Source organism: Alosa sapidissima, chromosome 2, assembly GCF_018492685.1.
Source record: "Alosa sapidissima isolate fAloSap1 chromosome 2, fAloSap1.pri, whole genome shotgun sequence".
Taxonomy (NCBI): Eukaryota; Metazoa; Chordata; class Actinopteri; order Clupeiformes; family Clupeidae; genus Alosa; species Alosa sapidissima.
Genome location: NC_055958.1, coordinates 43,440,419 through 43,512,507, shown reverse-complemented (window position 1 = coordinate 43,512,507; position 72,089 = coordinate 43,440,419). Strand labels below are relative to the sequence as shown.

Here is a 72,089-nt window from a genome sequence, read left to right as displayed (position 1 = left end):
CAAATTAAAATGTTCTCTTTTGCAAACGTAGGCATGGCAACAGAATAATTTAATAATGTTACAAAGATACTAAATCAATCCTATGTTTCATTAGGCTACTAGGCTATTTGTTTTGCCTTGATTCATTTAGGTTAGGCCTTTTTATTCAGGGGCCGTATTCACAAAGAATTTTAAGTGAAGGGGGGGAATGTGAACCCTCTCCGGCGTCTGACAACCGTGTTAATTGAATTGTGGGAAAATGCTAATGGTGGGCCGTTGCTATGCGTGTGTGGGAAACGGCCGCGGCTCTGCTGCGCCACTGTAGTGCACTGGTCCTGGCGCTGGCACGGAGCGTGCATGCAAACGACCACATTGCTTCCCCGCGGACACACAAGTCCTCTCGACTCCTGTTCCGGATCTTTCCCCCCTCCGAGCTGAATTTTAAGGCTAAAAGTAACTGGCGAATTTAGGAGCAACTCCTATAAATAATGGGCGTGTCACTCCTAACTTTAGGACTCCTAATTTTTTCACAAAAAGTAATTCACGAAGCATTTTAGACCTAAAAGTAGCACCTAAGTCTGGGACAGCTTAAGGCGAGAGGACTCCTAACTCACTAAGACCTATTCATAAACAGCTTTTTTGTGGCATTTTACGTTGCGATGTTTTGAAATGCGTAGCCTATGCGCAACAGGAGCTTCCAATCGCGAGGGAACAATTTTGCATTCATAAAAGGGATGCAATAACGCCACCAACAACAACCAAAACTACTCATTGTTAACATGTAAATGAAATGTAACATTTCATTGTGAATCAAATTAAAATGTTCTCCTCTTTGCAAACGTAGCCTAGGGATATGGTGACAGAATCATTTAATAATGTTGCAAAGGTAGGCTACTGCATCAATCCATAGGCCTATGTTTCATTAGGCTACTAGGCTATTTGTTTTGCCTTACTCTTCATTAATTTAGGCTAGGCCTTTTTATTCAGTTATTAATCATCTTCCGTCCTTCGCACTACTTGTGTAGCGCACGCATTCTCCGACCTGTCACCTGTCAGTCATCATCGGAAGAGAGGTGTTTGGAATTCCTGCGTTACAATCGTCAGCCAATCAAGGTGGTCACTTCAGTCAAGATCGTGCATGAGTAATGACGTCATCCATAGCCACGAAGACTCACTCCTAGTTTAGGAGTTGTCTGAAAGGCTTTGTGAATAACTTTTAAGAGAAAACTCCAAGCTAAAATCTTTAAGTGCGATTTAGGAGTAGCCTACTCCTAGTAGTAAGATAAAAGCCTTTGTGAATAGCCTACGGCCCCAGTTATTCATCATCTTCCGTCCTTGTGTAGCGCACGCATTCTGAGACCTGTCACCTGTCACTCATCATCGTAAGGGAGGTGTTTGGAATCATGCCCGCGTTACAATCATCAGGTGGTCACGCTTGCCCATTTACCCAAATTAATGGTCGAATATTACTGATGATCATTGTTATTTAAGAACATGCAGTGTGCGTAGGGTACCAAAAACATCTTGCTTGTAAAAAAGCATCATAACGCACATTCTGGCGGGTCTGTTATTTACTGTAGGCTGCGCAAACCACATGCCTTTATTTTGGGCAAGCCTGCATTCATTCATTCATTCAACCTTTATTTATTCTCGGAGGTTCATTGAGGGAAGCCCTCATTTTCAATGAAGCCGAGATTACAGAAGCGAAGCAAAGCGCTCCACAAACAAGACAACATTCGAGGCCTTCTGTTGAAGAATTTTATATAAAGCCTGCGCTGACAGTAATCCTCCTGCCCCTGATAGGCCTACCACAGCTGTGGATAGTGTGGAATGTTCAAGTAATAACACAATCCAATGTGTGTCTCAATTGTCCCCCGCTGACCACCTCACACATTTCTCTAGATTTTGCAACGAACTTACATGACACAATGCCATAAAATATGCCAGTTTTAGGACACAGAATAATGTTTGTAATGATACCAGGTAGGCCAGGTATTGTCGAAGGTGCATGGTGAAGTGAAATTCTTACTTTGGAAAACAAACATTTGCCGATATCATCGCCGATCATCAGAATATTGCAACAGATTCTGTGTTCTGGACTGCAGGTAACTTGTTAAGCCAGTGGTTCTCAAACTTTTATTTCATTCCCCACTTTGATCAAGGGGCATGACTGATGATAGTGGAGATAACGTGTTATCCCGAGGCTTTTGCAAGTCAGCATCTTCGACGGTAGTCTATTAAAAATATACGTTTTCGATGTCCCAAACGGAGAGCCATACTTTATTGTTTTTAACGATCTCTATGCTACTCACAAAAATGTAGGCATGGGGACATGATGAAGTAGGCTATCCAACTGTCGTGTGTTAAATTTTTGTGATTACGAGCCAGTGGTTTTCAAACATTATGCGTGACTCGGACATCTAACTAAATGCAACAGGCTCATATCGTCCTCGCATTCGCAAAATGAGGACCAGTGTTTTGTCAAATTGCAAATAGCTATTCTTTTTAACTATTTTTTTTATGATAGTATGAAGTGCTTTTTGTATAGGCTACTATCTTAATCTTGGAATATGGGGAGGGAAGTGGCGCATCTGCAGTCAGCCAAATATGAATGTAATTCTGCGGCATAAAGCAGATGTAATTGTTTATTGTACAGAAAAATAAATTGTCTACATTGCAGTCAAGAAGTAGGGCAAATTAATTTACGAAACCAAAACGTGGGTCATAGTTGTCTAAGCCTCTATTGCGTAGCCTGTTAAAAACGTCGCCAGATAGTATTAATCGGCAACAACATTGTTTTCTGCAGAAGCCTACCCAAGGCTACAGATGAATTCTGAACAGTTATTTCTCTACTGGCTCAATTATCACACCACTGTTTTGATTTGCGTAGTTGCTTTAACCCCAACACTGACAATAATGTAGACAGCAAATTTCGATTTTCGTTACCACCGTTTAATTATGCATGATTTATTTTGTTATTGAATTCGTAGGCTGGGATTACTCTCGGCAACAATTATGTAAGGGACGGCAGGCAGAGCGATGTACAGTGGCAGAGCGACGCACAGTGGCTGAAAGTGGTACTAAAGCTTCCCGCAGCTTCACGCCGCGTAATCAAAGTCAAAGTCAAAGTCAGCTTTATTGTCAATTTCTTCACATGTTCCAGACATACAAAGAGATCGAAATTACGTTTCTCACTATCCCACGGTGAAGACAAGACATATTTTACCAATTTAGGTCCACAGACAAACATAACATTCAGGTAAACAAAAAAGTAAGTAAATAAGAGGGCACATATAATAATGAAAAAATAAGAGCAGCAAAAATTGGTTGAAATTGTGCATGGACAGTCAATAAAATACTAGTGCAAAGTCAGGCCAATAAAAGGCTTGGGTAGTTCTGTTTGGCCTAAGTAAGAAAGAAAGTGGCATAGTGGTGCAAGTTATGTAAGAGCAGCAGAAGTGTTGTGTTTTCAGGACAACAACACCAAGTTGTAAAGTGTACAAGTGTGCAAGTGGAGTAGTGCAGGCGGCCATTTTGGGTCCAATGTCCAGGATGTTATGTAGCTGAGGGTGGAGGGGGGAGAGGAGGGAGAGAGTTCAGCATCCTTACAGCTTGGTGTATGAAGCTGTTGGTGAGTCTGGTAGTGCGGGAGCGCAGGCTTCTGTACCTCTTCCCAGAGGGCAGTAGATCAAACAGATTGTGAGCGGGGTGACTTGCATCACTCACAATTTTGGTCGCCTTGCGGGTGAGGTGGGTGGTGTAAATGTCCTTCAGGGAGGGGAGTGAAGCACCAATAATCCTTCCAGCTGTGTTCACTATGCGCTGCAGGGCTTTCCTGTTGTATTCAGTGCAGTTTCCGCCCCACACAGCGATACAGCTGGAGAGGATGCTCTCAATGGTGCCTCGGTAGAATGTGGTCATGATGGCTGGTGGAGCATTTGCTCGCCTGAGTTTCCGCAGGAAGTACAGGCGGCGCTGAGCTCTCTTCGCCAGTGATGCAGTGTTGGTGGTCCAGGAGAGGTCTTCACTGATGTGCACCCCCAGGAATTTGGTGCTGCTCGCTCTCTCCACCACAGCACCGTCGATGGTCAGTGGCAGGTGTTGGGTGTGACCTCTCCGGAAGTCAACAACAATCTCTTTGGTCTTGCTGACGTTCAGCAGGAGGTTGTTGTCCTTGCACCACGTGGTCAGATGGTCGACCTCCAACCTGTATTGAGTCTCGTCGCCCTTGGTGATGAGACCCACCAGAGTTGTGTCGTCAGCAAATTTCACTATGTGATTGTTGCTGTAGGTTGCAGTGCAGTCATGTGTCAGCAGGGTGAAGAGCAGCGGACTGAGCACGCAGCCTTGGGGGGCCCCTGTGCTCAGTGTGATGCTGCTTGAGGTATTGTTGCCAACACGTACTACTTGGGGCCTCTGACAGAGGAAGTCCAGTAGCCAGTTGCAGAGGTAGGTACTGAGTCCCAGTTTGTCAAGTTTGCAGATGAGTTGTTGTGGTATTATGGTGTTGAATGCAGAACTGAAGTCTATAAACAGCAATCTCACATATGAGTCTCTTTTTTCCAGGTGGGTGAGGGCTGGGTGGAGGGCAGAGCAGATTGCATCCTCTGTAGACCGCTTGGCTCGGTATGCAAACTGGAAGGGGTCCAGGGTGGGGGGGAGAATGGCTTTGATATGTGACATGACAAGCCGCTCAAAGCACTTCATGATGATGGGTGTCAGTGCCACAGGGCGGTAGTCATTGAAGCAGGATGGAGCAGTTTTCTTCGGCACAGGTATGATGGTGGCAGCTTTGAAACATGATGGGACGATGGCTTGCTTCAGGGAAGTGTTAAAGATGTCTGTGAAGACATCCTTAAGCTCCCCTGCGCAGTCCTTCAGCGCACGACCTGGGATGTTGTCTGGACCTGTTGCCTTACGGGTGTTGATAGCAGCAAGTGTCCTCTTCACGCTGTCGGCAGAGAGGCACAGGGGCTGCTCATGTAGAGGGGGATGTGTCTTCTGTGGGCAGGTGCTGTTTTGTGCTTCAAAGCGAGCAAAGAAGCGGTTCAGGTTGTTGAGCAGAGGGATGTTGCTCTCACAGCTCTGTCAAGTCAAGTCAAGTCAAGTCAAGTTTATTTATATAGCACATTTCATACACAGAGGTCATTCAATGTGCTTTACATAAACAAAACCAAACGATAATAACAAATAAAAGCATAGAAGGGCAATATAGTCAAAGAATAGTTAAAAGGTAAAGATCATAATAAAAAGAAAACATAAAACACAAGGTAAAATCATTTAAAAATAAAGAATAATTAGTAAGCAAAAACAAAGGCAAAAGTAGTAAAAAAAGTAATAAAAGACAAAGTAGAATAATTATCGAGGCAGATTCAGAATTTGTAACTCGGCACAGTTAGCAGAAAGCGTCTGAGAACAGTTTGGTCTTAAGTCTAGATTTAAAACTGGCTACAGTTGGCCTTTTTAATGTCATCCGAAAGTTGGTTCCACAGCTGAGCCGCATAGCAGCTAAAAGCTGCTTCACCATGTTTAGTTCTAACTGTAGGTTTTACTAGCAGGTTTTTCACCTGGGACCTGAGAGGACGAGAAGGTGTGTACTGCTGAAGCATGTCTGACAAGTATTTAGGTCCTGCTCCCTTTACTGATTTATAAACAAGCAATAGTGCTTTAAAGTCAATTCTGTGACTTACTGGAAGCCAGTGCAAGGACTTAAGAATTGGAGTAATGTGGTCAGTTCTTTTAGTTTTTGTTAGAGTCCTAGCTGCTGCATTTTGTATCACCTGAAGCTGTTTAATAGTCTTTTTAGGAAGGCCTGTGAACAGTCCATTGCAGTAATCAACCCTGCTGGAGATAAATGCATGAATGAGTTTTTCTAAGTCATGTTTTGACATCAGCCCTCTGAGTTTGACAATATTTTTGAGGTGGTAAAAAGCTGATTTAGTTATCGCTTTCATGTGGCTGTTGAAATTTAGATCACTGTCAATTAATACACCAAGATTTTTAACAGTATCCTTTGCCTTCAACCCTTTTGTGTCAAGGAGAGTGGCAACCCTAAGTCTTTCCTCATTTTTACCAAATATAATTACTTCAGTTTTTTCTTTGTTCAGCTGAAGAAAATTTTGAGACATCCAGGTGTTGATTTGTTCTATACACTGACACATAGATTCAAGAGGACCATAGTTGTTTGGTGATAGAGCTAAGTAAATTTGTGTGTCATCTGCATAGCTATGATATGAAATCAAATTATTTTGAATGATTTGTCCAAGTGGGAGCATATAGAGGTTGAATAATAGTGGCCCCAAGATCGACCCCTGGGGAACACCACAGGTCAAGGACGTTGGTGTTGAGGTACAGTTTCCGATGGCAACAAAGAAGCTCCTTTCTTGTAGATATGATTTTAGCCAGCTGATAACTATGCCTGTAAATCCAACCCAGTGTTCTAGTCTGTGTAGTAAAATATTGTGATCAACAGTGTCAAATGCTGCACTAAGGTCCAGTAGCACTAGGACTGATGTTTTACCTGAATCTGTGTTGAGGCGTATGTCATTGGAAACTTTAATGAGAGCTGTTTCAGTGCTGTGATTTGCCCGAAAACCAGACTGAAAGTAATCAAAATACCCATTTGATGTTAGGAAGGTGGTTAATTGATTAAAGACTACTTTTTCAATAATTTTGCCAATAAAAGGTAGATTGGATATGGGCCTGTAATTGTTTAGCATGGAGGCATCCAGGTTATTCTTCTTGAGAAGTGGCTTTACAACAGCTGTTTTCAGTGACTTAGGAAAAGTGCCAGACAGCAATGATACATTTACAATTTGAAGGACATCCGCCGCTATGAGGTGAAAAACAGTTTTGAAGAAATTGGTAGGCAGAGTGTCTAAGACACATGTGGAAGGGCTGAGATTCTGTACCGTTTTTTCAAGTGTTTCGTAGTCTATCAAGCTGAACTCTGACATCAAGTTTAGTTTCCCTCTGTTTGTTGCTGGAAGTTCAGGTTGTTGAATTTGTAATTGAGCAGATATGTTGAGTCTGATTTTGTCAATTTTACCTTTAAAAAAAGATGAAAACTCATTGCATTTATTAGTTGAGAGAAGTTCAGGCGCTAATTGTGAGGGGGGATTTGTTAACTTATCAACAGTTGAAAATAGAATACGAGTGTTATTTGAACTTCTATTGATAATGTTAGAAAAGAAAGACTGTCTTGCTTTGCATATTTCAGAGTTATATGTGCGGAGCATCTCTTTATGGATTTCATAGTGGATCTGAAGTTTGTATTTACGCCATTTTCTTTCAGTCTTCCTACACTCTCTTTTTAGAAATTTAACTGCTGGATTTTGCCTCCATGGTGCTTTCTGTTTGTCCTTAACTTTCTTGAATTGTAATGGAGCAATGTCATCCATAATGTTTGCCATTTTTGCATTAAACTGATCAAATAAGTCTTCAGAGTCTGACAGTTGACTTGACTTTAGTGAAAGTGCTTGCTCAAAGAGAGCACTTGTCTGATCATTTATGATTCTCCTTTTTACCATCATAGCTGTGTTTTGAGTGTGTGGGGACATAGACACATCAAAGAACACGCAAAAATGATCAGATAAGGCCAGGTCTTTAACAGTGGCGCGGGCTTGTAGTCCGTGAGGGCCTGAATGCCCTGCCATAGGCTTTGTGCGTTCCTGCTGTCTTTGAAGTGGGTGGTTATCTTGTGAGTGTATTCCTTTTTTGCTTCCTTGATGCCACGGGACAGGTTGGCTCTCGCTGTTTTCATGCCAGCTTCATCCCCAGCTCTGTAGGCTTTGTCTCTGGCCCTCAGCAGCCTGAGGACATCCCCTGTCAGCCATGGCTTCCAGTTAGCCCGAGTGATGATGTCTTTTGTGTGGGTCACATCATCGATGCACTTGGTGATGTAAGAGGTTACAGTGTCTGTATACTCCTCTATGTCTGTCCGGTTGTTGTAAGTGGCTGCCTGCTTAAACATTTCCCAGTCTGTTGTGTCAAAGCAGTCTTGAAGAGCATCGGAGGCTCCCTCAGGCCACACTTTTACCTGCTTACGAGGAGTAGCAAAAGTGTTGTTGCAGGCCGGAGTAGTCCGAGTTCCTTTAGCGTCTCTGTTGCAAAGTCCAGAACGCTGCAAAACTTGCTTTTGCAGATGTCAATTAAAAACTGCCTGCTGTACTTGTAGTACGACGTAGTAAGACGAGACGAACACGTAAAACTTTCGGACAAACACTTTTTAAACGAACAAAACACCGTACGGTTGGGACAGAGAGAGGTCGCTGCGTGTGTACGCGCCGCCATCTTGGCAAAACACTGCGTGAATGAAGTGGTCATTTGAAAGCGATGCCCACTGTACACACCTGGTTTAGAGGGGTGAGGTGTGTGTGTGTGTGTGTGTGTGGGTGTGTGTGTACACACCTGGTTTAGAGGGGTGAGGTGTGTGTGTGTGTGTGTGTGTGTGTACACACCTGGTTTAGAGGGGTGAGGTGTGTGTGTGTGTGTACACACCTGGTTTAGAGGGGTGAGGTGTGTGTGTGTGTGTGTGTGTGTGTGTGTGTGTACACACCTGGTTTAGAGGGGTGAGGTGTGTGTGTGTGTGTGTGTGTGTACACACCTGGTTTAGAGGGGTGAGGTGTGTGTGTGTGTGTGTGTGTGTGTCTGTGTGTGTGTGTGTGTGTGTACACACCTGGTTTAGAGGGGTGAGGTACACACCACATCCAGATTCCTTTGGTTTTGGACTCAATGGTGCTGCCCAGGGCAAACCCTGAGAGATCAACAGGAACTTCATTAGAGACCATGAGCTTCATGCCCCACCCCTCAACATCTCTCCACCAATCACACGCTCTGGTTAGCCCGCCCATTACATCTCCACCAATCACACGCTCTGATTACCCCGCCCACTACATCTCCACCAATCACACGCTTTGGTTAGGCTGCCCACTACATCTCCACCAATCACACACACTGCTTTGTCTGCTGTGGCTCTGACCTGTGTGTTTGCCGGCCAGCCGGTTCATGAGGTAGGACTTGCCCGTGCGGTAGAGCCCCACCACGGCCACCACCACCACCGGCTGCTGGATCTGCTCCAGGATCTGCAGCGCCTCCTGCTGGACACGCATGTGCCCGTCAGGCCCGTTATCAACCAGACACACCGGGGTCTGCATGGAGAGAGCCATCTGGGGACACACACACACACAAACACATTACAATTCCTCTCAGTATTGGTGAAATGAGATGGGTATTGTCATATGAAAACGCCTGATATTAGTTAAAAAAAATTTACAACTGCTTACAAACTTACAAAGTTTGCCATCATTGGCAGTGTGGTGGCAAATTACTGGCGAACACATTTGCCACTAGTGGCAAACTTGTCATTGTTGCTAGAACAGCTGAAAGTCTGCCTCTAGTGGCCAACATTAGCCGTCACTTCTTTTTGGCTCCCAGATACAACTAATGCAGTGACAATAGGAAGACCCTGTAAATAGTAGCAGTAGAATGTAAAATAATGTGATGAAATAGGCTACAAGATAAATAAAAAAAATCAGTAAAAAAGTGCATTGCAGTAGTCTAACCTGCTAGTGATAAAGGCATGGATTAGTTTCTCTGCATCTTGTTGAGTTAAAAAAGGTTGCACTTTGGCAGTGTTTCTGAGGTGGTGGAAATAAGCTGTCTGGGTAACTTTACTGATATGGGGCTTGATGCTTAACTCTGTATCGAAGTTGACAGCTAGGCTTGTTACTTTTGATTTTACCTGGTGTGCCAGGTTTCCAAGACCAATGTAGCCTACTTCATGCAGTTCATATGCAGTTCATATGCAGGAAATATAAAAGTTTGAGCATGGAAAAAAAAACATTGCAGCCTACACTTTGCTACACAAATGCAATATTCTGGACATGAAAATATTATTTTAGTGCATTTCAGAACAACTGTATAACTTTCCCATAACTGCAGTGGGTCTAGGATGCACACACCATCAAAACCGATACATTTTATAAAACGTTTATGTCTTGCAGCCTACCTTTGGAGACAGAAGATTCAAACTGCGTTGCGTGCGACAGAAGATTTAGACTGAACAGCGTGAGGATGTAGAATAGAATGTTGAGATCGCTGAACCCTTGAAGAAAACGAATGGAAATGAGCAGGAACCCGCATCTGTAACTGTCAACGCATTATAAGGCAGTCTATAAGACCTACATTTTACATTTTTCGTTTTAAAAGCGACTATCAAATGAGGAGGACTTAGCCTACATTTAAGTAACAATTGGCGGCATTAGGCCGTCTCTTATTTCCCACGATAAACTCGGACTTGGCTAGCCAATAGGCTACAAGACCAAGCGTAGGCCTATAGCAACTACACAATTCGCTTACCCGAGAGTTTTAACTGCCAAGATCCTCCGGTTTAACCCTCTCTGGTAGGCTAATAGCCCGACAGCACAGAAGAAGCAGGGCACACACGCAGTGCGGATCGCACTCGTTATCTTGTGAGAGAGACAAGCTCACAATATTACATCAACACATCTGACTTCAGACAATAGGCCTACGAGAGCTCAGTCTGAGAGCTCAGAGAAGAGTGCAGGGTACAGTGTTACACGAACACACTTCACTTCTCGGAAATCACTGTCGTGCCGGTTATGCTATCTTTGTTTTGGTTGACTTGACAGACAGAGACAGACAGACTTCTCGAAAATCACTGCCGGTTTACTTTCACTTTCAGCCAGCCGCGCGCCTCTCACGCGCCCAGCCTGTAGATTGTTCTGCTGTTGGCAGCTCTTCACGCCCCAATACGCACCGCGCGGTCACTGACCGGGAACACTACTGTGTTGCTGTTGCATGTGTCGTTTTTACTTTTCGATATCCGACAAGTTTACAATAAAGCAGAGATGTTCAAAAGTCATTTTTTGGAAGTCCAAGTCGAGTCTCAAGTCTTAGAGCTCAAGTCCAAGTCAAGTCTCAAGTCTTTGAGGGGCAAGGTCAAGTCAAGTCTCGAGTCTTTTGTCACCAGTCCAAGTCAAGTCTCAAGTCTTTGGCCATCTGATTTCTCTCTAACACTGTATTGTTAAATCTTATGTAGCTACCATCCATATAGTACAGTATGTAGGATAACTTCATGGGTTTCTGCCTGCAATGCAATCTGAAGAAACACCAATTAAGAAATTGGTTTATTTTGCTTGGCACTCATAAAATCTGCATGATACAATATGTGTAGTGTTTTGGGGGAAATTATTCTAATACTGCAATGTGCAAGCTTAGAATTTCATAATTTTAGGGGCAAGGCCACTTGGCCTTCAGTTGGGCATATTTGCACAAAGGCCACACGTCAGGGCACCAAGGCCAAAGTTTACCACACAATACACACATACAAATGATCAACGTTCTATTTACTATTCACAGCAGTATAGATCTGCATCACTATGAAACATAACAAAAACATGAAACATGACATAATACATGATCAGAATCATCTGATTTTAATATTTACAGTTATCTAGGCTATATTTAACATTTATTTTCTATTTGGCCTGTTATGAAATCATGTACTGAACAATTTAAGCACAGCTCAGCTTTAAGAAACCCAAATAGTCTACATGCATGCTTAGCATTTTGTGATCATTGGCAAGCATTGACAAACGCTTAGTCAGCTGTATATTCTCTGATTTTAATATTTACAGATATCTAGGCGATATTTGTAACATTTGTTTTGCATTTGGCCTGTTATTAAATAATGTACTGAACAATTGAAACACATTGTGACTGTGACATTTAAAGCCCAAAGTTGGAGACATGCATGTAGAAATGTGCTGCCAATTCAAAACTGGATTACTCTGGAATGGTTAACTGTACAGGGGAATGCTTTACACCTTTGAGTTCGGTAAGGTCTGCTGTGTATTCTGATATATGTTTTTTTTTCATGTGTTGAGGGAAGAGTTCGTAAAGTATTCCACCGAGATGAATGGGTAGGGAGATGGGCGCAGTGTATGTAAAATAATATGATTAAATTAAAGTTACTTTTCTCGCGAACGTTTCCCCAACGTATATGTGCCAATAAAATTAGACAGAAATACATGAATACATTTACATTTAAAAAAGCAATAATTACATGAAATACAGGTTGTTCACGACTCACGACTCTCAAAGCTCGAGTCCAAGTCTGAAGTCTTTGAGGTGGAGTCGCAAGTCAAGTCTGAAGTCACTGTTTGTGCGACTTAAGTGCGACTCGAGTCCAAGTCTCAGACTTGAGTCCCCATCTCTGCAATAAAGTCACCAAATCTGTTAGGTGATATATCCACTCACATAACGATGGACTTTCCAAATTCACTAGCTTAGAAATCTTGACGCACCCTAGCAGCGGGAAATTAATTTGCTCAGCCTGTACGTCTAGTATCAAACCATAGGGATTTCTATTGGCTGACGCCGTGGACTTCATCCAATCACAGCGCTCTATTTTGTTAGAGAGTCTTAAGGCGGGCTTAACAGGATAACGACAGTCCTGTGACGGTGAACAACAAGGAAGGTGGCTATGGCTAACGAAGAGCAGTTGTTTGAATCGGCGTTGGCGTCAACTTTGAAGGAGTTGGACTTGTGCTTTTCTTTGAAAGTTGAGCAACACAATGCACTTAAGTAATTCCTTTCGAAGAAGGATGTATTTGCCGTTTTGCCGACCGGATACGGATATGGTCGTAGCGCTGGCCTATTGCATGCCTAGGCAGTTTGAAAGACAATTCTCTGCCCGCCCCTTGGATTAAGCGAGGTGAATGGTTCGATTCCAGACTATACATGTCATGAATATTCAGAAAAGTTAATAAAATTATATATGAAGTATAACTGAACAAATGAAAAAGATTTTAGGCCAATAGTGGCAAAATATCGGGCAATTTGTGTGCAACCCGCCAGAGAACCGATGAGAAAATGCCAGCGGACCATGAACGATAAAGTGTGCCATCTGCCCAGAGTTTACCAGGAGGATGTTTTATTCATTCATTCATTCATTCAATCTTTATTTATTCTCGGTGGTTCATTGAGGGTAGTCCTCATTTTCAGTGAAGCCGAGATTACACAGTAACAATGGAATAACAAAAGATATATAGTATAATAATTGTGGAAAATAAAACAAATAATAAGATAACCTACATAACATTTTAAAAAGACAGAAATTCTTAATTATAAAATAATTATAACATTAATAAAATAACATTTACATAAAACAGGTACAATTTGACATAGGAAGGTTTGTGATTAATGGTGTTTACAAACGGAAGTTTGGGAGGAGCCTGACTGAATTTGCCACGCCTCCTTCTTCAATCAGACAGGTTATTTATTCACAGTCTTCCTCTTCCTGCCGAAGTTGCAGCATCGGCTTCACTCCGCTTGCAACCCACCACCTCCCCTTACGCCTCCCGTCTTCCATAGTTCAAGAATAAGGGGGTGTATGGCGGAATCCTGCACGACTCCTGCCTGCGCAGTTGAATTTCCCCTTGGGGATCAATAAAGTATCTATCTATCTATCTATCTATCTAGTTGACTCCTGCACGATCCCGCAAATCACTTCAGGACCCTGGCCAGAGACTTCGCCAAACATGCTTTTCTATTATGCTATTATATCTGTTCGCAAATTACGAATGTGAACTAGTGAACAGATCTGAATTATTGATTATAGGAAAGTAGAGATTTATTTTTTATGTTAAATTGGAGATTATTCCAGGAAGTAGGGGCACCATAACAAAAGGCCAACTTTCTTAACTCAGTGTGGATACGAGGAACCTTGAGCATCAAACAGTCATTTGATCTGGTCTGATAGGGACCAGAATTCCAAACAAGCATGTTTATGTCAAAGATGACCAACCCACTTTACCATAGAGGACACAATGATGATCATCTGACCAACCCACTTTACCACAGATGACACAATGATGATCATCTGACCAACCCACTTTACCACAGAGGACACACTGATGATCATCTGACCAACCCACTTTACCACAGAGGACACAATGATGATCATCTGACCAACCCACTTTACCACAGAGGACACAATGATGATCATCTGACCAACCCACTTTACCATAGAGGACACACTGATGATCATCTGACCAACCCACTTTACCATAGAGGACACAATGATGATCATCTGACCAACCCACTTTACCATAGAGGACACAATGATGAGTGCTATAGCCATCACCAGTAGTGGACCTCAGGGCAGAGTGGTAGACTGAGTCCAGGGCTTTAAGTGAGCAAGCAGTAGCATTTCTATAAATCACATCACCATAGTCTAGAACTGACATAAAAACTGCTTCAACAACTTGTTTCCTACATTCCATAGGGAGGTTGGCTTTGTTTCTGTAGAAGAAACCATTTTTTTGTCTCAGTTTTTTTAACTAGGTTGGCTATATGGTAATGAAATGTTCCAGTGGCAGACTCCTTCTCATGGCTAATTTACAGGTTGAGTAACTACGCCCAAGCTCGTCTGTCTGGGTTCTTATCTGCTTATCTGTTCTCACCTCCAGCTGCTCTACTTGATCATCAATGACTCATGGAGACATCCACGTGTGTGTGTTTATGTGTGTGTGCCTATATGTGGGTGTTCAACAGTCCCGCCCCTCCTCCGAGAGAGCTTCAGGGCCTGTCACATTACACACGGCATGCGCTAGGGAATGCATTATAGTCAATGGTTTGCACGCGCAAGAACTGGTCACGGTCAAAGTACAAAGTACAATCAGGTTGAACTTTGACCGCGGTGCTCTGTAAGTCGTTGGTATTTTGCGCTGAGCCCAGCGGCAAGCACAACACAAATCTTTGGGACGTCACCTCAACCAAGAGCAACCTAGACAACACAAATCTTTGGGACGTCACCTCAACCAAGAGCAACCTAGCGGCGAGCGCAGCGCATACCGTGTACAATGTTCAAGTTCAAAGTTAAAAGTCTAATTGTCACATATACTTTGCAATACAGTGAAATGCTTGTGCCACAAGTTGCAGGGGGTAAAAGGGAGGTCTAAGAAGCACAATGGTGCCATATAGGCAATAAATAGTATAGGGGGTGGGGTGGGGGCATCATACAAGGAACAAGACATATGTGCTGCTAAGCATGCACAGACACCCAAACATACACAGATACACAAGCACACCAGTCGACATGCACCCATTAGAAAGCCTACATAGAGCTTCTGTGCATACCATAGACTGTATATATAGAACTGGACAGTGTGGCTGCATTCAGCAGTGTTCTATGGAATTGAAGCCGCTGAGGCGACGCCATCTTGGAAAATTTGGAGCCAATTTGAAGTGCGGCTGCGCAGCAGAAGTTGAAGCATGCGCAGTGAAGAGGAGTCGCGGTCAGGCACGCCCACTCAGTTGCCACTCAGCGAGTTAAACACGCCCCTTGTCAGGTGAAATCTGCCCCCTTCTCCTTTCCACAACGCAGGTCGACTCGGCGCCGAAGGCTAGCTGGCTGGATGAATTTTGCGGCCGTGAGTTAGCTAAACAGTACAAATAACAATCTTCGGTTTGTTTGATTTACTCGGTTTTATTCGTTTTTGCTGTTTTCAAATATCTCAATCTTAATGTATGCCATCTCAACATGGAGTAACCATTGACTGTACATGGGGATTAATAACACTAGACAGTCAGACAGACTAGTACAGTATATGATGTGATAAAGCAACGGTATGATGTGATAAAGCAACGCAAGTTGAACATAATGTGGTGAACGTAATGTGAAGCATGGACCTCATCAACCTGTCGTGTTAATATAACTACTAGCCAGTTTGCCAGCGTTGCATTTTTTCTAACGTTAACGACAAAGACATGTTAGAGCTACTTCTGTGATGGTAGGTCGGTAGCATAGACTGTAAAAAATAGATCGGTAGGTCGGTAGTTGTAGACCGCATAAGTGAATGATCAATAAATGAAACGCCTGCATTAAACACTACGCCAAGAACCAGTCACTTCCCAGGGATATCGGTGAACATTTGAGAAAGACATTAGTTTGTCATCTAACGTCCATGATCAGTCATACTGATAACGTTATTTTTCAAGGTGACGCAAGTTAATAGCATTCACACCGCATATTTACAGTAAATGTGTAGTTAACATTAAGTAGGCTGTGAAGTTTATTGCACACATATATTTAATTAATTGGTATTACTAGTGGTGTTGAGTGCCTGATTAGATGCTTTGTAATGTTGTAAAATTGTCTGACTAACTTTATTGTAACTTTCCTTTTTGCAGATACGATATGGGTGATGGCTGAATGTACTGGAGGTGGCGGCAAGGTGGTCTTCATGGTCTACATTAGTCTGCAAGGATATGCCTACGTGAAGCGGTTTGGCTGGGGTGGTCTGAGGTGGCATGTCCTCCCCCTTTCTCCAAGTCCCCTGACATCATCACCCACCGTCACTGGATCAACCTGAAGCCCCTTATACATGGGACATGGCACAGCACCACTACGTTCTGAAAACACATGACTTTCAATAACTTGCGTGGCACCAAGAAAGGTCTGCCACTGCTCTGAACCTTCTGTTAAAGGAGAATTCCGGTGTGATATTGACCTAAAGTGTGTTGAAACATGATACCGAGTGTGAACGTATGTCTCATAGCCCATCCAAATAATTCAGTGGAAATGCATGGATTCCAGTTGCTGCTACTGGAAGAAACTGGAATCCATGCATTTCCACTGAATTATTTTTGGAATCTGATCCCTTATCATACCTGTTCATTCTTACTCGTCACTCGACTTATCGTGACTAAATTCAAGATGGCTGCAAACGCTAAACTTTGTGGAGATACTGTCTGTATAAATCGTCTTGTAAGTAAACTACCAGTGCTTTTTCAAAGTTCTCAATGTCTCGTTTTAAATGTCAGGGCCTACGGTAGTCTACCAATGAAGTGTGGAGATACATTGAGCCTCGTAAATGGTGTAAAACAGTGATTTATTTGCATGGCTAGCCCGATGCCGAAGCACCACCATTGAAAAAGCTGTTGGTAGCATCGGCTAACTAGCGCCAGATTTTGGAATGCAGGGGACAAGCCGAGATGGGCTATGAGACATACGTTCACACTCGGTATCATGTTTCAACACACTTTAGGTCAATATCACACCGGAATTCTCCTTTAATGTGACATTATTCATACTTGAGGCTGTACACATCCCTTTGTTTCTATTTTCTTTATTGATGTCACCCAAACTTCAACTTTCTGTATGCCCCTGAACTCACACAAATTGTAAATTGCAATGCGCCATTTAACCAGTGGTGTAGTCTAGTTAGTTAGTTGTAGTGGTGGGTATACTGTGAGCAACCCCAAATGTTATTAAATACGTATCCTTGCCTATTTTAAATGGGTATACCGAGATGATGATGCTTTTTAAATGGGTTTACTGTGTAGTCCTGTGTATCACAGACTATACCACGGTCATTTAACTGCCTTGGTATTTAAAAGTCCATTGGAGTAAAAAGAGGCCATTGCTTAGTATTTAACAGTAGTCTACACAAAGATGTAGACATTATAACTCCTCTCCTAGTTACTCTCCATTGGCTCCCTACAGTAGCCAGAATTAAATTTAAATCTCTCACTTTGGCCTATAGGACACTGACTGGATCTGCTCCTTGTTATTTTAATTCAATGATCAAGATATACATCCCCAACCGCCTACTGCGGTCTTCTGATGAGCGTCTGTTGTGTCGACCAGTCTTAAACGCTAGGTCAAATTCAAGACTCTTTTCCTCAGTGGTTCTGTGGTGATTTTATCTAGACATAATAACTTGTGTGTGTGCATACTGGTTTATTAGAAGCATGCTGGTTTATTAGAAACATTCCATCTTATATAAGGATATTGTTTATGCAACTGTTATGCAACATTTACTGGAAGTCATGAGACTGAGCGGTCAGAGACTAAGAGTGAAACTGAGGAGGAATGGCAGTGAAAGTAAAACCAAACAGGGCTGAGAAGAAGTGGAGGGGTTTACAAGAAAAGGAGGCAGAACCAAAAGTGAAAGTACACATAGAACCAAAACAAACGCATACTCTGCCTGGCAACAGATTACACATAGGATCTGGTCACATATATTCTGCCTAGTAACACACATTTTTTAATGTTTAGATGAGAAGGGTTTTCCACCAATATCTCAAGTCCCAAAACGTTCTGATTGGCTAAAAAGGGCCTGGTGACGTTCCTGAGGATAGGAACGCCCCTCGGGCCCCTGAGAGCATAAAAGAAAGAGCTCAGACACACTCAGATCAGATCTCATCGGGGTAGCAGCTGCCACTCATCACTCTATTGCCTGAAGGTTCAGTCCTGACGCTGTTTGGATTGTATTATCACTGCAATACGGTGAATAAAGGTTCAACAGTCTTCAGCTTCTCTCGTCTTGGTGTTCTCCTTCGGGTCTTTGACATCAGAGTGCTAGTTGGATTGGAGGTTCGGGAAAGTGGATAGTTTTTCCACGACAGTTCCATGTTGGTGGAATGAGTTGCCCTGACTTATAATTCGTTCTTGTGATAGTTTTTGGTCTTTTAAACACTTCTTATACATTATGGTTTGTATGCAGTAGTACTGTTTTATTTTCATTATAGGCTGTTGATTAATTTGATTAATTTAGTTTATTATTGATATTCTCCTTAATGTAGTCTTACCGTGTTATTGTTATTATATTATTGATTGAATGTGCATTATTATTTAGTATTGCTTCCCCCCCCCCCCCTTCATTTTCATTGTTTATTTCATTAGGCTATTGATTGATCCCTGTTTTAAGTAGTATATTGTTTTGTATTTGTTAAGGGTAACCATAACCATCATCATCATAATGTGGTATTTTCTTATGCACTTGAAACAAAGAATAAAAATGTTTCTTTAAACGTAGTACCACTTTAAACACATCACACACTGAACAGCAAAGTAGCTTCCTGATTATGTGTAAAATGTTTACAGAGTATCCTGATGTAGTAGGTCCATGTTCTCATATTTTCACAGCTGACATGAAGGCTGCAATATTACATTTTTGATTTATAATGGAGCCCCCTATCTGGTGAAAGACTAGCAAGCCTGTGGTAGAGGCATATGATTACAGACATATTGAGAGAGCCTATCAATGAGTTGTCACAGTTTTCAATTTAGACAGATTATTTTGAAATGGGGTACGTCTACGGGAGGATTTACACATCACTGGCAAGACCTGATCAAATCATACCAATGCAAAATGCTTCTCCAGCAGTGCAATCGCAGGTAACAACGATACCTTAACGCATTTTCAGATACCGCTGTTCTGAGCATACTAAGCAAATTGCCCATTTGTAACTTTGAATCCCTCCTCACGTTAAGCTATGGTCCAATATGTGTTCACTAAAACACAAGTAACGTTATTTGTCGGGCTAATTCATAAATGGTCATACCGAGGTTGTCGACCTAGCAGGCTAGGTGACGTTTGTTGCCATTCGTGCAGAACTAAGCAAGAGTTAACGTTAATGAAACTTAACATCGCCTTCTCCCAGTGACTTAAGTGTATTCAAATGAAGTTGCAACGATGATGGCGGCAATCACTGGTTACGTTAAACCATTTGAAACAATCAATATAGCAGAGCCCTTTTTTTTTTACCTATCAACTGGCTAATGCTAGCATGATTTAGCATGCTATGAGCTAATATACTTAGCATCTACGAAAGAACAGCACATATCTTTTTTCACAAAGAATCTGTCACAACTAACAACGATGTATCTTACAAACAACTACACAAATAAATGATAAGATATAGCCTAATGATAATGACAGCAACACTTATTTAGGTTAGATTATGTGTCAAAATCAGGTGTCGTTAAAATAAGGGAGCGATGACGTGGTCGTGTCTGCAGCCTAGACGGTAAAACATAATGGACAAAGTGTCGTGTCTGCAGCCAGCCAGCTGTCAATCATACGTGTAAACACGCCCTTTTTAGATATGTTAATATAACATAAAAAAAATAATTTCAGCGAGAAAAGAAAAATTGTGTGTATTGAAGCATCTTGAAAACTATTTTTTCGAATAAAAAGTTGTTGATACAAAAATAGTTTTAGGTGAGAAAAGTGACATTTAGACCATGCCTTAGGCTAACCAGCTACGACGTGACTCATACTTAATACAACTAAAATCCCATGAGCCTTATCAAACTTACATTTCAAACATTTGCAGCGTAACGATAGTTTAACAAGGTTCCATTTTAATCTGAGACAAGAAGATGATTAACTTCCGTTTCAATTGAGTAAATTCAACTTTCAAGATGAGAAAACTGTGTTTTGTCAGGCGGCCACACATCGGTCCTGACAGCCCTGGTATCCATCTTGATTCCCAGTGAGTAACGAGACAACAGGCCCGGGAAAAGTGTAATAAACATTTCCATGGCAACGGCGATCTCCAGAAATCAAAGGATCTGCTTTTACTAGCTGTAGTACTTTTCCGTTAAATCGCGAATAAAACATTTTTTTGTCAAAACAAGTTTGACGTCCCATAGTCATCACATAGTCGCTTAGTCATAGCTGGTTTTAAGTCTACCATGTGTAACCTGCGCTGTGTTGAACCTGCGCGATTCAGCCCTGCACACGTCTGGACTCGAACCCGCAAACAGCAGCACCTTGGATCGGGAGGCGAGCATGCTGACGGTTGAGCCAATAGCCAAGGCTACTGGCTCACATGCCAGCAGCACTCTTGAGGTGTCGGGGAGTGAGGTTTACCAACGTTCCACAAGCACAGCTAAGCTAGCTGGCATCCGTTACACATGGATGGCTATGATTTGATGGCTTATACTCCAGTTGTCAATAGAGAAATTGTATTGAATTCTTACTTCCGCAATCGGCTGTGGGCGGGACTGTTGAGCTCTATAAGATAGATAGATAGATAGATACTTTATTGATCCCCAGTGGAAATTCAAGGTCTCAGTAGCATACATACAACACATTCACTAAAAGCAGAAAAAGTCATTAAAAGTATATAATATAAAACACAACTAAGCAATAAGGACAGTAGAAGATAAAGAATATACTAAATATACTAAAATACAAATTATACTAAATAACACTTAATCTATCAATTCTAAAAAACAGTATCCACATAGTGGTGATTAATCAATCAAGAGGCGCTTGCAATGACTGAGGCAGGGACTGAGCCTGTGATTCTCTGTGCAACTTCAGTCTGTCACGTTAAACTGGCTTGCCATATCAACTCCGCTACTTCAGTCTGCCATGTTAAACTGGCTTGCCATATCAACTCCGCTACTTCAGTCTGCCATGTTAAACTGGCTTACCATATCAACTCCGCTACTTCAGTCTGCCACGTTAAACTGGCTTGCCATATCAACTCCGCTACTTCAGTCTGCCACGTTAAACTGGCTTGCCATATCAACTCCGCTACTTCAGTCTGCCATGTTAAACTGGCTTGCCATATCAACTCCGCTTTGCATCACCGCGGTCACGCTATCCGGCAAAATATGTTGTCAAACTAACACTGCTGACTTATGCCAGCAACCATATTACTTTGATAATACACTACATTTTGGTACAACATATATACAGCAGGAATAACATGATTTGGTACAACATATATACAGCAATATATACAGCAGGAATAACATGATTTGGTACAACATATATACAGCAATATATACAGCAGGAATAACATGGTTTGGTACAACATATATACAGCAGGAATAACATGATTTGGTACAACATATATACAGCAATATATACAGCAGGAATAACATGGTTTGGTACAACATATATACAGCAGGAATAACATGGTTTGGTACAACATATATACAGCAGGAATAACATGGTTTGGTACAACATATATACTAATATAATATACTAGTATTAAAGGAGAATTCCGGTGTGATATTGACCTAAAGTGTGTTGAAACATGATACCGAGTGTGAACGTATGTCTCATAGCTCACCTCAGCTTGTCCCCTGCACTCAGAAATCTGCCGCTAGTTAGCCGATGCTACCAACAGTGTTTCGTTGTGGTGCCCCGGGCATCGGGCTAGCCATGCAAATAAATCACTGTTTTACACCCATTTACGAGGCTCAATGTATCTCCACACTTCATTGGTAGACTTCCAAAGGCCTTGACATTTAAAACGAGACATGGAGAACTTTCGAAAAGCACTGGTAGATTATTTTCAAGACGATTTATACAGACAGTACCTTAACCCTTTAGCTGCCAGGGTTTAAAAAATATAAATTGGATTTTTACATCAAAATGTCAAAAGGCCATGGGTTGCAAGTGGTCAGAGATAAAGTCCTACTGTAAATGTGAAAATCATTGAGTATGACCAGAAGTTTATGAAGGGGGTACATTTACTCATCTAATTTGCATATTAAGACGTCACTGGATGGCAACCACCGTGAATTATGCACATTTCAGTAAATACTAGATGTTGAACATATTTGAACAGTTTTATTTTCTTTTTTTGTCATTTCACTGACATAACAAATGAACAGGAAAACAGTCACATGTAAATCAACAATAGTAAACTATTACTATAATCACAAACCCTATGCTACTATACAATAAAGTAGCCTGGTCAAATCAGTTCCATATCGCGGGTGACTTTGAAGTTCTTCAGAGCCCTATTTTTACAACCCCTGCTGTCTATACCACGTGCACTACACTATCATCACTATTGTCACTGGCACCTCCAGCTATGTTGGGCAGAGGGTCGAAATAAGCATGGTATGCTTTGTGGACACTGTCGAAAAAGACGCACCTCCATTCACAGACGCTCCGTAACTATCAGTCAATAGACGATCGTATTCTCCAAAAGGCAGATATTCTCCTTCAGAATCAGAATAGGTGAATAACAGATCCGAGACTTCATCACACGTGAAATTTTTTTTCAACATTTTGTGTATTTCTGCTTCAATTTGTGCAAAACTAAGGCCCGCATCGCTTCCGCGTTATGGAGGAAGAGCACGTCTTCTTCGTGTGTTTCTCGCGTGTTTTTTGCGAGCTTCCTGAAAACTTTGAAAAAAAGGTTGAGCTTGAATCGAAGCTCTGGGTGTCTGCCAACTAGTGGTTAAGAGTACAAATGAGATTTTACACTGTACTCGCGTCTATCGTCTGTTTTATTCAGTAATGACGCTTGTCGCAATATTGGAATTTTACCGACGCCATCTTGAATTTAGTCACGATAAGTCGAGCGACATCATGTTTCAAGACACTTTAGGTCAAAATCACACCGGTATTATCCTTTCAGCATATAGTGAGTTTAAGCATATAGTGAGCATATAGTGAGTTTAAGCATATAGTGAGTTTAAGCATATAGTGAGTATATAGTGAGTTTAAGCATATAGTGAGTTTAAGCATATAGTGAGTTTAAGCATATAGTGAGTATATAGTGAGTTTAAGCATATAGTGAGTTTAAGCATATAGTGAGTATATAGTGAGTTTAAGCATATAGTGAGTATATAGTGAGTTTAAGCATATAGTGAGTTTAAGCATATAGTGAGTATATAGTGAGTTTAAGCATATAGTGAGTATATAGTGAGTTTAAGCATATAGTGAGTTTAAGCATATAGTGAGTATATAGTGAGTTTAAGCATATAGTGAGTTTAAGCATATAGTGAGTATATAGTGAGTTTAAGCATATAGTGAGTATATAGTGAGTTTAAGCATATAGTGAGTATATAGTGAGTTTAAGCATATAGTGAGTTTAAGCATATAGTGAGTATATAGTGAGTTTAAGCATATAGTGAGTATATAGTGAGTTTAAGCATATAGTGAGTTTAAGCATATAGTGAGTATATAGTGAGTTTAAGCATATAGTGAGTTTAAGCATATAGTGAGTATATAGTGAGTTTAAGCATATAGTGAGCATATAGTGAGTTTAAGCATATAGTGAGTATATAGTGAGTTTAAGCATATAGTGAGTATATAGTGAGTTTAAGCATATAGTGAGTATATAGTGAGTTTAAGCATATAGTGAGTATATAGTGAGTTTAAGCATATAGTGAGTTTAAGCATATAGTGAGTTTAAGCATATAGTGAGTATATAGTGAGTTTAAGCATATAGTGAGTATATAGTGAGTTTAAGCATATAGTGAGTTTAAGCATATAGCATATATGAGTCGCTAACGAGAGAACCAGCCATGCGACTTTAAGAATAGCGGCCTGAAAACATCACGAGAATCGTGAAACATTACCTTGTTAGTGGATATAGCTCTTTGGAGTTTTATCCTGCTAGTCCTTCACCTCCACAAACATTTTCATTATGTACAGGGGGAACAAGGCACAAGAATTAGGCTATTTACAACGACAGACAGAGTGAAATTAAACACGGTATTGGATTAACATCTCTAAAAAAAGTAGGGTTAGGCACTGAAACACTTACTTTAAAGCAATATCACAAGCTCATGTCAAAATCTAGCAGTAGGCCTAACTAAATGTTAGCCTGGGTGCCATTCCGAACCTAGTCCCGCCCACAGCATTTGAGGTTGAGAAGTTCGGTCTGGCATTGGTCCATTGTTGAGCAACTATGCTCGCCCTAGATCGGGCGGACCAATCATTTCGGACTTTACGATGATGGACAGGTGAGCAACAGCGCCTGGTCTATCATGTCATCTGAGCACGATTAGATTAGGCTTAGCCAGAGACTTTCTAAAGACACAACACTCAAACAATCCTCCATAGAAATGCATGGGGTTAGTTTGTAACGTCAATATGGCCGTTGTCTACACATATCCCACCCCTTCCTCGGCAAAACGTCGACATGTGAATACATTGAGCCAATCATGTGGTGTGATGTGAATACATTGAGCCAATCATATGGTGTGTTGTGAAGACATCGTGCCAATCATGTGTTGTGATCTCGCCGCTGGAGCAAGATTGGTGTCGTGAAGCCTTGCGCACGCGCAGTTCGACCCAACGACTGTGCCCGATGAGTGCCCATAAAACGTTTGTATATGGCCGCCGAGTGGAGGGACTTGCCTAAAAGGACTTTGGCTTAGCCTATGTTTGTGTAACGGGTAGATCAAGTGTACTACATGTCTCAAGATTCCTGCCTATGCTCCGCCTTCACCTGACGTAGGGCATTCGTCTTTTTAAATTTAATGACCCCGCGAAAGCTCACCTGTGCTGTCTTGCTGGGAGAATTGTTTGGTGTCGGCGTTTGGTGTCTGCTTTCTCGTTGCTGTCCCTCCGAACTCATCTGCTGTACCATTTGTGTCATTTCAGTCAACGCGTCTTTGGTATGTGTTACTTATTTTATCAGTATAAACAGACATTCACACTGGCGGGATGTTAATCCTGGTAATCACAACCAGTATTGCAGTGTTGCTTTATCTCTGTCATGGTAACTGATTCAGTGATGCATAGCTTTATTCCACATTGTATTTTGTTGCAGCTTAACCGGGTGTTTTTGCGACTTGTGAATGTGTGCGGTTGTGCCGGTAGCGCACCTCATCTCTCTAGCCTATGGCCTGGCTGTCTTACTGTGGAGATTCTAAGTTCCTGAACCTGGTAGGCATTCGTTTAGAATGTATTGTTGGTTGCCTACCCTTTGCCAAGTCACCCCAGATGCTCACTATATTCATTGAATGGTTTTACTGCGTGTATGATTATGTTTAAGTAGCTCTTCTGAATGTTGTATGTCACTTGTGATTGATTATGTATCCAATTACTCGTTTTGTATTGAATGCATATCTTACTAGTGGCACGTTGGTTTTTAGAAATGCTTCCAGTGTATAGGTTTTGAGTATAACTATATTGGACTTCTTACATATATATTGATGTAATTCTGTGCTGGTCTATTTCAGGAGGTGTGCCGTTTCTCCGCACCCTCGAACGTCAGCATAAAGCGGTCAATCACTGTTTTCCCCTGGCCACTTTGTAACAGTGCACCCAAAGGTTGTTATTTTGTTTTGTGGAAAATTGTATGTTTTGTTTGGGTTTTTCTTTGTGTAGCTCTACTGTATAGTTGTCCTGCTCTTTGTGTTGCGGGCTGTCTCACCTGTCCGTGATATCCAGATCTGACCTCTTCAACTATCCCTCTCCCCCTGCATTAGCCTATTCATAGTGTGTGTGTGCATAATATATCAGCTTGCCCATTTTGGGGTGTATTGCACTAGTCCGGTGGACCGCCCATAGAGCCCCATTGTGGACCCGGAAATGTTGAGTACACCAAAGTTTTATGATAGAAATATATAGTATATAGTAGTATATAATATATATACTACTTAATGAGAGTAAGAACGTGACCAAACCATGTTTAAATAGTGATTTTGAGTCTTGAAAATGTCAGATATGGACTCAGCATCTCCAGTAACCCCTAAAAACATACTAACATTGACCATTTTGGCCAAGCAGCTCCTATAATATGATCAATATAGGCTATTATGCTAATTTATGCTAATTAGCTTAATTACACAAATTGCCCAACATATGCAAATTAGCATCCGGCAGTTTCTGCATGCTGGGGACCCATACTATATATTTCTATTATAAAACTTTGGTGTACTCAACATTTCCGGGTTCACCTTTCTGTCAACTAGACTACACTATTTATAGTATCAAGAAGTTACTGGGTTCATTGTGTGCGCATTTTGGGGTGTATCACTATTGTGAGTAGAGAAGTAATTTTTCCCATTTAAACGCTTATGGAATAGTTTCTTCTAGTGTGTGTGAATTGCTTTGCAGTCCCATAGACCCTCCCCCAGAAAATCACCGCTCAGAACCTTGAAAATAGTAGTGGTTGTAAAGAAAATCTATTTTTGTATTTTGGTAAATCAGCCATCTAGTCATTCAGTTGTCTACCCTAGGCGGGACATTCTGTTACTGTCTAGTCATTCAGTTGCCTACCCTAGGCGGGACATTCTGTTACTGTCTAGTCATTCAGTTGCCTACCCTAGGCGGGACATTCTGTTACTAAGACAAAGTTACATTTAAAACAAAAACGCTGTGGCTAGAACCCACACAGCAGTAGACTCCTAGGCGGATCCGCCTTCAAGTCGCCAAACCCGCGTGACTGTCGCATTCGTTTTGGTGCCGCACAGAGGATCAGCTCCGCCTCCAGGCGGCCCCGTAAATTCTACTGTCAAACAGCGGATCCTGAGTGGACCCATGTCGGATCCGCGGGCGTGGACGCGCCTTTACTGTAACGGTTGAACATGACTGTACACCAAGAGTCAAGAAGAGTCATACTAGTGGATATTTTCTTTGCTGGGACACGGTTGCGCTGAACCCTCTCGAGTAAGTGATATTTATTATTATATTGCGACATTCACAATAGCTAAACATTGGCCTTTGTGGTTTTATAATCATCATGTTTATTGATTGTAATGACGTTGTTTGATATTAGGACTAACGTTAACGTTAGTGCAACCAGAAACGTTTTTCATTTTGTGCAACAGGCTAAGTTAACATTATTGTTAGCTGTGATGCTCATATGAGTCTGTAGCCTATCTGATTTAAAATGGGATAGCAATTTTGGCAGAATATGTTATGGTAGTGTGATTTAAAAAACACACATTGTTATTTAACATTAGTCTGGTCTTGTCTGTTTTAATGTGTCGCTGTTGTCCATATAGTGCTACTATGCTAGCGGCATATAGCTGCTAGCTAGCATGCTGCTAGGCGCAATTGCATAAGTTATTGCTAATGTCTATTAGTGCTATACATATATTGAAATCACGTTTGCGATGCAAACCTTGATTAAGGTGATACTGGCACTGGTATTTCAGTCAATGAAGTCAGTGAAGCACTCGTCTGCTATGATAGCTACCTACAACTTTAGCATGTTGACTCACTGATAATGGTTTAGCCCTAGCCTCTAGCTAGCTGTGCATTAACGTTTGCATTTTGCCATGTTTGGTCTCATACGTAACTTTAGTGTCTATCTGCCATCTTTGTAATGAAAGCCTCGGCATTTTATTCACTGTTTAAGTCGGTTCAGACAGCTATTGGCATCTGTTTGTGATTTATTATGCTAACGTAACTTAACTGTAACGTTATGGAACTTGGTCCCCATCTTCTATTTTGTTTGTTCTGCAGCGTCAACTTTTATCGGCTGGATTCTAGCATCTAACGTTACGATTGCCTCTGTTGGGTTTGCTTGATCAAGTAAGATACTTTCTGGGTTGTTAAAAAGTAATGTGAACACATTCCCGTAGCATTCCAAAATAGACCAGAGATGCTTGTACTATATGCATATTTGGAAATTTTGGGATTGCAATAACCATAATGATATCGTTATGTAACAGCCATCATTTCGGGGACTCTGATGACCGTGAAGAGCCAGAAAATGGTGACTTTGCATCTCTGAGGTACCTTCCAACTCGCCTGGTATATCAGTTGAAGCCTCAAGCCCAAGCCAATTGCACTGGCAAAGTAAGTAATAATCTCTTAACATTGAAATAACTAAATCATAATATTAATATTAGAGATATGGTTAACATTCTTAGTGCTAAAGACATTCCCCTCTCTTTGTATCTATTCCTCCAGCTCCACCATGTTGCCGAGTGCCAGGCAGCCGAGTCACTACCCCTCAACCTGGAGAAAACTGTTAAGGTAAAGACTGATCTCTGAAATAATATTGAATACAGTGGCCCCATCTATATTAACACAGCAGTAGTCACTCCATTTCAGATCAACAGATTGCATCTGCATTACCATCTCAGATTTTCTGCATACTTCCATTACTTTCAAAATCTCAGCCAAATATTTTGTCAGTTAAAACATCTGCATTCATGCAATATTGCCTGAAAAGTTCATTCATTATTATCAGATTGTATTGAAACACATTGATTTCAATGTCAATCCATTCATGGAGTTGATATAGATAGTGCATACCAAAATATTGAAACATACAAATTCATGTCCATCATGACCAGAGATTTGTTTTTGTTTGCCATTGTTTGGCCCTGTAGCTCTCAGCCTACCATGGTTAACAGATCACAACCATTTATCTCCCTTAGCACCTCACCATGGGGCAGGACCGCAACACTCTTCACCACCTCAACTCCCTGCACCTGCACCTGCATTTAACATTTGACTGATCTCTGAAATATTAGTGAATAGAAAGGCCCCATGTGTATTATCAGTCATGGTTAACAGATAACTACCATTTAATACGATTTTTTTCCCCCTCTCGCACACCGCCAACCTCACTATGGGCCAGGAACGGCAGTCCCTCCTCAACTCCCTCCACCCCCACACCAGCCCTCAACGTGCAGTGAACAGAGGAGCTTTGTAAGTCATGTTTCTTTTTAAATTTAATCTCCTTAATACCTATCTCATATATTGTATTGTGTAGGCATACTTGGCTTTAGATGCTACATACCATAAACATAAACACATCTGTCTGTTTGATTACAGGTGCTGTGAGGAAAAACATGGTGACACGGTCTGCCACGGACACTGAGGTCACCAAACACGCAATCAGTGTTTCAATCGGCGGTGGATCGGGCAACGAGGAGATGTGTTCCGCCTCCATCCACACAAATGGAGTAATAGGAGAAATAAGCATTAAACAATCTTTTTATTGAACTTGTCATTCACCAGTTATTCATTTTCTGATATTTTAGCTGTGCATAGCGCAGTATTTCATTGAAGTTGTAGCCTATTAGATAAAATATTTCATGTCTGCACTGACCTAGGCCTATAAAGCACTAAATTAGGTTTTGACCACAAAATGAATGTAAAGTAGCCTAGGCAATGTAGGCTACTTAACAAAAACAGAATAGCTTATAACCTGTAACTTTCCATAAATGTCCATTTTATATTTCCATTGACAAGTGATCACGTTTGTACAGTAAATTGATGTCTTGACTTAAACCTTTTCTGTTAGGTTTATTGACAGTATTGTTAAGTTAAAAATACGAGGCAATGCAGATTAATCGTAGGCCTATATTGCTGTAGTAGCCTAGGCTAGGCCTAGTGATAGTTTTACTTTTATCCTATAGTTGCCTAGTTTTATCCTACAGCAAGAACAGAAGGAATTTTGAAAATGAGATAAACGGGTCCAAAACGGATCCGGGCCAGATGAGCCTTTGAGTCCGTTGCAGGTCCGCGGCGGATGTATGTATCAATTTGCGGATCCCAAACGGACCCGCCGCGGATGTAAGGTTTTAAGTAAGGAAGTAAGGTTTTAATCGCGGATGCGGAGTGGATGCAGTGCGGAGCCACGGCGGATCCGTTCCTGAGAGCATCTGGACTCCGATACGGGTCTGTTTCGCGGGTCCGTTCCGGAAGCTGTCATACCTCCGCGGCGAGTCCTTTTGCTGTGTGGGAAGGATACATGGCTTTTAAGACCCCTTATGGAAAATGCATATTATTTAATGAGGTTTTATCATTGAAAACGATTATTTCTGAAAACTTTGGCCAAAGTTGAGATGTGGGAAAACTCGTGGTTTCACTTTCATCAAGGGAAAACAGCGCTGTTGTATTGCGACATGTTCCCTCGTTCGTTTGAAATCCAGAGGCGGACAGAGTAAACAGCTTCATTACTTGAGTAAAAGTACAGATACCCTTTGCTAAATGTTACTCAAGTACAAGTAAAAGTACAACAGTCAGATGTCTACTTAAGTAAAAGTACTGAAGTACTTGTTTTTAAAAGTACTTGAGTATCAAGAGTACAAGAGGAGCCTACATTTTCTAAATATTGCATTACTACTGCCACAGTGCTTACATTTATGTACATTTATGTACAGAAACGTCCTACATGAAGTTATGAAAATGTTTAATGTTAATACCTTGGAGAATGTAAAAGGAATTGAAAGTAAAATTGTTAAGGAGAGTGGCAGTCACTGATCAGTAATAATTAGTAGCCGCTGTGGTGCATTGGATTAAAATGCCGGCGATGATGTACACTCAATGGTTGTATTTATTGCAGGAATGAATGGAGTTGGTGATGAATATTATTGTGAGTTTGTGTATATGTGAGTGTGTGGTTCTGGAAAAGAGACAAATACAAAAATACTTACTATTCACATCAATATAAACATCCACAGATTAATGCTTAAGGCTAACAGTGACACACATATGAGCCTAGCAGCAACCTGATATATGCTAGCAGCAAATCTTCTCCTACAGTGTGCAGCCTAGTGCACCACATTCTTTCCATAGGAGTTACAGTCACGCTGCACAAGAGCCTTCAGAGGGAAAGGCACGATACAAAACATTATACTAACAAACTAGCAATGTATACAGTAACCGCGAACCTATAACAATAATTAAATGACACGCACTCGCGTTAATACCGCGGCCCATAAACAAACACTTGCGTTCTAATAACACATTTACCACACGGAATAACACTGGCAACCTCAGCACAAATATTACAATATACATAACAAACAATTTGTAACTATGTAGCAATACTCTCTATGCAGCGGGGATTGTGACGTGTTTCCGACTACACTCTCTACTGGGCCAGCAGTTTCCGGTTCCTTATTTACATCTGACGCTAACCCACGCGATTACCTTGTGTGTATGGCGCGAAACTTAACAGCTACACAGTTCTAGTTGTCTTTATTACTAGTTTTTGGCAGCTTGACCATGGAGAAAAAGGTTTTCCGATATCAAAAGCTAATGCGACCTAGATCGGAACATTGTTGTGTGCCGTTGTGCGTTGTGTCGGCAAGATACAACTCGACTGTGAGTTTTCATTCATTTCCAGTGGAAGAGGATCTCAGAAAAAAGTGGATCGTTCAGATCAGGAGAGATCAAAGTCAAAGTCAAAGTCAGCTTTATTGTCAATTTCTTCACATGTTCCAGACATACAAAGAGATCGAAATTACGTTTCTCACTATCCCACGGTGAAGACAAGACATTTTACCAATTTAAGTCCACAGACAAACATAACATTCAAGTAAACAAAAAAGTAAGTAAATAAGTAAATAAGAGGGCACATATAATAATGAAAAAATAAGAGCAGCAAAATTTGGTTGAAATTGTGCATGGACAGTCAATAAAATACTAGTGCAAAGTCAGGCCAATAAAAGGCTTGGGTAGTTCTGTTTGACCTAAGTAAGAAATAAAGTGGCATAGTGGTGCAAGTTATGTAAGAGCAGCAGAAGTGTTGTGTTTTCAGGACAACAACACCAAGTTGTAAAGTGTACAAGTGTGCAAGTGTGCAAGTGGAGTAGTGCAGGCGGCCATTGTGGGTCCAATGTCCAGGATGTTATGTAGCTGAGGGTGGAGGGGGGAGAGGAGGGAGAGAGTTCAGCATCCTTACAGCTTGGTGTATGAAGCTGTTGGTGAGTCTGGTAGTGCGGGAGCGCAGGCTTCTGTACCTCTTCCCAGAGGGCAGTAGATCAAACAGATTGTGAGCGGGGTGACTTGAATCACTCACAATTTTGGTCGCCTTGCGGGTGAGGTGGGTGGTGTAAATGTCCTTCAGGGAGGGGAGTGAAGCACCAATGATCCTTCCAGCTGTGTTCACTATGCGCTGCAGGGCTTTTCTGTTGTATTCAGTGCAGCTTCCGCCCCACACAGCGATACAGCTGGAGAGGATGCTCTCAATGGTGCCTCGGTAGAATGTGGTCATGATGGCTGGTGGAGCACTTGCTCGCCTGAGTTTCCGCAGGAAGTACAGGCGGCGCTGAGCTCTCTTCGCCAGTGATGCAGTGTTGGTGGTCCAGGAGAGGTCTTCACTGATGTGCACCCCCAGGAATTTGGTGCTGCTCGCTCTCTCCACCACAGCACCGTCGATGGTCAGTGGCAGGTGTTGGGTGTGACCTCTCCGGAAGTCAACAACAATCTCTTTGGTCTTGCTGACGTTCAGCAGGAGGTTGTTGTCCCTGCACCACGTGGTCAGATGGTCGACCTCCAACCTGTATTGAGTCTCGTCGCCCTTGGTGATGAGACCCACCAGAGTTGTGTCGTCAGCAAATTTCACTATGTGATTGTTGCTGTAGGTTGCAGTGCAGTCATGCGTCAGCAGGGTGAAGAGCAGCGGACTGAGCACGCAGCCTTGGGGGGCCCCTGTGCTCAGTGTGATGCTGCTTGAGGTATTGTTGCCAACACGTACTACTTGGGGCCTCTGACAGAGGAAGTCCAGTAGCCAGTTGCAGAGGTAGGTACTGAGTCCCAGTTTGTCCAGTTTGCAGATGAGTTGTTGTGGTATTATGGTGTTGAATGCAGAACTGAAGTCTATAAACAGCAATCTCACATATGAGTCTCTTTTTTCCAGGTGGGTGAGGGCTGGGTGGAGGGCAGAGCAGATTGCATCCTCTGTAGACCGCTTGGCTCGGTATGCAAACTGGAAGGGGTCCAGGGTGGGGGGGAGAATGGCTTTGATATGTGACATGACAAGCCGCTCAAAGCACTTCATGATGATGGGTGTCAGTGCCACAGGGCGGTAGTCATTGAAGCAGGATGGAGCAGTTTTCTTCGGCACAGGTATGATGGTGGCAGCTTTGAAACATGATGGGACGATGGCTTGCTTCAGGGAAGTGTTAAAGATGTCTGTGAAGACATCCTTAAGCTCCCCTGCGCAGTCCTTCAGCGCACGACCTGGGATGTTGTCTGGACCTGTTGCCTTACGGGTGTTGATAGCAGCAAGTGTCCTCTTCACGCTGTCGGCAGAGAGGCACAGGGGCTGCTCATGTAGAGGGGGATGGGTCTTCTGTGGGCAGGTGCTGTTTTGTGCTTCAAAGCGAGCAAAGAAGCGGTTCAGGTTGTTGAGCAGAGGGATGTTGCTCTCACAGCTCTGTGGCGCGGGCTTGTAGTCCGTGAGGGCCTGAATGCCCTGCCATAGGCTTTGTGCGTTCCTGCTGTCTTTGAAGTGGGTGGTTATCTTGTGAGTGTATTCCTTTTTTGCTTCCTTGATGCCACGGGACAGGTTGGCTCTCGCTGTTTTCATGCCAGCTTCATCCCCAGCTCTGTAGGCTTTGTCTCTGGCCCTCAGCAGCCTGAGGACATCCCCTGTCAGCCATGGCTTCCAGTTAGCCCGAGTGATGATGTCTTTTGTGTGGGTCACATCATCGATGCACTTGGTGATGTAAGAGGTTACAGTGTCTGTATACTCCTCTATGTCTGTCCGGTTGTTGTAAGTGGCTGCCTGCTTAAACATTTCCCAGTCTGTTGTGTCAAAGCAGTCTTGAAGAGCATCGGAGGCTCCCTCAGGCCACACTTTTACCTGCTTACGAACCGGTTTGTTTGCTTTTACCCTTTGTCTGTATGCGGGCATTAGCATAACAGTGATATGGTCTGAAAGTCCAATGTGGGGGAGGGGGGTGGCTTTGTATGCTCCTTTGTGTGTAGTGTAGACCAGGTCCAGGATGTTATCTCCTCTTGTTGGAAAATCAACATGCTGGTGTAGCTTTGGAAGTACAGTTTTGAGATCAGCATGGTTAAAATCTCCAGTGAAGATGGTGAAACCGTCTGGGTGTGCCGTCTGTTGTTCACTGACAGCCTGGTACAGTTCACTAAGAGCCGCGTTCTTATCGCTGTTGTTGTTGGTAGGCGGGATGTATACTGCGACTAGCAGAATCGCAGTAATTTCCCTTGGCAGGTAAAAAGGACGGCACTTTATGATCATAAACTCTGCCAGTGGTGAGCAGTGTTTGCATACTACTACAGTGTCCCGGCACCATTCGTCACGGATGTAAACACAGATTCCTCCTCCTCGTGATTTACCTCCCTTTACAATGGCCCTGTCTGCTCGATAGCATGCTAGCTGCTCCAGTTGTACAGCAGAGTCCGGAATGTTGTCATTTAACCAAGTCTCAGTGAAGACGAGCACACAGCAGTTACTTACTGTCCGGTTCGTTGATCTCAGCAGTCGTATGTGATCCATTTTGTTGTCCAGTGATCGTACATTTGCCAGGAGAATGGATGGTATGGCTGGGCGAGTTGGGCTGGCCGCTAGCCTGGCCCGGACGCCTCCGCGCTTGCCCCTCTTCTGCTTCCTCGCACACCGCTTCCGACGCTTTCTTTCCGGGGGAGGAGTAGCAGGCGAGTCCGGTGTTGTTGCAGGCCGGAGTAGTCCGAGTTCCTTTAGCGTCTCTGTTGCTGCGTCTCTGTCCAGAACGCTGCAAAACTTGCTTTTGCAGATGTCAATTAAAAACTGCCTGCTGTACTTGTAGTACGACGTAGTAAGACGAGACGAACACGTAAAACTTTCGGACAAACACTTTTTAAACGAACAAAACACCGTACGGTTGGGACAGAGAGAGGTCGCTGCGTGTGTACGCGCCGCCATCTTGGATTCACTTGGAATTCATCAGAGATGACTTCCAAGTCAACAAAAACACAAAGGTGTGTAGCGTTCATTTCAGACCTGATGACTTTATGGAAGGGACTCGTCTGAAACGTCTGAAAAAAGGTGTTTTCCCTACACGGTTTGAGTGGAACCATTACCAGGAGCAGCCGCCGAGGTTGAGTGTTTGGGAATGTCGAGAGAGACCGCTGACCCCAGATCCTGACTCGGACGTAGACCAAGAAGATGATATGGACTTTGATGTGGAGAGGACTGGACATGATTATTGTTCAGTTCCCGAAGCTGCAGCTGTGGATATGGTTCTACATGAAAACGAGGAGTTAAAAATGGAGATCGAAGAATTCGGTGTGCCAGATTTTCAGCAGATGTATGACAGTGAACATGGCATGCCTCGTGAAAGCGTGTAGATGTGACTCGCATCTTTCTCAGAGCTCTGCTCCCGTGTTGCAGCTTCAATCCTGTGGGCCATGTGGAATGACACCTGTAGTGATTTCATATACACATGTTCCTCCTCTGATAACACATAGGCGCATGTGGTTGGCTCAAGCCTATAGCCTTGGATGGGCAGGGAAGGTTGGGCAGGGGCGTCTGGGATGTTGATGATTTCCCGCATTTCAGGTGGTTTTTGCTGAAATGACAGCACACTCCCTGCCTGGACAGCCCCAAAAGCTGACTGAACTAATGGGACTTCCGCTGACATGCCCATGGTGGTCACTAGAGGTGCAAGCAAAGGGGGAAAGTCTTTATAGACTTCTGCCACTCTCAATGTGGCAAGATCTGGCATTTCCCCGTCAAGTGCTTTGTAGAGAGAACTTCTGAAAATGAAGTGAAAAAATGTAAAACAAACCTGCAGCGTACATTACATTACATTTGGCTGACGCATTTTTAACCAAAGCGACTTAACAACATGGTAACAGTTTAAGTTTTAAAGCAATTCTCTCAACAATTTTAGGACAATTTAAAAACGGTAGAGTACAGTAAGAATAAGTGCATCAGTGAGTGCTGTTTTTAAACAGTTGAGTGTCAGTTCAAGACAGGTGGTCAGTGCTAGGATCAGCAACACTTGCTGATGAGAGGAGATGTTCTCTAAAGAGCTGTATTTGCCTCTCAAATGTACTTGAGTAAAGTTATGAGTACTCCCCAAAAATGATACTCGAGTAAAGTACAGATCCCTCAAAATTGTACTCAAGTGCTGTACTCAAGTACTCCGTTACTGTCCGGCTCTGTTGAAATCTCTGATTGACCACCTGTTCGAGGGATTTGCGACAGCCTTTCCCAGCTGTTTAACATGTTTGTAGCATATCAGTGTTCAACAGAATTATTTTTAAAAACGGAGGGTATATAGGCTATATCATTGTTTTTCCTAATAGCCTACCCTATATGTATCTTAGATTTCGCTAATGAGTGTATAGGCTAGGAGTTATTGACGGCACTAACCAGAAAAGACCAGAAAACAATGTTAAGGCATTTGTGGAGAAGAAGGATGGTTTGTGTGTTTTCTTTCTGCACCTCACAGTAAGTTATTTCGTTGCTCTGATCGGTTAGGTCTATCCAATTGAGTGCAGAGGCATTCCCCCCCTGTATCGGTTGAAACACGCCCCATAATTATGTCCCAATAGAGCAGTATCAGACTCATATTCTGACTAGAATTGAGTATGACTACGTCAGGCTAACTAAATGTGACAAGAGCGGTATTTTAGCCTGACTACGCCACTCTGGGAATTACACCCAGAGAAATATAAATTCAGTAATGCAAACAAGTTCGTTTACTCAAAATGCAGGAGACGTGGTTCCATCCATAAAAGTATGTTTTATTAGGGGGCATGAATAGGCACAAGACAAAGAGGATCGCACATCAAACAGAGACACGTAGGCTACAGGGAAAGATGCTACCGGTTTACTTTCACTTTCAGCCAGCCGCGCCTCTCACGCGCTCAGCCTGTAGATTGTTCTGCTCGTTGGCAGCCCTGCAGTGAAAACCGTCAAAAACAACTTGTTTGTTGTTGTGTTGATGTAATATTGTGAGCTTGTCTCTCTCACAAGATAACGAGTGTGATCCGCACTGCGTGTGTGCCCTGCTTCTTCTGTGCTGTCGGGCTATTAGCCTACCAGAGAGGGTTAAACCGGAGGATCTTGGCAGTTAAAACTCTCGGGTAAGCGAATTGTGTAGTTGCTATAGGCCTACGCTTGGTCTTGTAGCCTATTGGCTAGCCAAGTCCGAGTTTATCGTGGGAAATAAGAGACGGCCTAATGCCGCCAATTGTTACTTAAATGTAGGCTAAGTCCTCCTCATTTGATAGTCGCTTTTAAAACGAAAAATGTAAAATGTAGGTCTTATAGACTGCCTTATAATGCGTTGACAGTTACAGATGCGGGTTCCTGCTCATTTCCATTCGTTTTCTTCAAGGGTTCAGCGATCTCAACATTCTATTCTACATCCTCACGCTGTTCAGTCTAAATCTTCTGTCGCACGCAACGCAGTTTGAATCTTCTGTCTCCAAAGGTAGGCTGCAAGACATAAACGTTTTATAAAATGTATCGGTTTTGATGGTGTGTGCATCCTAGACCCACTGCAGTTATGGGAAAGTTATACAGTTGTTCTGAAATGCACTAAAATAATATTTTCATGTCCAGAATATTGCATTTGTGTAGCAAAGTGTAGGCTGCAATGTTTTTTTTTCCATGCTCAAACTTTTATATTTCCTGCATATGAACTGCATATGAACTGCATGAAGTAGGCTACATTGGTCTTGGAAACCTGGCACACCAGGTAAAATCAAAAGTAACAAGCCTAGCTGTCAACTTCGATACAGAGTTAAGCATCAAGCCCCATATCAGTAAAGTTACCCAGACAGCTTATTTCCACCACCTCAGAAACACTGCCAAAGTGCAACCTTTTTTAACTCAACAAGATGCAGAGAAACTAATCCATGCCTTTATCACTAGCAGGTTAGACTACTGCAATGCACTTTTTTACTGATTTTTTTTATTTATCTTGTAGCCTATTTCATCACATTATTTTACATTCTACTGCTACTATTTACAGGGTCTTCCTATTGTCACTGCATTAGTTGTATCTGGGAGCCAAAAAGAAGTGACGGCTAATGTTGGCCACTAGAGGCAGACTTTCAGCTGTTCTAGCAACAATGACAAGTTTGCCACTAGTGGCAAATGTGTTCGCCAGTAATTTGCCACCACACTGCCAATGATGGCAAACTTTGTAAGTTTGTAAGCAGTTGTAAATTTTTTTTAACTAATATCAGGCGTTTTCATATGACAATACCCATCTCATTTCACCAATACTGAGAGGAATTGTAATGTGTTTGTGTGTGTGTGTGTCCCCAGATGGCTCTCTCCATGCAGACCCCGGTGTGTCTGGTTGATAACGGGCCTGACGGGCACATGCGTGTCCAGCAGGAGGCGCTGCAGATCCTGGAGCAGATCCAGCAGCCGGTGGTGGTGGTGGCCGTGGTGGGGCTCTACCGCACGGGCAAGTCCTACCTCATGAACCGGCTGGCCGGCAAACACACAGGTCAGAGCCACAGCAGACAAAGCAGTGTGTGTGATTGGTGGAGATGTAGTGGGCAGCCTAACCAAAGCCTGTGATTGGTGGAGATGTAGTGGGCGGGGTAATCAGAGCGTGTGATTGGTGGAGATGTAATGGGCGGGCTAACCAGAGCGTGTGATTGGTGGAGATGTAATGGGCAGGCTAACCAGAGTGTGGGATTGGTGGAGATGTAATGGGCGTTGTAACCAGAGCGTGTGATCGGTGGAGAGATGTTGAGGGGTGGGGCATGAAGCTCATGGTCTCTAATGAAGTTCCTGTTGATCTCTCAGGGTTTGCGCTGGGCAGCACCATCGAGTCCAAAACCAAAGGAGTCTGGATGTGGTGTGTACCTCACCCCTCTAAACCAGGTGTGTACACACACACACACACACACACCTCACCCCTCTAAACCAGGTGTGTACACACACACACACACACACACACACCTCACCCCTCTAAACCAGGTGTGTACACACACACACACACACACACCTCAACCCTCTAAACCAGGTGTGTACACACACACACACACACACACACACCTCACCCCTCTAAACCAGGAGTGTACACACACACACACACACACACCTCACCCCTCTAAACCAGGTGTGTACACACACACACACACACACACACCTCTAAACCAGGTGTGTACACACACACACACTCACCCCTCTAAACCAGGTGTGTACACACACACACACACACACACACCTCACCCCTCTAAACCAGGTGTGTACACACACAAGCACACACACACGCGCACACACACCTCACCCCTCTAAACCAGGTGTGTACACACACACACACACACCCCTCACCCCTCTAAACCAGGTGTGTACACACACACACACACACACCTCACACACCTATTTAAGATAATTTTACATTTGTGTAAGTTCCCATTTATTGTAAGTTCCCATTTATTGTAAGCCAGAGGACTAACTGCTACAACAAGAGAAAAGGGGAAGAACCACCCACACACACACAACCACACCACCTGGTCAAAACAAAACAATGAAAGAAATGGCCTGAGTTCTGACCTTTTGTGTGACGTTTTGAGTAGTGCTGGCTAGCATGCAGTAGTGTAGTGGTTAAGGAGCTGGGCTAGCGTGTAGTAGTAGTGTAGTGTAGTGGTTAAGGAGCTGGGCTAGCATGCAGTAGTAGTGTAGTGGTTAAGGAGCTGGGCTAGTGTGCAGTAGTGTAGTGGTTAAGGAGCTGGGCTAGCGTGTAGTAGTAGTGTAGTGGTTAAGGAGCTGGGCTAGCGTGTAGTAGTAGTGTAGTGGTTAAGGAGCTGGGCTAGCATGCAATAGTAGTGTAGTGGCTAAGGAGCTGGGCTAGCATGCAATAGTGTAGTGGTTAAGGAGCTGGGCTAGCGTGTAGTAGCCTGTAGGGTGGTGGTAGTGTAGTGGTGAAGGAGCTGGGCTAGCGTGTAGTAGTAGTGTAGTGGATAAGGAGCTGGGCTAGCGTGTAGTAGTAGTGTAGTGGATAAGGAGCTGGGCTAGTGTGCAGTAGTAGTGTAGTGGTTAAGGAGCTGGGCTAGTGTGCAGTAGTAGTGTAGTGGATAAGGAGCTGGGCTAGCGTAGTAGTAGTGTAGTGGATAAGGAGCTGGGCTAGCGTAGTAGTAGTGTAGTGGTTAAGGAGCTGGGCTAGCGTGTAGTAGTAGTGTAGTGGCTAAGGAGCTGGGCTAGTGTGCAGTAGTAGTGTAGTGGTTACGGAGCTGGGCTAGCATGCAGTAGGTGGTGGTGTAGTGGTTAAGGAGCTGGGCTAGCATGCAGTAGGTGGTAGTGTAGTGGTTAAGGAGCTGGGCTAGCATGCAGTAGTAGTGTAGTGGATAAGGAGCTGGGCTAGCGTGTAGTAGTAGTGTAGTGGATAAGGAGCTGGGCTAGTGTGCAGTAGTAGTGTAGTGGTTAAGGAGCTGGGCTAGTGTGCAGTAGTAGTGTAGTGGCTAAGGAGCTGGGCTAGCGTGTAGTAGTAGTGTAGTGGTTAAGGAGCTGGGCTAGTGTGCAGTAGTAGTGTAGTGGCTAAGGAGCTGGGCTAGCGTGTAGTAGTAGTGTAGTGGTTAAGGAGCTGGGCTAGTGTGCAGTAGTAGTGTAGTGTAGTGGTTAACGAGCTGGGCTAGCATGCAGTAGTAGTGTAGTGGTTAAGGAGCTGGGCTAGTGTGCAGTAGTAGTGTAGTGTAGTGGTTAATGAGCTGGGCTAGCATGCAATAGTGTAGTGGTTAAGGAGCTGGGCTAGCGTGTAGTAGGTGGTAGTGTAGTGGTTAAGGAGCTGGGCTAGCATGCAGTAGTAGTGTAGTGGATAAGGAGCTGGGCTAGCGTGTAGTAGTGGTGTAGTGGTTAAGGAGCTGGGCTAGCATGCAGTAGGTGGTAGTGTAGTGGTTAAGGAGCTGGGCTAGCATGCAGTAGTAGTGTAGTGGTTAAGGAGCTGGGCTAGCATGCAGTAGTGTAGTGGTTAAGGAGCTGGGCTAGCATGCAGTAGTAGTGTAGTGGATAAGGAGCTGGGCTAGCATGCAGTAGTGTAGTGGTTAAGGAGCTGGGCTAGCATGCAGTAGTAGTGTAGTGGTTAAGGAGCTGGGCTAGTGTGCAGTAGTAGTGTAGTGGCTAAGGAGCTGGGCTAGCGTGTAGTAGTAGTGTAGTGGTTAAGGAGCTGGGCTAGTGTGCAGTAGTAGTAGTGTAGTGGTTAAGGAGCTGGGCTAGTGTGCAGTAGTGTAGTGGTTAAGGAGCTGGGCTAGCGTGTAGTAGTAGTGTAGTGGTTATGGAGCTGGGCTAGTGTGTAGTAGTAGTGTAGTGGTTAAGGAGCTGGGCTAGTGTGCAGTAGTAGTGTAGTGTAGTGGTTAAGGAGCTGGGCTAGCATGCAATAGTAATGTAGTGGTTAAGGAGCTGGGCTAGCGTGTAGTAGCCTGTAGGGTGGTGGTAGTGTAGTGGTGAAGGAGCTGGGCTAGTGTGCAGTAGTAGTGTAGTGTAGTGGTTAAGGAGATAGGCTAGCATGCAGTAGTAGTGTAGAGGTTAAGGAGCTGGGCTAGCATGCAGTAGTAGTGTAGAGGTTAAGGAGCTGGGCTAGCATGCAGTAGTGTTGTAGTGTAATGGTTAAGGAGCTGGGCTAGCGTGCAGTAGTAGTGTAAAGGTTAAGGAGCTGGGCTAGCATACAGTATCCTGAAAGGTTGTGGGTTCAATTCCTGGCTACCAACGTTGTGCCCTCTTCTAACATCTGGTCATGTTTAATCTGGTCATGCTTATTCTGGTCATGTTTAATCTGGCCAGGTTTAATCTAGCAGTTTAATCTGGTCATGTTTAATCTGGTCATGCTTATTCTGGTCATGTTTAATCTGGCCAGGTTTAATCTAGCACTTTAATCTGGCCAGGTTTAATCTAGCACTTACCTCTATATTCTTCCCTATCCTGACTATTCCTTTTCTCCCTGTAGTGACTTTTATTGAACTGTTATCATATTCTATGGCTATGTGAACTGTTATCATATTCTATGGCTATGTGAGTAGTAGCCTACTCATTGCTTATTGTTAGTGATGATCTTGCCTCTATGCGAGTAGTAGCCTACTTATTGAACTGTTATCATATTCTATGGCTATGTGAGTAGTAGCCTACTTATTGAACTGTTATCATATTCTATGGCTATGTGAGTAGTAGCCTACTTATTGCTTATTGTTAGTGATGATCTTGCCTCTATGCGAGTAGTAGCCTACTTATTGAACTGTTATCATATTCTATGGCTATGTGAACTGTTATCATATTCTATGGCTATGTGAGTAGTAGCCTACTTATTGAACTGTTATCATATTCTATGGCTATGTGAGTACTAGCCTACTTATTGCTTATTGTTAGTGATGATCTTGCCTCTATGCGAGTAGTAGCCTACTTATTGCTTATTGTTAAGTGATGATCTTGCCTCTTCAACAGGAAACACCCTTGTCCTGCTGGACACAGAGGGACTGGGAGATGTAGACAAGGTGATGTACAAGGACTCTTTTACCCTTACTGAACACTTTAGATGTAGACAAGGTGATGTACAAGGACTCTTTTACCCTTACTGAACGTTTTAGATGTAGACAAGTTGATCCCCCTGCTAAAAAAACAGCCTGACCAGCTAAAGGTGGTTTGCTGGTTGACCAGCTTGTTAACCAGCTTGTTTGACCACCCTATGATGGTTGACCTGCTAGACCAGCAAAACTCTTGCGAAAACATACCTTCAGGTGGTTTACCCAGCTTATGATGGTAATTCAGCTGGTTTTGCTTGTTGTACCACCTCAAGCTGGTTATTTTAGCTAGTGTTGCTGGTCTATAGTGCTGGTTTAACTGGCCATGCCAGCTTATGTTGGTCATTCTAGCAAACCAGCATGACCAGCTTGACAGGCTGGTCACCAGCATGACCATCTTGCACCAGCTGTATCCCACAAGACAGTCTGGTCACACCAGCATGACCAGCTTCCTCAGATGGTCACGCCAGCATATCCAGCTGGTGGCCCAACCAGCTACACCAGCAAAGACCAGCAAGAGCTGGAAGAAAACCAGCAAAGACCAGCTAAAACCAGCTACCAGCATAAGGGCCCTGCTGAAAAAAACAGCCTGACCAGCTAAAGGTGGTTTGCTGGTTGACCAGCTTGTTAACCAGCTTGTTTGACCACCCTATGATGGTTGACCTGCTAGACCAGCAAAACTCTTGCGAAAACATACCATTTAGCTGGTTTTCCCAGGTTATGATGGTAATTCAGCTGGTTTTGCTTTTGTTGTTATTTTTGCTGGTTTTGTTCACACCAGCATGAACAGCTTCCTCAGATGTTCATGCCAGCATATCCAGCTGGTGGCCCAACCAGCTACACCAGCAAAGACCAGCAAGAGCTGGAAAAAAAACCAACAAAGACCAGCTAAAACCAGCTACCAGCATAAGCTGATTTCTAGCTGTTTTTTTCAGCAGCGATGTACACGGACTCTTTTTTTACCCTTACTGAACGTTTTAGATGTAGACAAGGTGATGTACAAGGACTCTTTTACTCTTACTGAACACTTTAGATGTAGACAAGGTGATGTACAAGGACTCTTTTTTTATCCTTACTGGACGTTTTAGATGGGCGGGCGTGATGTGCCCTGGATTTCCCATCTAAAATAGGGATAGTTGAAATACAGTTAAAAACACAGCTGCAAGTCAAAAACTTCCTTTATACTTTCTGTACAACTTTATAGAATGACAGTTCATGAAATTGAAATCAAAGACAAACTTTTCACAGGCTGCATTTATATTTAAGTTGATTTGTTAGCATATAGCAATAAGCCCATCTGTTAGTAATGAATCCATTCATTTAGCACGTTTTTCATCCAACATTCTGTCTGTTTATATTTTTCAACAACTGCATGTGAAACTGGGCAATTTCCGGCTGTAGCAGGCTAATGTAGACCCTGGTGTGTGTGTGTGTGTGTGTTTGTGTGAGTGTGTTTGTGTGTGTGTGTGTGTGTGTGTGTGTGTGTGTGTTTCATGTCTCAGGGAGACTCCAAGCATGACACACAGATCTTCTCTCTGGCCGTCCTGCTAAGCAGCACTCTGGTTTACAACAGCAGAGGAACCATCGACAACAGGGCTGTGGAGGACTTGCAGTATCCTTGTGCACACAACGGTTGCCGTAGCCGACAGTGTTAAGGAACTTTAGCAATAACTAGAGCTTACAGTGTTAAGGAGATTTAGTGTTAGCCAGAGCTGACAAGAGTTAAGAGCATTAACGTTAGCCAGAGCTCGTAGTGATATGGGGCTTTAGCGTTAGCCAGAGCTCATAGTGGTGTTATGGGGCTTTAGCGTTAGCCAGAGCTCATAGTGTTATGGGGCTTTAGCGTTAGCCAGAGCTCGTAGTGTTATCAAAGTCCTTTTAGACAAATCCCTCCACTCGGCGGCCATATTGCAACGCTTTTTGGGCACTTATCGGGCATCTATTTCGGCAGAAATGCGCGTGCGCAAGGCTTCACAACACCAATCTTGTTCCAGCGGCGAGATCACAACACGCACAATGTCTTCACAACACACCACATGATTGGCTCAATGTCTTCACAACACAGCATATAATTGGCTCAATGTATTCACATGTCGATTTTTTGCCGCGGAAGGGATTGTGTTATGCGTAGACAACTGCCATATTGGCCTTACAAACTAACCCCATGCATTTCTATGGAGGATTTTTTGAGTGCTGTGTCTCATTAGAAAGTCTCTGGTGTTATGGGGCTTTAGCGTTAGCCAGAGCTGACAGTGTTATGAGCATTAGCGTTAGCCAGAGCTCATAGTGTTATTAGCATTAGCCAGAGCTCATAGTGTTATGGGGCTTTAGCATTAGCCAGAGCTCATAGTGTTATGGGGCTTTAGCGTTAGCCAGAGCTGACAGTGTTATGAGCATTAGCGTTAGCCAGAGCTCATAGTGTTATTAGCATTAGCCAGAGCTCATAGTGTTATGGGCATTAGCGTTAGCCAGAGCTCAGTGGTGTTATGGGGCTTTAGCATTAGCCAGAGCTCATAGTGTTATGGGGCTTTAGCGTTAGCCAGAGCTCATAGTGTTATGGGGCTTTAGCGTTAGCCAGAGCTCGTAGTGTTATCAAAGTCCTTTTAGACAAATCCCTCCACTCGGCGGCCATATTGCAACACTTTTTGGGCACTTATCGGGCATCTATTTCGGCAGAAATGCGCGTGCGCAAGGCTTCATGACACCAATCTTGTTCCAGCGGCGAGATCACAACACGCACAGTGTCTTCACAACACAGCACATGATTGGCTCAATGTATTCACATGTCGATGTTTTGCCACGGAAAGGGGTATGTTATGCGTAGACAACTGCCATATTGGCCTTACAAACTAACCCCATGCATTTCTATGGAGGATTTTTTGAGTGCTGTGTCTCATTAGAAAGTCTCTGGTGTTATGGGGCTTTAGCGTTAGCCAGAGCTGACAGTGTTATGAGCATTAGCTTTAGCCAGAGCTCATAGTGTTATGAGCATTAGCGTTAGCTAGAGCTCATAGTGTTATGAGCATTAGCATTAGCCAGAGCTCATAGTGTTATGAGTCTTTAGTATTAGCCAGAGCTCGTAGTGTTATGGGGCTTTAGTGTTAGCCTGAACTGACAGTGTTATAAGCATTAGCGTTAGCCAGAGCTCGTAGTGTTATGGGCCAATAGTGTTAGCCAGAGCTGACAGTGTTATGGGGCTTTAGCATTAGCCAGATCTGACAGTGCTGCACCTCAACTGTCTGCAGATATGTAACTGAGCTGGCTGAGTACATCAAAGTGAAGTCATCTGATAAAGATGGAGAAGATTCCGAGTTTGTGAAGGTCTTCCCCAGCTTCATCTGGGCCGTGAGGGACTTCACTCTGGAGAGGAAGATCGACGACGAGGATGCGACAGAGGATGAATACTTAGACTTCGCCCTGAAGCTGAAACCTGGTATGAAATATCAGCTCCCAAACTCACACTTGGAGTCAGTTCCCAAATACCCAATATTGTTTTGCCTCTTCTGACCACATTCTTACAAAACTTACAAAAGTGAGGAATAAACTTCAAGCTACAATTTGATGAGATGCTATGTTCAAATTAATAATACACCATCCTACCTCCCTAGACCTTTAAAGGAGAATTCCGGTGTGATTTTGACCTAAAGTGTTTTGAAACATGACGCCGAGTGTGAAGCTATGTCTCATAGCCCATCTCGGCTTGTCCCCTGCACTCCGAAATCTGGCGCTAGTTAGCCGATGCTACCAACAAGGCGGCTAATGCTGGTGCCTCGGGCATCGGTCTAGCCATGCAAATAAATCACTGTTTTACACCATTTACGAGGCTCAACGTATCTCCACACTTCATTGGTATACTTCCCAGGGCCCTGACATTTAAAACGAGACATTGAGAACTTTGAAAAAGCACTGGTAGTTTACTTACAAGACGATTTATACAGACAGTGTCTTCACAAAGTTTAGCGTTTGCAGCCATCTTGAATTTAGTCACGATAAGTCGAGTGACGAGCAGGAGCGAAACTACAGCTGATAAGTCACGTGAATACTCGCTTTAGTTGTGGACTGGAGTTAGTGCAAACAGTTGGCAACTAGGCTATTGCAAGGATGTCGGATGATGAAGCTACGGAGTTTTATGAAGACGAGGAGGAAACATTTGAGTTTGATGGGCGTCCTTATTTATTTGAGCCTGAATATACGGAGGAAGAGCTGCGTGAGCGCCGTGAAAGGAGAGAGATTGAGAGACAGCGTGCAGAGCAAGCAGCTGCAAGCACAGCCACAACACAGCCTCGTATCACGGGGAAATGGTGGTGTTCCTGCCGGTGCTGTGAGATAATGCCTACCGATATGGAGTGTTTTTGTTGCAAAGAGTGGGACCTTTTGCACCATCGCACTCAAGACGCACGCTGCGTGACATTAGCGCAAGGCTTTTCTTCCCTTCTGGACTTGTGGGTATTGGAAGCCTTTTTCCAGGTCCCAAAATTAAACTGGACACGAAGACCCACGCCGGAGGGGCAAGATGGACATTTATCTACTGAGTAAGTACTCTGCACACTTGGGTTTTATTGCTTTTGATCAATCCAATAGTTGTCCAAAATGTGCACTACATACACGGTAATCCTTCTGTTCTAGTATATGGATAGGTGTCTCGACATCGACTTGCAAAACAACAAGCCACTGCTTCCAAGTTGACTCGTGTAGAGGTAGCCTGTGAAAACTTTCTGGAACATAGCTTCTCATCTCCTTGCCGCAACCTGGAAAAGCACAAGCGCGAACCATTCTGTCTTCTCTTCCTTTTCTCTTATCCTTCGTAATGCCATCTGAAGCTGCAGTCAGTAGGCTATGTAGTATGTATACACACATGGCCACTCCTTCTTCACGTGTAGCCTACAGCACGTCTTCCGTCAACAACATTAGGCTATGCAAGATTCACGTCACTGAGTAGTAAAACATTTATGCCATTTGTTGTAAGGTGCTCTTTGTTGTCATGTACATCGTCAATACATATGTTAAGCAGCAACTGGAATCCATGCATTTCCACGGGATTATTTTTGCAATCTGATCCCTTATCCTGTTCATTCGTGCTCGACGCTCGACTTATCGTGATTAAATTCAAGATGGCTGCAAACGCTAAACTTCGTGAAGACACTGTCTGGATAAATCGTCTTGTAAGTAAACTACCAGTGCTTTTTCAAAGTTCTCAATGTCTCGTTTTAAATGTCAGGGCCCTGGGAAGTATACCAATGAAGTGTGGAGATACGTTGAGCCTCGTAAATGGTGTAAAACAGTGATTTATTTGCATGGCTAGACCGATGCCCGAGGCACCAGCATTAGCCGCCTTGTTGGTAGCATCGGCTAACTAGCGCCAGATTTCTGAGTGCAGGGGACAAGCCGAGATGGGCTATGAGACCTAGGTTCACACTCGGCGTCATGTTTCAAAACACTTTAGGTCAAAATCACACCGGAATTCTCCTTTAAGCTCCTCGCAGGGTTAGGTGAGCTTACCCCTCACCCTGATCATGTTCTTATATTATCAACCACGTCCTTTAGAGGTTATCCCTCACCCTGATCATGTTCTTATATTGTCGACCACGTCCTTTAGAGCTTACCCCTAATATTATCGACCACATCAATGTCCTAATATTATCGACCATATCAAGGTCCTTACATTATTAACCACATCCTTTAGAGTTTTAACTTCACACACTTCACATTGCTTTGACAGAACACACACAAACACAGACTCCCACCTCTTCCTTTCATGTGTAGATATGTCCACTAACCCAGAGCTCTGCTGGTCTCTCCTGAAGGCAGCTCTAAAAAGGTAAATGACTACAACCTTCCTCGGGAATGCATCCGGAAGTACTTCCCATCCCGGAAGTGTTTCACCTTCCCATTCCCCAGCCGCCCGGAGGACGTGATCCGTCTGGAGAGCTTGTCCCAGTCGGAGATGGCCCCAGAGTTCCTGGAGGTCACAGAGCGCTTCTGCACCTTCATCTTCGATCAGAGCCCTGTAAAGCAGCTAAAGGATGGACACACTGTCGACGGCAGGAGTGAGTCAGACTGGAGCTGTGTTGTCACGATAACAGAGTTAAGACTAAGTATCAGCAGAACAGTCAAACTAAAATAACGGTGTCACGATAAAAGGGTTAAGACTACGAGAACACTATGGTTCATAGAGCCCGACCGATAAAGGATTTTGAAGGACGATACCGATACAAATATTTGTTGATTTAAAAATCCGATACTCCGATATATCGGCCGATATATATATATTTTTTCAGAAACGCGCAACAAAACATTAACAGATTTCCCTAACATTAGTTATTTGTAGTTATTTATGAGTATTGACTAAAATAATATGATATTGCATTTTAAAAACAAACTTGAAATTTCATTAAAATTTTAACGATGACCAATCATTTAATATCTCAGCTGTCCAATGACTGATTTTATTTCTGAAATCTTCCCCGTAATGCTGACAACATAAGCTTCAATTTGATATGATTGGTTAAGGGATTTATGGCGCGAAATGTTTTGGATACTTGAAGATCAGTCGTGAAAAAAAAACTTTTCACTTCAGTCTTATATTGATATGGACAGCCAGATGCCACCTGCACTTCGTTTGAGTTTACCTCGACTGGAAACCACACAGCTGGATAAACTGAGGTAATATATGTTTTTACATTGGTTGTAGTTATGGTTAATCTTAATTTGTAGTCCTAAAATCATGTTATTTGACAGAAATATGCTTTCTCATCAACGTCAACATTATGGCATAGCGGGGGCTAAGTGCATCGTCATGTAACTTTAGCTAGCTGCATTACTCTGAACTGCTTGCAGTACTCTCGTTTGCTTTTGATGTCAGTTATTTTCATTTGACAATTTCATTTAAAAACCTGTTAGTATATAACCTGTAAGTAAGTTTGTTTTCTAGTACCAATTTGCTTGTTAGGTAAGCATTATTGGCAAGTCAGTATAACGTTAGCACATCAAAGCTGGATAAATCAATGGGCGCTGCGTTTGTTTGCGTCCGTTCTACATGAAATAAGTTGAGCGATATTTGTTCTCCTCTCAATATGTAGTTGTAGAAAACAAGATGTGAAATCACATATTCTGTCAGAAATGTAGTGCTAATTAACTTATTGCCTGTCCTCGAGTTGTTACCTCGCTAGGCAGTTTGTAGTGCTAACTTCTAAATGACAAACATCAGACGTGCTTGTCTCAACATTTTCTAAAATAACATGACTTGATAGCTTTTCTAGTCCTCTCAATATGTAGTTATAGAAAACATGATGTGAAATCACATATTATGTCAGAAATGTCATTATTGCATTTTCAGCAGTTAGTTACTAGGTGAAATGTAATCTGTCTTTATCTTGATGCCAGCCAGGCAATCAGATTTAGGGCAGCTAAACCCATGTGTAATAAAATGACTTTTCATACTTCTGAATATTTTTGAGTTACTCAGAATGCTTCAATAGTTTCAAGGCTACCTCTTCTGGTGTATGTATGTGCACACACAGATACATCTGTAGTTTTGATTTTATTTTGTAAATTAATAAAGGTATTACATTTGTATGATTTTACTGTTGTTTCAGATGGAGGATAAAAAGACCTACACAGACCTCGTTGCAGGCCTGAAGAGGTAGCTGACTGCTGATGAGCTTGCGCTCACAATGTTGAAGACCATGTGAGGATGGAGGAAGAAGGTATAGATTTAGGTGGCGTGCATAGGGTGGTGTAGACTGCCACTACAACACTGTGAAATAGACTTGTTATGTTGATTTTTATGTTGTTGTCCCAGGCATATGTGGTTTTATCAACCGGAACGGGTGGGAGGTTGTGCTTAGTAGGCCGTCGTATGCAAACACACAGTGCAGGGGCATGGGACGAAGAGACTCCAGAAGACTTTCACAGTTTTCTAGGATTGATCATTGACATGGGGCTTCACTTCCCTCCCTAATATCCATTGCTACTGGGGAACCAAGTCTCTGAAGGGATCAGGGAGCGTTGACCAAATGATAAATACATATTGTGTACACTTTTTCTCCATTGACATTGCCGTTGTCAGTAGTTTCTTATTATTTCAAGTTTGGCAATGTTGAACCTACAGTAGATTTGGTAGCTACAGCCAGAAAGACTTCACAACAGCTGGCAGGCATTTCCGTAAAAAATTCAGCCTCGCCTTCAGCTGCTCCAACTTCTAATCTGTCGTCTTTTCATCAAGTACATATTCCTGTACAGCAGGAGCCAAAGAAAAATGGTTGGCTTTGTTATAAAAAATAATACATAAAACACTAGTAGCTTGTATGGCCCGGAGTTTAGCGGTAGGTGACTTCGTTTTTTTGGTAAACAAAATTGCTGTCAGATTTGGCATTCTAAAGGAGGGGATGCGTTTCGTTATGAGTCATAGGTCTTCTGTGTTCAACCTTCAGGATCCCCACCCCACCTTTCCCTATCCTCCTCTTTGTGTGTGTGTGTGTGTGTGTGTGTGTGTGTGAGTTTGTGTATAAATGTGTTTATTCTCAACAGGCTTGTTCTATGTAATCCACTTTCAAATGTTTAGAACACATTGATTTTTGAGTGATGTTGATTGTATTCCTAGCTTTTCATAAGTAATAATACATTTTATAGATGTATATCATTTTCATATTATACTGATTTATATAAGGAAGTTGTATCTGTTGAATCAAATGTATTTTATGTCTCTATTCGAAATGATCTTCAATAACTATACAGTATACTTACTTCCCGTATTACTGGTAAGGTACATGTTTTTTTTTTATATATCATTATTATTGACTGTAGCATTTGCTTATATACAAATAAATGGTTTATTCTTATGGACCAAATAAATCTAAACCATTGTGTCTGACTTCATTATTAGTTTTTATGCATACTTTTATGTTTTTGGTGAGAAAGAGAATGTGAATTCTTTCAACATTCTAAATCCCGTTTCCTGCATTTTTACTTTTTTTACTGATCACTAAATTTATCATAACTTTTGAAAGGTTAATGATATTCCAATTCAGTTTTTTTTGTTAAATAGCCCACAACTTGCTGAACATGTCATACACTCTATATTTTTCTCTATCTTGTATAGAAATATGATGAAAATGATTTTGGTATACATCTGGAGAGGATTTTCAAAGACTGTTCATTACTATATCAACATTACCATAGGTATTTTACACCATTTGATAGAACTGATCCTTCTGATTACAATGGTATGTATATCCCATTGATGGTATGTAATATACTCAAGAAATAAGGTTTTTTGTGTAAGGAGGTCATCCAGCACCAAAAATGGAATGTTCGGCACGGGCACGAAAGGGTTAAATAATATTGTCACAGTGGAACATCGAAATATATTAAAGTTCTGATAAATAAAATGTATAAAAATAGAAACTTAAGATATGAAACTTAGTCTTTTGAACAAAAACACAATAACAAGAACAACCAAATCAAAGTTACCAGTATTAAAAGACTTGGTAAGCTTCATAAATATAACTTTGAACTAAGACTTAATAATTACAAAAAATAATGATGACATTATTACTATCATCATCATTTGTATTATCATTAAACAAGATAAAGGTCACTCCTAAATGTTTAAGTGTGCATGTGTAATAATTAGTCCCTATTGCCTTATAAGCTACCTTATAATTACAATGTCAGCTTGCTTATCCCTTTACCTGCACTTTTAAAATTATTTCCATCAAGCTACATCAAACCATTTTCAATCATCAGTTGCTGCCTGCCTTCTAAAACCTACTATTTAGTGATCTAAATCCATTATGTAACTTGTTAATGCTGCGGCTGAACGATAGTCTGAAACGCACACTTGGCATAATTGGATTTCACGTGTAAAAGAAAAACGTTTATGCACAAGCTACGTTTGATACTTTTTCTCTATGTCTAAATGTTCACTCCTCGCACGTCTAACTTGCGTTTTACAGTGCAGGGACTGTAACTACAGATATACTAGTTATAAATACAGTAATCATTACTTTATTTAGGCAGAATAAGTTCGTTGTGGTTTCCAAGCTCATTAATGTTAACGTTAGCGGTCTTCCACTGATATTCATGGCATTAGCTAGCTTTGTGGTTAGCTAGTCTATGATGAGCCATAATTTAGCAATGGATAACGTCATACTGCAAATTGTAAAACATACGCTTTCAAAATCACAGACCGGAGAGAGATGATACGTCTCACTGCTATAACTGTCACGCTATTAAAGAAATACATCTTCAGTCACATTGTCAAAAGTTAAAAGGACAGACAGTCAACTACACTGTAACAACGTAACGTAATTACTAGCTAATTCCGCTTCACTCTCGGCTTATTTACCAGCAGCAAAACTGGACATTGTTTTCACGAATTTTGTCATGCTTATTTGAGTTAAGAAAAATTGATGGGGATGTTCTTTTAATTGTTATTCAAGCAATGTATGTCTCGTGTAGCCTGGGTGTTCCCATGCTGCCTTGCGCACGATTTGATTCACGCTGCTAAGGCAGCCTGGAGACCATGGAGCAAATTTTCGCCTGAGATAGGGAACCAATCACAGAACAGGGGGAAGAGCAAAACGATGATGAGCTATGCACAGACGCATTTGATAGACCTCCGTGGCACCCAATAAACGGATCTGGGCATTTTTTTCAAATACGAGAAAATTAGCGTTTAGAGTTGAGAAGTGGTGGCGCTAGCCAGGCTATGTCTCGTGACCAAATCACCATGAACACACTTCACTGATGATCTCACTCGCGGATAACTGGTTCTCTCTGCCCGACTCTGGCTGGATCAGCAGGTTGCAGGATGTGTGACGCCGCTGGCGCGTTATACACGAGTGTTGCCAGCAGGGACGGTGTAGAGTGCCCTCTGGTGGACAAACTATACAACACCAACACTCATGACATGGTTGAAGGGTGTTTCGTCCGTTTTTATTTTATTTTTAAAATATTAATTTATCGGCCATTATAAATGCCGATACCGATAGTTTGGAAAGTGCCTAATATCGGCCGATAATATCGGCCCGCCGATAAATCGGTCGGGCTCTAATGGTTCATAAGTGTATTTAAAGGTTTTCGAGATCTAGTCCGTAAGAACAACTGTAACTAACTCATTCTGTTATGAATTAGCAAATAAATGTAAGTGTTACTGAATAATGTAATAGCCAACAACACTCTCACAGTGTTGCTCCCCCACTGTTACTACACAGCCACTGTGTAGCAGCCACTGATGCACGGACCCCTGTTCCAGAGTGTCTGTTCCAGTGTTGCTTAATTACTGCTATACTGTTCCAGAGTGTCTGCTGCAGTGTTGCTTAGTTACTGCTATACTGTTCCAGAGTGTCTGCTGCAGTGTTGCTTAGTTACTGCTGGCCTGTTCCGGAGTGTCTGCTGCAGTGTTGCTTAGTTACTGCTATACTGTTCCAGAGTGTCTGTTCCAGTGTTGCTTAGTTACTGCTATACTGTTCCAGAGTGTCTGTTCCAGTGTTGCTTAGTTACTGCTGGCCTGTTCCAGAGTGTCTGTTCCAGTGTTGCTTAGTTACTGCATGCCTGTTCCAGAGTGTCTGCTGCAGTGTTGCTTAGTTACTGCTATACTGTTCCAGAGTGTCTGCAGCAGTGTTGCTTAGTTACTGGTATACTGTCTCAGAGTGTCTGTTCCAGTGTTGCTTAGTTACTGCTATACTGTTCCAGAGTGTCTGTTCCAGTGTTGCTTAGTTACTGCTGGCTTGTTCCAGAGTGTCTGTTCCAGTGTTGCTTAGTTACTGCTTGCCTGTTCCAGAGTGTCTGTTCCAGTGTTGCTTAGTTACTGCTATACTGTTCCAGAGTGTCTGTTCCAGTGTTGCTTAGTTACTGCTGGCCTGTTCCAGAGTGTCTGTTCCAGTGTTGCTTAGTTACTGCATGCCTGTTCCAGAGTGTCTGCTGCAGTGTTGCTTAGTTACTGGTATACTGTCTCAGAGTGTCTGTTCCAGTGTTGCTTAGTTACTGCTATACTGTTCCAGAGTGTCTGTTCCAGTGTTGCTTAGTTACTGCTGGCCTGTTCCTGAGTGTCTGTTCCAGTGTTGCTTAGTTACTGCTGGCCTGTTCCAGAGTGTCTGTTCCAGTGTTGCTTAGTTACTGCTTGCCTGTTCCAGAGTGTCTGTTCCAGTGTTGCTTAGTTGCTGCTATACTGTTCCAGAGTGTCTGCAGCAGTGTTGCTTAGCAATTGATACCCAGAGACCAAGTGCTTGTGTTTGTTGACCCCTCTCTGAAGTCCTGGGGCACCTGATGAAGATGTACGTGGAGACCATGTCCAGCGGGGGAGTGCCCTGCTTGGAGAATGCAGTGGTTGCCATGGCGCAGATTGAGAATGAGGCTGCTGTGAAGGAGGGTCTGGAGGTTTACGAGAGCGGCATGGCGCAGCTGACCGCCTACTTCCCCGTGGACCTGTGTGACATCACCGCCGAACACCAGCGCCTCAACAGCCTGGCAACGGAGGTCTTCATCAAGCGCTCCTTCAAGGATGACGACGGGAAGCACATTAAGTCTCTGGAGGTAAACTAGACCTGGAAGACTAATAATCAATCGTTCTGGAGGTAAACTAGACCTGAAAAACTAATAATCAATCATTCTGGAGGTAAACTAGACCTGGAAAAACTAATAATCAATCATTCAAATGGCAACATGCTGGTACGACTACTGACAGAAGATCAGTAGAAGAAGATCATGTCTTTGATGTAGAGTTACCATCCGGTTCAGTAGTGTGGAGTTATTGAAGAATCATCCGCTTCAGTAGTGAGTCATCCGCTTCATTAGTCTGGAATTATTGAAGAATCATCCGCTTCATTAGTGTGGCGTTATTGAAGAATGTATCTGACAGTCTCATGTGCTGAAGAGTAAGATGTTTTTCAGGAGGCTGTCAACAAGGTGAACAGTGGATTCAGTTTTTTTGTGTGTCATTTCAGGAGGCTGTTAACAAGCTGTTCAGTGGATCCTGTGTTTCTGTGTCATTTCAGGAGGCTGTTAACAAGCTGTTCAGTAGATTCCTTCAGCAGAATGAGGAGGCCTCAGTCCTGAAATGCAAGGAGGTCCTCATAGGTCTCTCTGCTCCACTGAGGGAAAGACTCCAGCAGGGATTCTACATGAAACCCGGAGGATACCAGCTCTACCGCCAGGACATGGAGGACATCGTGAAGAAATACAAAAGCCAGACCCACCTGGGAGTCAAGGTTAGACTCGCATACAAACACTCCCCAACCAATAAGACCAGTGTTTCCCACATAATTGAATTCTATTTGTGGTGGTAGGTTTGCAGAATTAACTTGAATGCAAGTTTTTAGCAAATTAGCGCAGCGTGGTTATGATGCTAACCAGATTTAAGCTCAATTTAGTACAACCTGGAAAATCATTGTGTGGTGGTCAATGTTGATATTGTGGTGGGCCGCCACAAATTAGTCAATGTATGGGAACACTGAAGACTGAACAACTCCACATATATTAACACTCCCCAACCAATAAGACTGAACAACTCCACATATACAAACACTCCCCAACCAATAAGACTGAACAACTCCACATATATAAATTAGGGATGCACAATGGGCCCGACATCGGCATCTGCAGATATAAGCTTTATAATTTAATTATCGGCATCTGCAGATATTAGCTTCATAACTTAATGATTGGCATCTGCAGATATTAGCTTCATAACTTAATTATTGGCATCTGCAGATATGAACATTTCTGCCGATGTGCCTGGTCGATAATGTGACGTGTTAATTCTGTGCATGTGAAACAGTATGTTTCAAGTCTAGACTTAAAAATAGGGAGGGTGTCTGCTAATCGAATTGAGGGAGGGAGATTATTCCAGAGGAGGGGTGTGTGGTAACAGAAAGCTCTGCCTCCTACTGTAATTCTTGGGATTACAAGAACTACAGTATTCTCTGATCGTAGGGGACTAGGTGGGTTATATGGGACTAGAAGGTCTTTAATAATGCACAGCCATTTATGGCTTTGCATGTTAGAAGTAATATTTTGAAGTCAATGCAACTTTTAACAGGTAACCAGTGTAAAGATGCTAGGATGGGGGAAATATGTTCATATTTTTTAGTTCTAGTGAGTGTGTGAGCAGCTGCATTTTGTATAAGCTGTAAGGTCTTTAGACAGATATTGCAGCCAGCGTATAGAGCGTTGCAATAATCAATCCTTGAGGTGACAAAAGTGTCTGGTAAGGATAAGGACTTCCGTATCTTTGGAATGTTCCTTAAGTGAAAGAATGAAGTTTTGGTTATTTAGTGAAAGTTCCTGGTCAATTATAACTCCGAGATTTCTAGCACTTGTGGATGAGGTCAGTGGAAGATCAGTAAATGTAGCCTGTGATGAGGATAGGATATCCCTCATCTTTTTAGGACCTAAAAACCATAACTTCTGTTTTATCTGAGTTCAAAAGCAAGAAGTTGTTTGTCATCCATGTTTTTATATCTCTTATACATGTGTCAAGTTTCAATGTTGCTCCAGGTCTCATCTGTGATTCTGTTATGTTTTCACTATCATTCAACAATGGAGTATGTGTATTTGGTGAAGCCGATTGGTGATTGATCTTATCTCTAATTTTGTCATTAAAAAAGTTAATGATATCATTACTGTTTAGGCTTATAGGGATAGATTGGGTTATTTCATTATGTCTCTTCGTCAAGCAGGAGATAGTGTTAAAGAGAAATGTTGTATTATTTTTATTTTCTTCAATCAGCGAGGAATAGTAAGCTGACTTGGCCTTGTTAAGTGCTTTTTTTGTAGTTAAGGATGCTATCTCCATGCTTGGTGAAAGACTTCCATTTTAGTGGTGCGCCATTTTTGTTTTGTGGCAAGGGGAAGTTCTGTTGAATGGAAAAGCATTTTGGTTCTAATATCGCTCAAAATTACATCAAATTATGAGTTAATTTGCTTGAAAATCTTATTAAGAAAGGACTTCAGAGCCACTCATGTTTCTCCATGAACAGTAAAAGGAAATATTTTTTCCACTATTCAGAGTAGCCTATAAGAAAATTGTCATCTTTTTGCACATCGTTTTTAAGGGAATTAACTTCTTAATGGAGCTTGAGAGCAGTTACACCTGGAAACAGAACTAGTGGCACATTATTGCATCATGATTTAACCACCAGATAGAACTAGTGGCACATTATTGCATCATGATTTAACCACCAGATAGAACTAGTGGCACATTATTGCGTCATGATTTAACCACCAGATAGAACTAGTGGCACATTATTGCGTCATGATTTAACCACCAGATAGAACTAGTGGCACATTATTGCATCATGATTTAACCACCAGATAGAACCAGGCAGAGCCGATAGGGCGCTGGAACCGGGCAGACACAAACAATCTAGAACCAGGCAGACACTAGCGATCTAGAACTAGGCAGACACTAACGATCTAGAACTAGGCAGACACTAACGATCTAGAACCAGGCAGATACTAACAATCTAGAACCAGGCAGACACTAGCGATCTAGAACCAGGCAGACACTAACGATCTAGAACCAGACGACAAACACTCTAAAACCAGAGCGACACGAAGCACTAGAAGTCTGTTTCTTTTTGGATTTATCAATGATCAGGATTAACCTGATAGATTAACCAATAGTCCAGTTTTAAACCTGACTCAGCAGCCTTACAGAGAGACTGTTGAAGTGGAATCATGATCAGTGTTCCAACACTGAAGAGTACATCACTCAACCTGCTAATGCCCATCATCATCATCTTCATCAGGAAATGTATTTGTAGATTCCATTGATTATTGGATTGGACGGAGAACTTCATTTACGTCTGTGTGTGTGTGTGTGTGTGTTTGTGTGTGAGGGGTGTGTGTCTGATGTGTGTGTGTGTGTATGTGGGCTGTGCGTGCATGGTGTGTGTGTGTGAGGGGTGTGTGTCTGGTGTGTGTGTGTGTGTGTTTGTATGTGTCCCAGGCTGAAGATATGCTGGAGGGCTTACTGAACCAGTGTAAGGAGGAGTCCTCAGCCATCCTGCATGCTGACAAGAGTCTCAGCGCCAGGGACAAACAGATCTGCGGTGAGTGTGTGTGTGTGTGTGTGTGTGTGGAGGACTGTGGGAGGAGTAACATTATAAGGCTGGGATGATTCTTCAACACGGTTGACATGGTAAAAGACTACATAAATTCTGCAGTAATTTGCGCTGAAACCAAAGAGTCCAGAGCGCTCTTTAAAAGATGCGATTTCGGGGTATTGCAGTCTGCTTCGCTCAAAATCATTCCCAAATAAATGCTTAAATTAGAGATGCACCAATTGCAATTTTTTGGGCCGATTCCGATTGCATTTTAACCACTTTACAGCACACGCAAATAGTTATTTTCTATCTTTTATTTAATAGAATATGTTATAGAAATGTATTCAACTTATCAACAATGGAATGGCTGTAAAAAAAAAATGGGGCTGATGAGCACAGATTCTTCTTCAAGTCTAACTTCAGCTGCAACTGCAACTAAGGGCCAATCTCAATTCTCTGTTTTACCCCTTCCCCTATCCCTTCATCTTACCCCTAGCCCTTGTCCCTCGAAACCGAGTGGCAAGACATAGGGGTGAAGAATATTCCCCTTGGAAATGAGATACCACTAGCCAACCATAAGGGAGAGCGGGATGATTGAAACACTTGAATTAACGTAATTTATCGTACCACACTGAAAGTTAATATTTTGTCACTAGCAACCTGTCGTCTGTCAAATAGGCTATCATTTCATTATCATTTTCAGCTCAGAATAAAACAGTTCAGGAATTATTTCAAAAGCAGAACATGCCTATGTTCGTTCGTAGCCTACCTCCTGGTCCGGGTGAATGAAACAGGGATGGGGGACAAAATAAACATGCAGTTTGCTATGTAAACATCCCACAACTCTTTCGATATTTTACAATAATATCCAAATGGTTGTTACTTGACATCAGAAGCAATCGCTGCCTGTAATAGCTTATGCGAGGAGTCGGCAGCAGTAGGCCTGTGCAGCATTCAAATCAGACGAGTGGTAAAAAAAGTTCAGCGAATTTAGCTGCTGTTGGACTTTACATTTCTGACATGGGATGCTGCCAATTCGCGGGGTAGGCTATATCAGACATGGAATTATGTAAAATGCGAGACATTCGCGCAAATAATGATGTGTTGTTAACATTCACAAAACAGCGATTTTTGAAAACTTCCTCATGAAGAACAGGACCTTCAATATATGGTCACAAGATTGAATGCAACATAAAACAATTACCATTTTAATTTTATAATCCTTATTAATGCCAACATTTCATGTCAATGAATCTCTCGGTGTGCTTATTTTTCCGGTGTGAGCGGTGTATGTTGGGTATTTCTCTTACCCCTCGGTTTCAAGTAAGCTCCCGATCTTGCTTGGTTTTAAGGGGTATCTACCCTTGCCCTTATCCCTACCCCTCGAAATGAGAATTGAGATAGCCCTTCGTCTCACGTGCACGCGCAAAACTAAGGGGAAGGGGGAAGGGGTAAAATAGAGAATTGAGATTGGCCCTTAGTGGTTCCCAGTGTGGGACATTCATTTCACACACTGCTAATATAAATGCACTGTTATGGAACACCCTTTTTTTTTCGCATCCAATATCCAACTAAAAATACAAAAACAATTTTCATGATACATTTAAACATGCTACCATGGAACATATTTTTCATATGCATTGATGCATTTATGGGAGGGCGAGGGAAAAGTGGGAGTAGGCTCACTGCGTGAAAAGTCTGATTTTCGTCCCCATAAACGCCCGGAGATCTCACTAATTATTGGCAGTTGATGACAATTTGCAACCTGTGAAGGTCGCGTTTGTCTGTGCCACATATTGTCGGAGGAACCGTACTATGATGTATGTGGAGAGCTTGCAGAGTGCTAATGGCTCTAATTAGCATATGAATGCAGCGAAACCGCGCCTGGCCAAGCCTGGCTTGAATATCCTTACTCAGTATTGGATGAAACCACAACTTTCAAACAAGAAAATCACTCGTGATTGGTTGGCAGATCTGTCACTATTGGTCACCCTGGCTCATAATAAATGTAACCCCAATAATAAAATAATGATGTATTCATATTATATGTTATTATGCTGTATATTCATGTCATTGGGTGCAGCCGTGGCCTACTGGTTAGCACTTCGGACCTGTAACCGGAGGGTTGTCGGTTTGAACCCCGACCAGTAGGCACGGCTGAAGTGACCTTTGAGCAAGGCACCTAACCCCTCACTGCTTCCAGAGCGCCGCTGTTGATACAGGCAGCTCACTGCGCCGGGATTACTGTGTGCTTCACCTCACTGTCTATACACTGTGTGCTGTGTGTGTTTCACTAATTCACGGATTGGGATAAATGCAGAGACCAAATTTCCCTCACGGGATCAAAAGAGTATACTTATACTTACTTATTGTTATTCTAAGTAGGCTACTGAATGAATTTATAGAGCAAAGGAACATTTGCCAGGAACATGTTTATGTTTATTAAAACAAACACACAACTATGTACAAAATGAGGATCTGCCCACACAACATACAGTGGGCATCGCTTTCAAATGACCACTTCATTCGCGCATTACGCGGCGTGAGGCTTTAGTACCACTTTCAACCACTGTGCGTCGCTCTGCCACTGTACATCGCTCTGCCTGCCGTCCCTTACATAATTGTTGCCGAGAGTAATCCCAGCCTACGAATTCAATAACAAAATAAATCATGCATAATTAAACATTACCTCGATTTAGGCTACTTGGGTGCTTAAGGCTTGACTACACGAAAATCGAAATAGAAATGTGCTGTCTACATTGTTGTCAGTGTTGGGGTTAACGCAACTACGCAAATCAAAACAGTGGTGTGATAATTGAGCCAGTAGAGAAATAACTGTTCAGAATTAATCTGTAGCCTTGGGTAGGCTTCTGCAGAAAACAATGTTGTTGCCGATTTAATACTATCTGGCGACGTTTTTAACAGGCTACGCTTAGACAACTATGACCCACGTTTTGGTTTCGTAAATTAATTTGCCCTACTTCTTGACTGCAATGTAGTCAATTGACTGATTGACATGTCATTTTTATTTTTCTGTACAATAAACAATTACATCTGCTTTATGCCGCAGAATTACATTCATATTTGGGTGACTGCAGACGCGCCACTTCCCTCCCCATATTCCAAGATTAAGATAGTAGCCTATACAAAAAGCACTTCATACTATCATAAAAAAAATAGTTAAAACGAATAGCTATTTGCAATTTGACAAAACACTGGTCCTCATTTTGCGAATGCGAGGACGATATGAGCCTGTTGCATTTAGTTAGATGTCCGAGTCACGCATAATGTTTGAAAACCACTGGCTCGTAATCACAATAATTTAACACACGACAGTTGGATAACCTACTTCATCATGTCCCCATGCCTACATTTTTGTGAGTAGCATAGAGATCGTTAAAAACAATAAAGTATGGCTCTCCGTTTGGGACATCGAAAACTTATATTTTTAATAGACTACCGTCGAAGATGCTGACTTGCAAAAGCCTCGGGATAACACGTTATCTCCACTATCATCAGTCATGCCCCTTGATCAAAGTGGGGAATGAAATAAAAGTTTGAGAACCACTGGCTTAACAAGTTACCTACAGTCCAGAACACAGAATCTGTTGCAATATTCTGATGATCGGCGATGATATCGGCAAATGTTTGTTTTCCGACAATACCTGGCCTACCTGGTATCATTACAAACATTATTCTGTGTCCTAAAACTGGCATATTTTATGACATTGTGTCATGTAAGTTCGTTGCAAAATCTAGAGAAATGTGTGAGGTGGTCAGCGGGGGACAATTGAGACACACATTGGATTGTGTTATTACTTGAACATTCCACACTATCCACAGCTGTGGTAGGCCTATCAGGGGCAGGAGGATTACTGTCAGCGCAGGCTTTATATAAAATTCTTCAACAGAAGGCCTCGAATGTTGTCTTGTTTGTGGGGCGCTTTGCTTCGCTTCTGTAATTTCGGCTTCATTGAAAATGAGGGCTTCCCTCAATGACCCTCTGAGAATAAATAAAGGTTGAATGAATGAATGAATGCAGGCTTGCCCAAAATAAAGGCATGTGGTTTGCGCAGCTTACAGTAAATAACAGACCCGCCAGAATGTGCGTTATGATGCTTTTTTACGAGCAAGATGTTTTTGGTACCCTACGCACACTGCATGTTCTTAAATAACAATGATCATCAGTAATATTCGACCATTAATTTGGGTAAATGGGCAAGCGTGACCACCTTGATTGGCTGATTGGCTGATGATTGTAACGCGGGCTGGCGGGCATGATTCCAAACACCTCTCTTACGATGATGAGTGACAGGTCTCAGAATGCGTGCGCTACACAAGGACGGAAGATGATGAATAACTGGGGCCGTAGGCTATTCACAAAGGCTTTTATCTTACTACTAGGAGTAGGCTACTCCTAAATCGCACTTACAGATTTTAGATTGGAGTTTTCTCTTAAAAGTTATTCACAAAGCCTTTCAGACAACTCCTAAACTAGGAGTGAGTCTTCGTGGCTATGGATGATGTCATTACTCATGCACGAGCTTGACTGAAGTGACCACCTTGATTGGCTGACGATTGTAACGCGGGAATTCCAAACACCTCTCTTCCGATGATGACTGACAGGTGACAGGTCGGAGAATGCGTGCGCTACACAAGTAGTGCGAAGGACGGAAGATGATAGCCTAATGAAACATAGGCCTATGGATTGATGCAGTAGCCTACCTTTGCAACATTATTAAATTAATCTGTCACCATATCCCTAGGCTACGTTTGCAAAGAGGAGAACATTTTAATTTGATTCACAATGAAATGTTACATTTCATTTACATGTTAACAATGAGTAGTTTTGGTTGTTGTTGGTGGCGTTATTGCATCCCTTTTATGAATGCAAAATTGTTCCCTCGCGATTGGAAGCTCCTGTTGTGCATAGGCTATTTCAAAACATTGCAAAGTAAAATGCCACAAAAAAGCTGTTTATGAATAGGTCTTAGTGAGTTAGGAGTCCTCTCGACTTAAGCTGTCCCAGACTTAGGTGCTACTTTTAGGTCTAAAATGCTTCGTGAATTACTTTTTGTGAAAAAATTAGGAGTCCTAAAGTTAGGAGTGACACGCCCATTATTTTTAGGAGTTGCTCCTAAATTCGCCAGTTAGGAGCTACTTTTAGCCTTAAAATTCTTTGTGAATACGGCCCCTGAATAAAAAGGCCTAGCCTAAATGAATCAAGGCAAAACAAATAGCCTAGTAGCCCAATGAAACATACGGATTGATGTAGTATCTTTGTAACATTATTAAATTATTCTGTTACTATGCCTTCGTTTGCAAAAGAGAACATTTTAATTTGATTCACAATAATGTTACATTTAATTTACATGTTGACAATGATTAGCCTAGTTTTGGTTGTTGTTGGCGGCGTTATTGCATGTTAGTTATGCCTACAATGCAAAATTGCTTCCTCGCGATTGGAAGCTCCTGTAGCTGCATAGGATTTCAAAACAGCAGGTTTGTGAATAGGTCTGTGAGTAAGGAGTCCTCTTGACTTCTTTTAAGCTGTCAGAGGTGGGAAGGTGTGATTTTTTGGGGGAAGGGCCGGATTAACTGGGCACAATTGTCTGATGGCCCCCCTTCCCCCCAGCCAACGTGAATCGGGTGGTTAGTTAATAGGCCTATCGTGAAGATTTTTCCTGCCATCTAAGGCACGAGCGCATCTGTGAGGCCAAGCCTCACCAAGTAGCTCGTTTGTTTACAACTAACATTCCATTTAATTAAACTGCTTTATAGGCTATGCCGAAATAGTTTTCAACATTTTGAATATTAGTGTCGGGTGAATTGAAATGTTCTCAAAGTAGCCTTATGGCTGAAAGCTGCTTGGGACACCGCCCCCCCCCCCCCCCCTCCGTCAAGCAATATAACCATACAAACGCGCTTCCTGCACTCATTGTTTCAAAAGGAGTAATTTTGGCTTTGTCAGAACTGAAGAGCTGTGGACGGCACGGCACGGTATGCCCAATGAAAATAAATTAACGCAACGCAACACAACACAACACAGACCCCGCTTCTCTCGCGTCAGTCACTGACATAAACGAAACACAGAACCCGCTTCTCTCACGGCAGTCACTGACAGTAACCTAGAATAAATGCATGGGGGAAAAACACTTCCCCATGACAAAGACATCGTAAAACACTGAAAGTTAATATTTTGTCACTAGCAACATTCATCTTTCCTTTGTCAAATGTATTATGTTCCAAGTACCCTATGCGTAATTCTGCTTCATAAAGTTGAACAAATACATTTGCTTATTTCACAGAAAAATATAATAGCCAGTCTACAGTGCAGAGTTGGTAAGTTATGGTAGGCCAACTTGCAGTGAACATACAAACAGGGGAAATTATTTCTCTTGCAGCTGAGTAGCCTCAGGTGCGCACGTAGACATAAGGCCGAACATGCAAGCGCCAATGAATCGTGCTTTCGCGACAATCGCGCCGTTAAACTTAAATAGGTTAACATCACTCTAAGTTCGCCTTCAAGCAAAGAAAACGATGATTTGAAGACATCTGTTTCGTTGGAAGGGCAAGGGGTAGCAACAGGGCAACACAGAGACAGGCCCGATGGCAGGGCTGTTATGAGAGTATTAAAATATGGGATATTCTACGGGAAAACATTAAAACGGCAAGACAGCGGGGAAAGTTAAAATACGTGATAAACACGGAAAAAGTTGGCATGCATTGTTTCGGTCCCCGTGCACAGGGATTATTTGTCATACTATTAATCACATATGATTATTTGTGAAATTGTGCAAACAGGCGCAACACATTTGAAAAGGAAGGACTGGTATGCAAGCTCACGGGAAAGATTGATTTAAGAACGTTATCACAAAGTGTGTGGCTGTGGCGCGGGCGGAAGACAATTGGCAGGGGAGGGTCATGTCTTTTTTAACAATTCTGTCGGAGGGTCATTGAACAATTTCTAGCAGGCAAGAGAGGGTCATGCAACTTCCAACTGAAGCACTCAAAATTCCTCCGGTGGCCCCTTCAATAAATAACGATCAGTCACTAGATTGCTGCTGGGCTATATGTCTTGGTTCTGTTAACAACTCATTGTCAAATGCATAGCCTATCTCGCGGTTGCATCCATTACAAACAAACATGCAATGTGAACGTCTGGGATTGGGGAGAGCACTACATGCTCTACTGAATAAGCACGAAGTCAACCCTTTAAATGAAATACACTCTTTAATAATCCAAAAAAATAAACCGCTAATGAAGTAAACTTGTGACCATCAAAAATCGTTTATCGCTTGTAACTCCGTGATACCAGGACGTAACAGGAAGGCATTTGGCTGAGCAACGGAGGTTAATATGCTCTATGTTTTGTCCAAATGATGACTGTCTATCATCGTTGCACTCGGAGAAAACCGGAATGTTTCATTCGTCCCCGTTTCAATCGTCCCGGTTGTACCTACTCAAAACGCAGATAGAACCGTATTATTCTAAGGAAGCGAAATAGCGTTCAGCATGATTCATGCCCAATTAATTCCCCCTGTTAAAGTGTTCGCCTTTGTAGTTTGGTTTCGTGATAGCCTATGATAAACGGCTTATGGCCAAATATGTGAAAACGTTAAAATACAGTAGGCGATAAACCCGGAAAAAGTTGACAGTGATTTTTTCATAATCACTTTGGAGGGTCATAGAAAAATGTATTGCTGGCGAGGGAGGGTCACGTCTTTTTGGACTAATGCTCCCAAAACTCCTCCGGTAGCCCCTTAAATAAATAACGAACAGTCCCTAATGAAGTAAACTTGTGACCATCAAAAATCGTTTATCGCCTGTAACTCCGTGATAACAGGACATAACAGGAAGGCATTTGGCTGAGCAACGGAGGTTAATACTCCAAATGATGTCTGTCTATCATCGTTGCACTCGGAGAAAACCAGAATGTTTCATTTGTCCTGCGTCTCTACGGCTGCAAACGGGATTCACTCGCAGTTAACCAAATATTTCTTTATTAGGGCAGGGCAGGCATATTTCTGGCTATTACATTATTTCTAAACCAGTCTGCTAAAGTCTGTAGTGAAGTCTGTGTAGGGTTTTCCAGGCTCCATTTCTTTTTACGAGACACCCTGCTCACTTGAGCCATCTACCGGTTGTTTGGGTTGTTGCAGCGTCTCACTGGAAAAATACTAATTAAAGTCGCGTGATACCGCGTGATCCCACGCGCGGACCGCGAGTGAAGCTGGCCAAGTCGAAGCACTGCCCACTGTATGGGTAGCTCACGAGCAGACCAAAAGCTACAACTCCGTGAACTGGCTGTTTGCCGCCTCAGGGCAAATAAGTAACTGGCGGTTCTTTCTGAGGCAGGCCCGTTTTGCAGACGCCTATGGTGCGTGGCTCTGTACTTCAAAGTCGCCTTTAACCAGGACTTCAGCGTGGCACAGAGTTCAGAGAGCTCCGGGCTACGAAAGGACGGCAATCGTACAATCCATCCAGACACCCATCCAACAACGCCGTCTTCTCATCATCAGGTCTATGGTGGCGGACTTCCAAAGTTCCAAACTCTAGGCTAGCCCTTCTGTTCTGAATTTGCCACCGCACACTGACTGTTGTTTATCCTATCAGCTGTTCTGGTGGAAGCGCGACGGGCGGGTCTTCCACTGCTCACAAGAGGAAGTGTCTCCCCTGCTGGCGTGGGGGCGTAACGGTTGGACTTGGTTCACTGAAGTGACGTTTTCTTTGCTGTGGCATATAGACTGAATGTTTTGGACTGTGTAAGTAGTCTACTACCGGGGAAATAGCCTATATATATATATATATATATATATATATATATATATATAAAAATAGTGATAAAGACCATCATTTATATATTTGCCTCTGAAATTCTCATTGTGTTGGGAAAATCTGAATCTAAACTTGAGTCTATCGACTGTTTTAAGTCGGGTTACATTATTGGAGCTTGCAGGCATGTCATACCCAGCATCATTTCTGCCTGTTGAGCTTATTGCTGGGAGTTGTGTGGTTAACACATCCACTGTTTAAGCAAGACCAAAAAAGGTCACAGTCATGCCACCATGCACAGTGCACTCCCCCTGCTACCCTGATTTGCATTTGTATAGCTCACAGCATTTTCATTTACATGTTAAAGCTCCTCCCCTAGAATTATGAGTGGGGGGGTCATGGGGGGACGACTGCCAAGCAAGGCCCACGTCAATTTCTGACAATTCATGGGGTTTTTTGCCGTTGCCTGCAAATTGCCGTGAACAGCCATTAACCTGAACTTCCACGACAATTTACAGTGATCCATACTGACGAAAATCACACTTTTCATGCAGTGGCTATCACGCAAACACAGGGGAGGAGAAGTGCTAACAGAGATTGATTAGGTGCTCCACCATATGAAAACAGCGCATGTCTGTTTTGCAGTGAAAAACTTAAATCCAAATTCCAGTTAAATGCATCAATTATAGAAACTTTCAGTGCATCAGTTTTCTTCATTGTAGGCTATGTCAAAAGCAACTTTAACTTTGGTTTGCCCTTCTAATCATATGATCACTTTCACGACATCCACTTCCCAATCTGCTAGACTACGGTATTAAGGCATAGCCCTAGTCTACGTGCAGTAAATAGTTTTGAGTATTTTTTTTAAAAGTGGAATAGAACTACTAGGGCTACTGTATGTCGCTGCTTGTTGACATCTTATCATGTAGCCTATGATCGCTAAACTTTGATTCTTTTTAACGTTGCAATCGGTAATGTCCGTTCAGCTGCGCTTGTGGTTCAGCTGTGGGCACGCAATTAGCGGCAGGGACGGGCGGTGATGAGCGATGTTTACGTAGCCTAATGAAGTGACAGCTTAGTAAATTCCACTCAATATGGCAAAGCACAGCGTTCTCTGCATAGAAAAACTCAGTAGCCTATTAGCACTTTCTTTGTACATCCAGCCCTGAGTGTTGGCCTGGTTGCTAGCTTCTTCAAACTTTGCAAACTCAGCTGGTTGTTGTTACAAGTGCGACCTGTGAGTGCATTCACTGCAAAAAATGAATTCTAACCAAGTGTTATTGATCTTATATTAAGATTAAAAAATCTATTTGGTATTGTTTTTAGTATGAAAAGACTTACCTAGCGCCCTCTCAAAAGATCATTTTGACTTAATTTAAGAAGACTTTAACTTATTTTAAGGAGTCTTATCAAGACAAATTTGCTCAACGCACTGGCAGACAAATTTGCTTGTTTTCAAGATGAGATGTCTTAAAATAAGTCAAATTTGTTTTAAATTAAGTCAAATGATTTCACAAGAAAGCGCTAGGTAAGTCTCTTTATACTGAAAACAATACCAACTAGTTATTTTTATCTTGATATAAGATTAATAACACTTGGTTAGATTTTGTTAGATAAGCAGTTTTTGCAGTGTTTGACCGGCATAAAATCGGCATGTCTTAGACTGACCGGCCGGCCATGGCCGATCACGTGAAAATCGGCCAATTCCGGTCACCAGCCGATCAATCAGTGCATCTGTAATTTAAATCGCTCTGTATTACCCACTAATATGTGACTCGTAATTGGAAACAGACAGGATTCTTGTAGCAGCAGATTGTCATTTGTTTAACATTTTTCACAAAGGTTATTCAAAATCTAGCGAGAAACAACGACTTTACTATCTGATTACACCATTGACTATTAAGGGTATAACGATTTCGATTTTATATCGGAATCGATCGAAATTACATCTCAATCTCGAACTTTGAACTTAAAAGTAGAATCAACGATGCAGCCACACCCCCAATGTCACGTCCAGCATGTACTGTATGCCAAGACGCACAAACACACACGCACGTGCTGGACTGCAGAGTCAACACTCTTCTAATTTTAGGCTGCAGCCAGTTAAAATATACACATCAACCTACCAAAATCAAAGCCCCTCTTGCTACTTTGAAATCACTGGTGTGGAAGTATTCATTCATTCACGTCAATTAAAACTAATTTAGTCTACTCAACTTAGCAAGTGAAAAGGTGATCTAGTTACAGTCCAAAGTTACTTTAAGGCTTAAAATGCACATGGATAAGTACATATTCCATGAACATTTACCTTGGGTCTCTTCGGAGTGTGCTGAAACAATCAAATTATCATTCTGTGTTGTTTCATTTCACTATGTTCACGTCTCTGTTTTAGCCTAATGTTAGTTCTGTTTACATTACAACCTCGCGGTTGGAACGGTTTCAAAATAAAAAGCGGTTTCAAAATAAAAGCCCCCTGAAACAGAAAAGGAAAAGGCCAAAAAGAGTAAATAACATATAAGGACTGCATTAATAGTAATATTTAAAAAAAGATCGAAAATCGAATCGAATCGTGACTTTAAAATCGAAAATTACATCGAATCGAGGATTTGGAGAATCGTGACACCCCTATTGACTATACAACGACTTTACTATCTGATTACACCATTGACTATATAACGACTTTACTATGATTACACCATTGATAGCGTCTGGTTGGATGCATCTGTCTTTCTAATGTTAGTTGTGTGTATGTGTGTCTGTATAATGTGTGTGTGTGTGTGTGTATAATGTGTGTGTGTGTGTGTGTGTGTGTGTGTAGAGGAGCGTGAGAGAGCCGAGATGCTGGAGCAGGAGGTGAAGGCTAACGAGTGTGTGTGTGTGTGTATAATGTGTGTGTGTGTGTATAATGTGTGTGTGTGTATAATGTGTGTGTGTGTGTGTAATGTGTGTGTGTGTATAATGTGTGTGTGTGTATAATGTGTGTGTGTGTGTATAATGTGTGTGTGTGTGTGTGTATAATGTGTGTGTGTGTGTATAATGTGTGTGTGTGTGTGTGTGTATAATGTGTGTGTGTGTGTGTGTAGAGCAGCGTGAGAGAGCCGTGATGCTGGAGCAGGAGGTGAAGGCTAACGAGGAGCGTCAGCGTCAGCTGGAGGAGCGCATGCGTGCGGAGCAGAGGAGTAATGAGGAGCGCATGCGACAGGTGAAGGAAAAGATGGAGCAGGAGATGAGAGAGCAGCGGGAGGAGGCACGACGCGCCACAGGTACACACACACACACATTATACACTCACACACACACACACCACAGAGAGGAGGAAAATAAACTTGCCTTGCCTTGCTAATAAACTTGCCTTGCCTTGCCTTGCTAATAAACGTGCCTTGCATAAACTTGCCTTGTCTTGCTAATAAACGTGCCTTGCCTTGCCAATAAACTTGCCTTGTCTTGCCTTGCTAATAAACGTGCCTTGCCTTGCCTTGCTAATAAACTTGCCTTGTCTTGCCTTGCCTTGCTAATAAACATGCCTTGCCTTTCAAATAATTTGCCTTGCCTTGCCTTGCCTTGCCTTGCTAATAAACGTGCCTTGCCTTGCCAGAGAGCCAGCTTGGTGAGCAGGCCGCCCTGCTGCAGAAGGGCTTCCAGGAGAAGGCGGACAGGTTGGGCCAGGAGATCTGTGAGGTCCAGCGGAGAGCCGAGGAGGCGCAGAAGGCCAGGAGCCAGGAGTTCACCCAACTGCTGGAGCAGCAGGATCGGCGCCACAACGAGGCCATGGCCATGATGCGGCAGCAGAATGAAGCCATCTTAAGATCACAAAGATCACAAGGAGGAGGGGGTCTATTGGGCAGGATTATCAGAACAATCTTGGACTGACCATATCTCATCTGACCAGATCGTTGCTGTTGAGTCATTGTTACTGGTGACAGTCTGCTGTTGCTGGTGTCATACTGTAATTAATTGTTGACTTATTTTTACTTTATTTTTGTGAATGTTATTTTGTACAGCACTGGTCAGTGAAAGCTGTGTTTGAATGTGCTCTATAAATAAATTTTACTTACTTACTTACGTTCCACTTTTGCTATAGTAATTTCTGAACGGTTTTGATCAGTGTGGTACGATCTCTTTGTAAATTAGGTTTATTTCAAAAGCGTTTGTCATCCCGGCTGTCCCTTATGGTAGGCTAGTGGTGTCTCATTTTCAAGAGGGATATTTCATCCCATGTCTTGCCACTCGGTTTCGAGGGACAAGGGCTAGGGGTAAGATGAAAGGGTAGGGGTAAGATGAAGGGGTAGGTTTGGGTAAGATGAAGGGGCAGGGGTAAGATGAAGGGGAAGGCTTATTACAGAGAAATGGGATTGGCCTTTCATCCTAATATATCCTCTCTTGAGAAATTGCTTTCAAACAGTGTGTCTGTTAAGCTGGGAACAGACTTCCAGATTTTTTAACCCTGATTTTGAAGCAATGGAGCGTTTGTGATCATCATGAGTCGGTGATCAGTATAAGTATAAACTGTATAAGTATATATACTCTTTTGATCCCGTGAGGGAAATTTGGTCTGCATTTATCCTAAACCGTTAAT

At 42.5% G+C, this 72,089-nt stretch overlaps 2 protein-coding genes and 1 long non-coding RNA gene across 16 annotated transcripts in view; 2 read left to right on the top strand and 1 right to left on the bottom strand.

Moving 5' to 3' along the window:
* Window positions 1–10,597, bottom strand: part of LOC121703871 (guanylate-binding protein 1-like) — a 127,053-nt gene extending 116,456 nt beyond the window's left edge. For 4 of the 9 annotated variants that reach the window (XM_042084303.1, XM_042084304.1, XM_042084313.1 and 1 more), the window contains exons 1-3: window positions 9,272–9,298; window positions 8,960–9,146; window positions 8,657–8,734 (exon numbers count right to left, since the gene is read on the bottom strand). In XM_042084303.1, the coding sequence (XP_041940237.1) occupies window positions 8,657–8,734; window positions 8,960–9,146; window positions 9,272–9,286 (280 nt within the window). In that variant the 5' untranslated portion in view covers window positions 9,287–9,298. Of the gene's footprint in view, window positions 1–8,656; window positions 8,735–8,959; window positions 9,147–9,271; window positions 9,299–9,721; window positions 9,738–9,988; window positions 10,085–10,338; window positions 10,552–10,574 lie in introns of those variants that run through there. The other 5 variants (XM_042084306.1, XM_042084314.1, XM_042084308.1 and 2 more) reach the window with 4 other exon arrangements.
* A 16,454-nt stretch (window positions 10,598–27,051) lies between these two features.
* On the top strand, window positions 27,052–28,016 carry LOC121703905. The gene is made up of 3 exons (XR_006030174.1): window positions 27,052–27,064; window positions 27,338–27,431; window positions 27,978–28,016. It is a non-coding gene; the product is annotated as an uncharacterized LOC121703905 (long non-coding RNA).
* An 8,617-nt stretch (window positions 28,017–36,633) lies between these two features.
* On the top strand, window positions 36,634–71,513 carry LOC121703863 (guanylate-binding protein 1-like). 6 transcript variants are annotated; one of them, XM_042084299.1, is made up of 13 exons: window positions 36,634–36,663; window positions 37,556–37,651; window positions 38,494–38,680; window positions 38,986–39,063; window positions 42,613–42,662; window positions 44,192–44,301; window positions 45,935–46,122; window positions 48,494–48,736; window positions 54,946–55,226; window positions 55,688–55,900; window positions 58,642–58,744; window positions 70,597–70,776; window positions 71,109–71,512. In XM_042084299.1, the coding sequence occupies exons 3-13, from the start codon at window positions 38,494–38,496 to the stop codon at window positions 71,381–71,383; spliced, it is 1,908 nt and encodes a 635-aa protein (XP_041940233.1). In that variant the 5' UTR covers window positions 36,634–36,663; window positions 37,556–37,651; the 3' UTR covers window positions 71,384–71,512. The 6 variants fall into 6 exon arrangements, with proteins under 6 accessions (XP_041940233.1, XP_041940232.1, XP_041940234.1 ...); XM_042084298.1 differs by lacking the exon at window positions 36,634–36,663 and adding an exon at window positions 37,023–37,301; XM_042084300.1 differs by lacking the exon at window positions 36,634–36,663 and adding an exon at window positions 37,023–37,301 and having other exon boundaries at window positions 37,512–37,651.
* The last annotated feature ends 576 nt before the right edge of the window (window positions 71,514–72,089 follow it).

Bases quoted from the DNA above. Each gene is read 5' to 3' on its own strand.
- LOC121703863 (XM_042084297.1), top strand. The intron at 55,227-55,687 runs GTAAACTAGACC...GTGTCATTTCAG, and splicing joins AGCACATTAAGTCTCTGGAG to GAGGCTGTTAACAAGCTGTT. The intron at 70,777-71,108 runs GTACACACACAC...TTGCCTTGCCAG, and splicing joins GGAGGCACGACGCGCCACAG to AGAGCCAGCTTGGTGAGCAG.